Here is a 62,100-nt window from a genome sequence, read left to right on the forward strand (position 1 = left end):
ATTTATTATTTAGATTTATATAATTTTTATTTATGTTCATTATTATATATTTTTTTGCATCTATTCTAGTTATGGACCAAAAGGTCTCCTGTTGGCATGCTCCTGATTCTGTGAACTGGTTTGATCACATTTCCTGTGTTTATTATTACTCAGAGTAAAAGAGAACAAGTAATACTGCAGTGACTATTTTATAATGCGAGTAGTGTGATGCACCGTTCATATAGCACCTGATGCTGCACACGAGAATTTGACTCATACTGAAGTGGTTAAGTGAAATGGTGGAAGAAATAGTCAAAGTTGATTGAGATCTTGGGCTTGGTGTGGAGAACAAGTGTCAGCCCATTGGGACTACACCGCTAGATGGAAGAAAGGGCATAAACAGGCTTTGAAGAAGGATAGTAGGGAGACAGTCTTTCTGATGTCCATCTCATAGGACTATCACTTGCAAGTACCCATAGTTGGTCCCAGTATTGAACAAAACTTGCTGCTACACATGGAAGTGAAACATGAATATAAAAGACAGAAATCTTGTGGAGGCAGAGGAATTGAGATGACTGAGGGCTATGATCAAGTTTTGAAATAGGACAAGATAAACAATGATAGGACTCATAAAAGGACTGGGGTAAATGTGAAAGTGGGAGAAAGAGTAGAACTGACCAAGCTGGAGTGTTTTTTTTTTCCATGTAAGAATGAATGGGAATACATATCTGCATGCAATTGGGAGTTACCAACAAGTCTATAAAAAAAAAACCACCATGCCAGGACAGAGCCTTTATTAGTACAATGTTTTACTTGTTAGATCTTTATCAAGTACATGTACTTGATAAAGCTCTAACAAGGAGAAAGTCATATTGGTAAAGGCTGTCTTCACAAGGTATTTCTTTTGAGAGGAGTTGATATCCTCATAAGATGCATAAATCAGTCATGCTGGGATTAAGAGCAAAAGGCTGACAACAGAAAAGGTGGGTAGATGGCGTGAATAAAGCCATAACAGTTTGTGGTCAGGATGTCAAACAAGCAAAAATCTGAGTGATTCAGAATTGGAAAAGAAGAAAGAAACGAGGTTCATGAGGTTTAAGCAAGGAGTGAAAAAGACAAGTGTGATATCACAACAATGAAAACTGAAAGTTTTTCTCTCCCATGCTTAGCCATCTTGCTTTGTGGGTAATGGATAGCTGGTTTGAGAGAGTATTATTTTGTTAGAAATAACCAGTATTTTTATCCTTGTGGACAATGTTGTGCCAAAGAATTGGTCAAGGAAAAATTGTAGGTGGGTAGTAGAGAGGAGAGATCAAGGGTTACCAGTCCTTTTTTTTTTACTAAATAATTGTCTCAAATATACAAAGAATGTCATCTGGCTCTGGTCTGTTGAAGTGTTGCCAAAGTTCCTAACTTATTGACTGCCAAAAAAATATGTTAAGTGTCAATGATAATGAAGATCAATCATTCTGTTGCTCACGGTCTTTCTTGCAGGAGACCCATGGCTCCAAGATAATTAGCAATGACTGGCAGATTGGCCCAGAATTCACTCAAGAAATAATGACATTCAATAATATCAATCCCTTAAATATTTCCTTCCCAGATATAATGTAAATCCTTCTTCAATGAAATGGCATTAGCCATTAATATCAGTCAAGCAGTGTTTCAGATTGGAATGTACCTTATGTTCCAGTGTATTTTTCTGCATTCCAGCTACATATCAAAAGTATGGATTCATTTGAGTACTGTACATGATAATATAATGACTTTCAAAATGGCTCTCAGAATGAAAAAATATTTAAAGATTATAATTTATTTTCATACAATGAAAAGCAACATTGGAAAAAAAGAATGGAAAAAGAAAAAGTGTAACTTGTGATATTGGTTACAGTTTATAAATGAAGCAGGCAAATTCCCAAAATATACATAAAAACTAAAATGTCTGAAAATATCCCACATTAATTCAAATATATATTGTCAATACTGTACTACAGGAACCCTTTAATATTAAAGGAAGGGATAATACTATACATTTTAGAACAGTGTCCAACTACATGGTCCCTTTTGTGGCTTGCTTGACTAATTTGTGACCACTTTCAATATCCTCCTCAAGAAAATGCAATTTTTTTTTCTTCTGAAAATACTGGCTTAATCATAATATTAACTCTTCAAACTCATGTTTATGTATCGAGTTCAGGATGATGCCATAGTTTTAGTTATCAGTGGATCCCACCCTACTTCCATGAGGGCAGGCCCTCTAACAGAAGGAATTAAGGTTACTGATGACCTTAGTTGGAAATAGTAGTAAGAAAAAAGAAAGGTTACACTACATTTCACAATACACAAAATGCACTATGGAGTGAGATAGGTCACTATTTCATGAAATTTGTTTCAGATTGTATATCAATTTATACAAGATTGGGAAGTACATTAGATGTAAAACAAACCTTAAAAAATCATGACATGAAAAACAAACTTGGAAAATAAAATGAAAGGTGATTGAACGTTTTCGTCTATTTAAGACTTTCAAAATGTCTTAAATAGACGAAAATGTTCGGTCACCTTTCATTTTATTTTCCAAGTGGTTTTATTACACATTGTGAATCACATGTTTTTGTGATTTATTTGCATGAAAAACAAAACTGAAATACCATACAAAAATTGGTTGAGTAACATCACTTCACAGTCTGTTTTTCCAACTTTACAAGGTTCAGTTAGGATTACATATGTAAACTTATGCAACTTTACTAAAATTCTGACCTGTTAACCCCTTCATGATGAAGATATACTAGAGATCTTATTCTGGCTAATGCCCAAAGAGCTTGAAGTAAAGGAACATCATAAGATCAATATATTAAAGACTGCAATTTCTTTCTATGATGACTAGGAATTATGACAATTGTGGTCAGCTCAGCGAACATCATAGTAACAAAGATGTTAAGAATATCTTCATGAACCTCTCTGCTGCAGTCATACACCACTGTTGTTGGATGTTTTGGACTATTTTACCAATGTTTCTATAGTTACACACCAGTGTCCAATGAATTTGACTAGCTTTGGAAATGTATTGAAGGGGTTAAAATTATCTTGACCCACTCTGAAAAAAAAAAAAAAAAAATCCCGAATAATATCAAAAGATTATTCAGCTTAAAGAATGTTACCATAAAGGGTTCCTTAATTAGTACATTCACTGTGAAGATATTTCAGAGATTTCATTTCAATTACATTTTTTCACCTCTGGGATTGTCACAATGGTGAACAGGACAAGGTATTAGTTTCCATCACAAAAATGGCTATAAAAAATTATCTGGGCTATGCAATTGAAACATTGATTCTCAGACAAAATACGAATAATATTGAGCTATAACCACCTAAATTTTCAAAACCTGAATGTAAGAAAAATTTCCCTTGAAAGTTATACAAGGCAAGCATGCAAAGCAAAAATTAGTTGTACCATTATCTTGTCTATTTTGGAGGCTTCCAGCTGTCCTTTTCTCTTCGTAGAGATCCCATAACCATGATGGGATCTGTACATCCAGTATGTTGCTTAACTGGTTCTTCATTGACTCTCATAAATGGATTGATCTCCTTCTCTTCTTTGATGGTTGAAGGCACAGAAGGTCGACCCTGCGCACGTTGTTCCAGGACCCAGTTGAATTTGGCTTGAATGGTTGGATTGTTGGGCTCAACATGAAGACCGAAGCTTAGGTTGTTCTTTGCATACTCATGTCCACAATACACATGAGTATTGTCTGGTAAGCTGCCAAGGACATCTATGAGTGCACGATGCATTTCCTCTGGTTTGCCTTCAAAAAATTTTCCACAACCACCAAGAAAGAGTGTGTCACCTGTAAACACTGCTGGTTGATCAGTGTCAGGTGATGTGACATAGTAGCAAATGTGTCCTTGAGTATGACATGGCGTGAATAAGCACTTCACATCAATGTTGCCTACCTTCAGTGTATCTCCATGACTTACTTTTTGTGTAAGAGCACCAATTCTATCATCACCTCCTAATACCTGTAAGGGCTGACTGCACGTCTTGACCAGGTCTTCATTACCCCCAGCATGGTCCCAATGGTGATGTGTCGTCAAGACAGTTGTCAGGTTAGCTCCAACTTCTTTGACTGCTTCAAGTACTGTCTTTGGATCTACTGGATCGACAATTGCAGCATTCTTGCTACTCTCATCCATTAACAGGTACATGTAGTTGTCAGAAAGGGCAGGCAAGACAAGGATCTTCATGGCTTTATAAGCAATTCTACCTTGTGAGCTATGAGGCCGTGAACCCAGCTGGCACCAAGCGTTGGTTTTAAAGTAAACTGCAGTAAGGCCTTGTACAGCACTTGCTGGCAAGATATTATGAGCCAACTTAAACATCAATTCCTCCCTGTCGAATGAGCGAGCCAATGAGATGTCAAACGCCGACAAGTCCCGTATTGCGAATGTAATCCGTAGTCGGGACGTTAGTGTTCGGTGTCTTCAGGCTACGATGCAGTTATTACCGGTAGTTACCAGGCTATGACAGTGAAAAATATTGAGAGTTAGAAATAAACGACTGACCATGATTAATTTTACTTCCTACTACAGTATAACAACTTAGTTATTTTACATTAATATATCATATAAGTGGCCTGAGTCACTTATATGCCAAAAACATTGATAGTTAATCTATATAATTTTGGATATTATAGCAACTTTGGCTATTAGATATACCGCAGCACACTTGCGAAGCCAAGATTCAACGTATTGCGACAAATGTAAACAATCACTAGAGCCAGAACGAGCACGAATACTTCGTACGAAAACAAAAATACGGTGAGTGTAAGCCAAACTATTCGGAAACAAAGTACGAGAAGAAATAATTGTGATGCAATACCAGGGGCTAGGATTCTAACTTAAATGATTTGTACATGCTACAGGCCTAGACATTATTGAGGGTATTTGTATATATTTATTTTACATTGTAACATTTGTAGTGTGTTTGATAGAGGACTCGTCATATTTTCATAAACCGATGTAGTAAGACAAGTCCTCATTATTGCTGTGTTCCATGTTATCTTATAGCTGTTTAGTTTATGCATGTTGGAAACATGAACATGTATAATTTCATCAGAGACCATCAAGACTCCTGTCCTTGAGGACACATCTCACTGATAATCATAATTGTACAAAAATTTTCGTATCAAATATCAATATTCAATGCATAATAATGATTCTGGAACCTCCTTTAGTCTGTGCCAGGAGACCAATCTATGTTAGAATAATAATAATGATAATATCTTTTGACTTTACTATCTCTCCATTCTATGATTCTGTTGGCCTCCTTAAACAAAGTTAAACCTCTATTATAACTGCACTACATCTCTTCAGTAACAGTAGCTCCTAGCCTAATACAACCAAAACAACCAACCCTAACTTTTCCATAGATAAAATTTAAAAAGGAAAGTGAAAAATGTGTTGGTGTGATTTACCTTATTTGAAGCAGAAGTTTTCCTTGCTGAAGAAAACCACCCAGGATTAGCCTTTAACTTCTTCAGCGTAATGGCATTCAGTAATAGTACTCATAGACTAATCTATCAAACACCTATAGGTGAATAAAATCTTATGCAACACCCAGAGCAAAATTAGTCTCCATGATTCACTGACTGGCACTGAATCTTACTTGTGTTTTATCATTTGATTTTGTAGTGGATTTTAACACATTCATAACACTTCAAATAAGTCCAGTGATAATTGAAAGTACATAGATGTGGTGCCACTTCATATAAGTTGAATACATCCCTTCCTCCTTGTGGCCTAATACTCGATCTAGGCAGAGACAGAATCTTGACGAAAAGACCTATGGGTCTGCCCAATATTGTTGGTTTACAAATACTAGAGGATACCTGTAATTGAAACCCAGAATTTATGGACTGATAATTTGGTAGATCAAAGAGTGGTGGGACCAATGATGGGGGCTTGCAAATAATGATTTTGTGAGACATTTGTTAGAGAATTGTTTTCTTTTCACCTGCGTTCAAACCCTGTTGACACAGCTTCCATGTAGAGATGTAGCCTCTCCCCATCAACTTTGTATTTCATTAACCATTTTCCAAGGAGAGCTGATAACTGACCCCCTGATTTTCTTGTGTACCAGGTTCAGTAGCTTTACTTTTTTCATTTTATCTTATCTTTCACGTGAGAAAGGGCCATAAGAGTAAATTTGGTGATAAAAAATCACTTAGCAGTTATTCATCTATTTATTTATTTATGTATTTATTTTCTTCTTTTATTTAGTTATTATTTACCTGGTGAAGCATAGTAGTGGAAGTTACTGATCATTGTTTTATGGAAGACTTTTTATTTACCAACAGGTCTGTAAAGGAGGTTCACAGCTACCATTGGCATGTTGCTTTGTGTTGGCCCAGAAGGTTCAGGTAAAACACTTTTGTTGCAAAAACTGGTTCATCCAGAGAAAACAGATGGCAACACTAATACAGTCCCCACAGTAGGCACCAACTTTGTACACATCCAGCGCCTCAACAAGAAGCCTCTTACCATAAGGGAACTAGGTAGGTATGGAGTTAGCCTAGAATAGATTGATAAGTACATATTGGTCTAGTGGTAATGAGGAACCAATGATGGGTATCTGGGAGTGGTGGTCCTAGAAGGTGAATGCCAGAAAAAATAAGTTCCTTACTACCCATCTCCAAAAACCATCAATACCTTTACTTCCATTAGGAGGTGCAACTTGGTCTCCATACTGGGTCCAAGATCTCTCTGTTATCTTTGACAGTATTTCCTCCACCTGTTCACATAAGGTGAGTTGACAAACAGTGACTGCTCTCCTACATCTGCCAGCTGATGACATAAAACACTCTCACACTAATTCAGCACAAACAAGTTCAATGTTTCTTCCAAGAGAGATCTATGGGAGGTTCCAGGGACTTGCTAGCTGGTGTTAGGCTGGAGGTTTCCAGTCAGTGAAATTTGAGGCAGCATTTATTAGTAGTAGGATTTTCCCCCTTACAAAGGAGGTAGCCAAATGCAAAAGGCTTAAGAACATAAGAATGAAGGAGAAGGCAAGAGACCATAAGGCCTATACTATGCAGTTCCATGTCTATTACCACCTGTCATCCCCATCCATAAAGTTGTTTGTTTCTTAAAACAACTGATAGTGTCAGCACTCACTACATGGTCACCAGTGTTCCATTCATTGACCACCCTGTTAGTGAACCAATTCTTTCCTGTTTCCTTGTTAAATCTAAATTTGTCTAATTTAAATCCATTACTGCGAGTCCTGCCCTGTTGTCTTAATATGATGACCTTGTTTACATCACCCATGTTAAAGCCTTTGATCCACTTGAACACCTCAATTAAATCCACTCCCACCCATTTCATCCCCACACACTCCACCCCCATTCATCATCCCTCCTTCCCTCTCTCTTTTCTTGGCTCCTGGATAACAGTTCATCCCTGCATCTCACCAATTGCCCTGAGTCAGAAGCAATGCAGCAAGACATAGTACATCCATCCATAGCAAGGCTGTCTCATTTAATTGGTGACACCCCCCCCCTCTGTCCCCTCATGCAGAAAAAGAGAAGACACTAAGAAATCCCTTTGGGCTGCATCAAAGTATCATTCACACAACTCCCTAACTCCTCCCCCCATTCCCCATGCACTCCTTTCCATGCATCACAGCATTATCCATACACAACCATTCTCCACTAACCCCTATCTTCTGTCTTCTCCCTTCCCTCCTCAGCATACATCCCCTCTCTCTCGTTGCCCCTTTTACCCTATCCATTCATCTCATCTTTGGTTGTCCCCTCATGTTGACTCCATCCACCTCTGCATTTTACACTTCTTTTACTAATCTTTCTTCACTCATTCTTTCCATGTGTCCAATCCATCCCAATACTCTTTCATCAGCCCTATCTCCCAACTCCTTTTCCACCCCTGCTCTCCTCCTCACCTCCTCGTTTCTCACTATCCAACCTAGTAACCCCTATCTTATTTCTCAGACATTTCATCTCAAAGACATATATACTCAACCCCTCTTCTTCTCTTGTGCTCCATGTTTCTGCTCTGTACAGTGCTGTCAGTACAATCATCCCTTCATACAATTTCCTCTTAGCATCTATTCCCAAATGTCTATTTCTCATTACACTTTTAAATCCCCCAAGGCATATACTTACCAAACACATTTCACGTTTCAAACATGTTTCACATATTTTTGCTATTGTGCTTGTAAGGGAGACTGGTCTATAGTTAGTTGGATTTTCCTTGTCACCCCTTTATATATTGGTATAATATTTGCATTTTTCCAATCTTGTGGTACCTTTCCGTCTTTGAGTGAGTAATCAATCATCTTATATATTTTGTCCATTAGTTCATCTATACATTCTTTTAATATCCAGTTTGCAATTCCATCCAGACTGTGTGATTTTCTGATGTCAAGGTTTATTATTTGGTTCCTTATTTCCTTCTGTGTCACAGTTATTTCTTTCATTGGGGGGGAATCTTTCTCTATGCCCTTCATCTCAATTTTGTGTACTTTCAATTGTGAATACAGATTTAAAATGTTTGTTCATAATTTCAGCCATTTCTACATCTATATATTCATCATTCCCTTGACACAGCCCAAATTATATAATTTTTTCATTTAATTTTTTATATATTATCTATTTTTTAGTTGTTGTTTTTTACTATGATCTCTTGTGAATGTGTGTGTCAATATTATTTTGATGCAGCCCAAAGGGATTTCTTGGCGTCCTCTATTTTTCTGCATGAGGGGATGGAGAGGAGGGTTGCTGATTAAATGAAGTGGCCTTGCTCTGTCTTGCTGCATTGCTTCTGGCATGACCAGTTCATTGAACTGGCTTACAACATGGCTCACTAGTGTCTGGTCTGGGTGTGTGACCTCCACAAAGTCGTAGAGCTTCCTCCACATTACACAGGCCTTCTTCCCTTCTTCCATGGTGGGGCCCTGAACATGATTGTTGTCTCCCTCAACCTCTTGCTGTTCCTGGGCCAGTTCAGTGACTTGCTCCTGATGCAGCTCCTTCAGCTCCTCGGTGGTCAGTTCATCCTCATGCTCCCTTACTAACTCCTTGACATCCTCGTCCTCCATCTCCAGGCCCAGGTCCCTCCCTAGCGCAACAATGTCCAAGATGACTGATGGACCAGCAGGCTCAAAGCCCTCGAAGTCCCGCTCCCTGTCAAATGATGGCCAAAGATTCTTCCATGCTGCCTATAGAGTCCTGATGGTAACCTGCTCCCAGCTCTTGCTTATCATCTTGACACAGTGCAAGATGTTGAAGTGGAACTTCTAAAATTCTCGCAGGGTTAGGTCTGTGTTGGTGGTAGCACTGAAGCAGTGTTCAAACAGAGCATGTGTGTACAGCTTCTTGAAATTAGAAATGACCTGCTGGTCCATCGGTTGCAGAATGGAAGTGGTGTTCGGAAGCAGGAATTTAATTGTGATGAAATCCAGGTCTTGGGGAAGATATGCCTGCATGTCGAGGGGATCTGCTGGGACATTATCCAGCAGCAGGAGGCACTTCAGTGGCAGTCCATTTCTAGCAGAAACTTCTTGACCTCAGGGTCACATGCCCCTTCAAGCCACTCCTGGCACAGCTGTCAAGTTGCCCATGCCTTCAGGTTGGAACACCATTTCACTAGAAGTCTGCTCTTCAGGGCATTGCCCCTCTTGAATGCTCATGGTGTCTGAATGATACACCACAAGCGGCGTGATCTTGCAGTCACCGCTTGCATTAGCACACAACATCACTGTAAGCCTGTCTTTCATAGGCTTATGCCCTGTAGTGATGTACCGAAGCTTCGGTATCGGTATCGGTATCGGTAAATATCGGTTTATTTTCAAGCTATCGGTATCGGTATATATCGGTATCGGTAAAATAGAAGGTATCGGTATCGGTATTGAAAAATAAATACCGATACCGATACCGATACCTTGAGAGAAAATTTAAGTTAAATTACTTTCATTCATGAAACAAATAAATAATTATATAAATATATAAAGTAAAGGGTGTCTTTCACGCCATGTGGTTGTGGAATCATTTGCGTCTTATGTAAGAAGAGAAGAGAGCTAGCTGATGGCTATTATCCTATTACCCTTTTCGATCTCATTCTTAATATTTATTTATTGTAATTATTTATTTATATTTAATATTTGAACTTGCATTTTTCAGATAGTCAATATTGTGATAAATTTATTAAATTACAATTAGAATTGCCAGAATTAGCAATAATGCCTAAGTCAAAGCAAAGTGTTATATGGAATCTAGTGACAGTATGCAAAGATGATTCTTCAAAAGTATCCTGTAATTTCTGTAATACAATATTAAGCAGAGGAGGAATAAACAGGCAAACCCAAACAACAACAAATATTAGAAAGCATCTTCAACATAAACATCCTGATGAGTTTGGAAATGCCGAATTGGAGCAGAAAAAAGCAGCTGAATCAAACCCAACACTTGCCTCATTCTTAAATGTTCCACCTACCAAAAAGCTAAAAATTTCAACTTCAACTTCTAGTCAAAGTCAAACAGGCTGTTCAAGTGCAAAACAGGTATCTCAACAGCCAACTCTTGAAGCTACTCTCCAGTACAAAAAGATTTGGGACATCAACAGTGCTCCAGCAAAAGAGGTACACAAATATATTGCTGAAATGATCACAATAGATTGTCAACCTATATCTATTGTAGAAGATCTGGGATTTGCTAGGCTCCTTAATCACTTAAAACCAAACTATAAGATCCCAAGCAGGAAATACATCTCTAACACAACTATCCCAGAGCTTTATGAAAAAGTGCACAGTAAAGTACAAGGCATTGTGAGCAATGCGCAAAATATCGGTATCGGTATCGGTAACCCATTAAATTCCTGTATCGGTATCGGTAAAATGCTAAAAAAATATCGGTATCAGTATCGGTATCGGTAAAAATTTTGGTTCTGGCACATCACTAATGCCCTGGCAAAGCTTTCTCCTCAGCAGTAATGTAGGTGCTGTTAGGCATCCTCTTCCAAAAGAGCCCTGTTTCATCACAATTAAATACCTGCTGTGGCAGGTAACCCTCACGATGCACCAGCTCCTCAAACTCCTTGACGAATGCCTCAGCTGTGTCCGTGTCCACACTTGCCACCTCACCATGCCATGTCACTCTGTGGATGCCCATACATTACCAAAACTTCTCAAACCACCCCCTACTGGCTGTAAAAGGCACTGAAGGTGGTGTAAGCTGGCCACTGGTACCAGCCTATTGCTGCTGCAGGTCGGCATACACTTGGCGAGCCCTTGAACAGGTCATTTGCTTACTCAAGCTGTCACTCTTACGCTGCTTCTCCTGTATCCACACAAGCAATAACCTTTCCACCTTGTCCAACAATGCTGGCCTCTTATGTGTGCTCATATACGTTATACCCTTGGACACATTATCTGACAGAATTTAATGTTTATTTAAAAGAATGGTTCTTATTGTTGACTGAGGCATACTGAACTCTCACCAGCTTACACGTGCGTAAACCTTGAACAGCTTTGGCAATCACTTCCCTCTTTTTCTCAGTCGTGATGCTGATTTTCTTATGAGCACCAGGTTCAGTAGGACTTCTCACCTGTTTAGGAAGCATTTTAAAGGCACAAACAGTACAATACCAAGGGGTAGGCACCGAAAGAAGAACCAGTCATGCACATAACAAACAAAGATGGCGGGAGGAGACAGAACACAACGTGTGAATGATGACATCAGCAAGATGGCGGTGTGGGTTTTGATTTTCTATGCAGTAATGGACACCAATACTTGCGTAAATAGAAATTTTCAGTGTAAATAGCAACAAGATTCTCCCCATAATTTGACCGCGTAAATAGAATTTTGTGTACATAAGGGCATGCGTAAATAGAGGTACCACTGTATACACAATCCCCATGTTGAGTGTTACATTCAAAACAACACTCAACAAAGCTAATATCCCACCGTAAGTGCCACCATTTTGTTGAGTGTTGTTTTGAATGTAACACTCAACATTGGTTGGTGAGCAATAAAGAAAATATTAAGTTCCTTGTCACTGGTTTATTGCATCACTGCGTACACACCGCTCCCATGCTAACAACTGCCTCATGCACGTCCATTCACTGGGCATACTAATTTCTACGGTTTCCATTTGCTGAATTAGTTTCATTTATTCCCTTTCACACAGAAAACAATGGACACTCAAAATAATAAGTTAACATAGAATACTTTACAAGGATAACCTATTTCACATTCATTCCACTTTCACATTACAATAATTGAAATGATAATTAAATAAGTAAACAGGAAATGATAATATATGACTTCTTCACAGAAACTTCGAGAACAAGTTACGCGTACGAACACACACTTCCAATTACGCATCACTTTTGCAATTTCTAAATGGATACATAAATTGCTATAACTACCATATATATAATACCTATATACATTCCTCTTGTACAGCACGTCAGCCATTGGTGGGGGTGTGTTTGTGTATATGTACCTAAATGTATTTTGTCTGTGGTTCATATCTACTCATTTTCTTAAGTGTAGAGGTGTGCTTTGTCTCAGCCACCTCCCATAATATAGGAGAAAAGATTACAAGTATATACAGTTTGTCTCTTAAGTACCATTAATAAGTAAAAGTACTTCTGTAGGTGGAAGTATGGCTCCCATTTGGCATAGTTATTACCGTGGCATCAAAAAAGTCTTGTATGTGGTGGACAGCTCTAACCTGACACAGATTGCTATGGCAACATTGCTGCTTCTGGAGATGCTTAATCACCCACACCTAAGGTTTGCACAGGTGAGAGAGATTTCATCTGTATCACTAGTAGTACTTATGTGAATTAGTCTTGGAGACAAAACATATCCCTGTACATATTTCATATTAAAAAAAAAAAATCTGACATGGTTGCAGTAGATGAATTTACTTGTATTTTGAAAGGTTACATGATGGTTTCATACAGTGATGTGCATGCACATGTGTTTGTGTCTTGATTTATGCGTAAAAGGAATGAAACTGCATGGTTGTACAAGTAGACACTCTTGTTATGCTGCATCACATTAAATTGCATGGCATATTGTGTTTTCTGTCTTTATTTCAAGATTGCACTGCACTCTTTTTCATTTTTTTTTTCCTTCCTCATATTTTCTCACTGCTAGTGATTGGTAATAATTATTGTCTTGAATTTCACTGACTAGAGATATGCAGTCCCACAGCAGGAAGCAATTGTGTTCAAGTCCTCCCATAGATATCTCAGGAAAAATTATTGAACTGCTGTGTGTAATCTGCTTTTATGTTATGAGATAGAAAGAGGAGGATGGGAGAATTTGTCCTTTATCAGCTCTCCTTACATGAAAAAGTAGAAAAAAAACTAGTCAAAGTTGAAAGAGATCTTGGGGTCAGTTTGAAGAACAAGTGCCAGCCCCTCAGGTATTGATGGAATTTGAAGACAAGCAGGACCACCACCAGCAGGTATTCATTGTTGGTTCTTATAATTAATGATTGTTAGATTTTTGGTGTAAGAAGCAGAAAATGTGTTCAAGAAAATTTATCATTTTTCTGTAGGAATGAAATGTGGGCATAAGGTAGGACATCAAAAATCTGAAATCTGAAGTGAAAATCAACAAGAAAATAGCATATTAAAATCAGTAGCAGGCATGAGCTTTGGACAGCAGACAAGAGATCTCCTGATTAAAGATGAGAGGCTTTAAGATGTCGTGGGAGTAAAGAAAGACCAAATGTCTAAAGGATGTCAAGAAATACAGTTTTCCATATAGATGCATAAATATGTGGAATAGCTTAGAAGGTAATATAGCCCAAGCTCAAACAATATATAAATTCAAATCTAAATATGTTAATTGGAAATCAAAGATATAGGTTAAGTTGGAACTGTACATGAATTTGTGTCCAGGTATGTTAAAATTAGAGACCCAATGAGAGTTGCTACTTTCCAGTATACTACAATTAGGTAAATACAATTAGATAAATACAGCAGAAGAAACCATGTACAGTTCTTGAGAATTACATATGAGTATACTTCCACAACATTGTTCCAACAATTAGGAAAACATAGATACCATATAAACTATACAAAATAAACCTGTGTCTGCACCAAGAAATCCCCATAGAACATTGCATGAAAATGAAGGGTACACAGTTCTGTGCAAGAACCCACATCCAACTGAATATAGATAAATAAATATCATATATACTTGTGTATAGTGCAAGTTTTTATGATAGATTTTTTACTCCTAAAATAAGGGGCCACACAGGTAATGTTTTTAAATGTGTTAGAATTTATGCATTTTTGATGATTGTAACTTATCTGATAGACCTACAGTCTAATGGTACTTTTGGCTAACATTAACAGTACCAGTAAGGTCCTTTAACCTGCCTCCCATAACCCACATTCTTCCTTACTATTGCCACATGAATATCAGGACTTCATTCACTATGTATACCACTCATAATCAACAAAAACTTGTATAAATGAAGACTTGACCATGTTTTTTCTTTCTCCAGTCTGCATGTAGCTTCGTTCGCATGTGTTTACATCGCTGAGGTATTGCTCTCCAAAGTACCATATTTAGCGGCGTATAAGATGCATCTCAATTTGGGCAGGCATTGTTTTGGTACATATTTGGTTTAACGTCATCACTTAATTTCTTCCTGATTGGTGTTATTTTGTATAGATTACCAGTAAATCTTGCTACATTGCTTCTAATCCAGGGCAGTAGGTGAGATGCAGGAATGACCTGTCATCCAGGAGGGAGTCAAGATAAGAGGGAGGGAGGAGGGTGAATGGCAGTGGAGTATGTGGGGATGGAATGGGTGGGAGTGGATTTTATGCCTTTGTTTTTGGCTGCCTCCCTTGTAAGGGGGGGGAAAGCCATTGGTATATGTATATATGTATGACTTGTTATACATTATTATCTTGAAAAAAAAAGTTGTTTTTTGTGGTGTAGAAGGAATCACCACTTAGTTTACATGTGCAAAAATGTTTGTGGTTTGAATAAAGGGCTACTGCTGCCATACACTTAACAATAACTACTACTCCAAATCTGAACTTTGGCCTTATAAGATGCAGGCTAATTTTCTAAGATTTGATTTTTTTTTAACAATAACTACTACTCCAAATCTGAACTTTGGCCTTATAAGATGCAGGCTAATTTTCTGAGATTTGAGTTATTTATTTTTTCGTAATTTATTTATTTTTTAAAGAATGGAAATAATGAGCGATGAAAGATTAGTAAAAGAGGTGGGGAAGGCAAAGGTGAAGGAAGTGAACTTGAGGGGATGACTGAAGATGAGATGGATGGATGAGGTGAAGATTGATAAAGAAGGGGATGTCTGTTAAGCCAAGAAGGGAGGTGGCAGGAAAAAGGGATGAGTGGAGAGTGACTATGGATAGATGATACTGTTATGTAAAGAAAGGAATGGTAGGGGATGGGGAGGTAGGATTGCTTATGTGTGAATATTTTGATGCAACCCAAAGGAATTTCTCAATGTCTTCTCTTTTTCTGCATGAGGGGATGGAGGCAGGGGGGGGGGATGTCACCAATTAAGTGAACCAGCCTTGCTGTGGATGTACTGTGTCTTGCTACATTGCTTTTGACCCAGGGCAGTGCTGGAAATACAGGGATGTCCAGTCATCCATGAAGAGCTAAGATGAGAAGGGGAAATGATGGTGGATGGGAGTGGAGTGGATGGGTGTAGGTACATGCTTTTGACTTAGCTACTGAAAACAAAGGAAAATAGAATACTGGTAAAGAATTATACATACGTACATACATATACCAAAGGCTTTTTCCCCCTTACACGGGGGGTAACCAAAAAGAAAAAGGCATAGAAATCACTCCCACCCATTTCATTTCCCATTAGAAATTATAGATAAGAATTATAGATAAGGCATATATGTACCGTACTGCTAATCCTAAGGAAAGGGTTGTTGTTGGAAAGGCAATACCTCAGTGATGGAAACAGTTGTGAATGAAGATGTATGCAATTCTCTGATCATTTGAGGTATATTTAAAAAAGAAAGAAAGAATGAAGACCATTTACCTGCTATAGAATGTCGAGAATGATACCCAGCACTGCAGTACTCAACTACAGTAAGCCTATTAGTAATGTTCAAAAGCTGGGGTTGCACTATACATGAGGTATATGAAAAAATAATCATTTAAAAAAGAAAAAAAAAAAAATCAGGGGTCAGCTTATACCCAAATATATGCAGTAGGTAAATAAATACACTATCAATATACTACTCAAATAATTACAGCAATCCACCATCTACACCACAACACATCAATACAAAAATATATTTGCATTTAAATCACATAACATGCACTTCAAGATCAATCAATCAGTCAGTTGTCCCTGGTATCTCTTACAGAAGACCTGCAGCCTTCAGGTAACTGGCAACAGCTGGGTAGGTCCACAAACCACTTAGGGAAGATACATTGTATTGCTGCAAAGCATCAAGATGGAGAGAAGAGGATGGTGCTGCCATAAGAAGATGGAAAACATTATTCAAAGATATACTGCTGATACCAAATGAACACCATAGTGCACATCTCTTCAAGGAGGTGTGACCATGAAAGGCTATCTGGTCTCTGGATTGGGCCAAAACACTTGAAGACACCACCAAACACCCTACACCATCGGACATCTCCAGACATCAACTTCACAGAAAAATCCACCCACAGAGAAAGGAGAATCACATTAGCATGACTGTGTTCAGGTCACTATCCAGCAATATGACATTACCAACACAGAATAGACCTCAGAAATAAACTACCCCAGATCCATCACACAGAAGGCACTGAACTTACATTGCCCCACAGCAGCACAATATTTCTTCCATGAGTGACTTATGGGCCAATCTGATAACTGTTGCTGGTTACCTAGGAGCTATAAATCTCCTGCAAAAGAGATCTGGGGCACTGAAGTTAATGACATGTCAATGAGGAACAGGCAAGGTATTTTGGGATGCATGACAGGAATGAAGGTATCATATATTCAAATCATTGATGTCATTATTCCTTCCATTATTTAGAATTGACCAAAATAGTTGCAACAAAATGAAACTGATTTGGCATACCTTTCAGAGAAAATGTAATTGGCATACAAAATGTTATTTTCTAATGTAAAAAAATTATAATAAATGTACAAAAGTAATTGTTGATAATTATTTTGGCTTATTAAATTGTTAGTAAAGGTATCCATTGACTAAAGTTATATATTTTTCTTTTTATGTTAAACTCTTATATTATTTCAAACAGGTTTGGAAAAAGCAGTCTTTCAAAGTATTGGAGACAGCTGGATGTAGGATGTAGAGTGAGGCTTCATTGAAGGTCCTTGCAACAGATATTTACATGCACATCCTAAGAGTTGAAAAGTAAATTCATCAAGATGGTACATGAAGAGTTTATCAAAGTGGCCACTCTCAAGGGATCCCCATTCCATCATTGCTTTATTTCCATCCCTCGTCATTGGGTGCAGCTAGTCAGACCAGACACACTAGCAACTTTCCTTATTGAAGGCAAAGACAGTTCAGTTCTGACAGTGTCATGGGCTGGAGATGTGCATGAGGGATGTCAGGGAGAAGCAGATGAAGTCAGACTTGGGCGTAGACTACTAGTGGGACCATGGGAGGAAGGTGCCAAAGTGGTATTGACACAGGTGAAGCCACCTGGGGTGTGTGAACATTTATGTGTCAGCCTATGTACCCAAGTTGAATGGGAAGAGTTGGTGCTCAATGCAGAAGTGGCTGAGGTAAGCCTACTTAGTCAGGTTCGTGTGGTAAGGAGAGGCCAGTTGTTGCCTTTATGGTTGGAAGGTGGTGCACAGGTTATGCTGAAGGTGATTGAACTAAACCCTAATGCAGAGGTTGGTTTGCTTCAGTCCTTGACACGTGTGGAAGTCTTGCCTCCCAGTGAAAGCAAAAGTAATTATGAAAGAACAGAGAAAATGTGCTTTACACCTGTAGAAACTGAACAAGAAGGAAGTGCTAATAATAGAAATTACTATGATAATCCAAATGCTCAAAATAGTACAGAAAACAGTATACTGAAATCACTAGGACCCTTGAAGAATTTCCTAGACAGAAGAAGGAAACTGGAGTTGACTGAAAAATTAACAAGTGATTGTGATATTTACTGTCGTGTGCATCCAGTGCCAGTGGATGAAAGCTACTTCTTGCCACATTTCCCTGTTACATTTATGCATCCCTCATTAGTTATTATAAGCAAGAAAACTCTTCCTACTAGTTTTGATCAAACCACTGAAACCTTCAGCTGCAAGTTGGCAAGAGTTAAATCACCAAAGCAGTTAAGTGAGCAGTGCAAAGAGGGGTTGAAAGATATAAAAAATAAATCAGATGTGGAAGCTATCTATGTCACAGTTCTTGTTTGGGAAAACTACTTCAGGTCAGATGAACCTGTTAGAAAGGAAGACAAGATTAATCCTTTTATATACAAAGGCTGTGCTGTGGTATCTAGTAGTTTACAGAGATCATATGATCTAAGCATTTCTAGTCAGATTATTCTAAAGCCAGAGGATTTTGGAGGTAGGGTGGTTCCTCACAGTATTGATGTACTTATTCTCCAGGCACCAAATGACATGTGTGAAGATGTGCTAATTGCAAAGTTAAAAGAAAAATTCAAGGAATGGGTAAATGTAAATGAAATAATTCTTAATGATAAAGCCATTATTGAGGTGCCTTTAGAAAATAAAAATGCAGAGGTCTTAATCAGTATACAAGATGGAGAACCTCTGAGACTGACTAAAGAGTCTGTAGTTATGTTAGATATAAGAATAATCAAAACAAAGACTTCTGTTGAATCAATTCCTAAAGCTTTGAACAAAACACTTAGAGAAAATCATAAGTGTTACATCCATGATAAGCAACTAATGGCAAAACTAAAAAAGAGTATATTACTTGGACTTGGGCTTATATCACCTAAGTTACCTTCCATTCCTCAAAATATTCTTCTTCAGGGTAGTAAAGGCAGAGGTAAAACAACTTTGATGGCCTCACTGACATTGAGTTTAGCTCAAGAACCATATTTTATCCACTGCCAGACTCTTCATCTTAAGTCGTTGAAAGGTAAGAAGGTTGATATTCTTGAAAGAAAATTCCAAGAAGCTCTTCAAGAGGCTATTTACAGAAAGCCCTCACTTGTCCTCCTGGAGGACATTGACTACCTGATAGGAGTCAGTGGTCAGAGTGAGCAGGAATCAGGACCAGAACATGAACATAGGATGCATGTAGTGTCTGTTATCTCCTACTTGGTGAACCAGCTCATGCAACATCAGCAGGCCAAGAAGAATGATACAGTTGGCAGTGGTGTTGTTATTATTGCAACATGCTTGTCTCGTGCCAAAGTGAACAGGGGTCTTGTGGCCCCACAGGGACATCATTATTTTCCTATCTCATTTACAATGCCAAATATTGAACCTCAAGACTCTGTAAAGATCTTCAGGGGTGTGGTCCGAAACCACTTCTCACAGTTCTTTTCTTGGCCAAAAGAAGCACATGGAAAAGTAGAAATACCACGGGATCATTTAAAAGGCAAATATAATGAACCAGAAGAAAAACATGAATTTTGTTGTATCAAAGACTCCAAGTTAATGAGATGGATTGAAGGTTTCTCTATAATGGACATTGACCATTTAGCACTACGAGCAGTCATACAAGCAAAGTTGCGGCAAGATGAAAGAATTAAAGGTGGAACATTTGTATGTGGAACAGAAGATAATCAAATGGAGGGAGACAAGAATGAGACAAAACCTGCTTCCTTCAGTACCTGGGAGGTTCTAGAGGAAGATGTAGAATTAGCTTTGGTGGATTTCATTCCGTCTTCACTCAGAGGTTTGTAGAGTTCATTCTTCAACTTGATAGCAAAATATATTTAAAATGTGACATTTTGAGCTTGCCTTATACTAATGAGTTTCATATTTTAAGATTGTTTAGTTGTTAATGATTAATGCTTAGAGGAGTCATCATGTATATTGCTTTGTAGAATATTTTTCTGATTTGGTTTATAAAAATTTTAGTTATTTCATGAAATTGTCTTGTCAGCCCTTCCTGAAAAGAGCAAAAAAGACCACATTACCATACAAGTGGGAGGTTTAACTGAAGCCCAACACACACTTAGAGAAACCCTCACATGGCCCACAAGGTATCCAAAACTTTTTGCTAAGTCTTCTCTACGTTTGCGTTCTGGAATTCTTTTATATGGACCTCCAGGCTGTGGTAAAACTCTTCTTGCAAATGCATTTGCCCAGAGTACTTCAATACATTTCATCAGTGTCAAGGTAAGATGATTTATGGTTTATTGAAAATTAATTTTTTTAATTATAAGAAAAGAATTTATTATATAGATCCCATATTTCACTGTAACAAAAGAGAACTGAATAAAAATGTATTTCCTCCTGTATGATATGAGTGTATAGATGAAGTGAGAAGTGTGGGGATGGGGCAGAGGACAGGGTTGGGGGAACTGACAGATGGGGTTGATTGGAGAGTGCTGGGATGGTTAGTGTATATAGAGGGAAGGAGTGAAGAGGGACTAGCATGAGAGTGGAGGTGGATGGAAAGAGCTTGAAGGTGGGGAGCTGAGACTGGAATGGATTTACCTAGTTGTTTTATACGGGAAGGGAGCTATGCTCATGGTGCCGTCTTTGTATCTTTCAGCATCAAGTTTATTCTTAAAATCGTAAATTGTATTTGCACACACTGTTTTCTCATCTAAGTTATTCCATATATCCAGCACTCTGTGTGGGAAGCTATTCTTTTTCTTATCTCTTCTGTAGTTGTCTTTTTTGAGTTTCTTTTCATGACCTCTTGTTTTTCCATTGTCATTTTTTAGTCAATCTTTTCTGTCAAGGATTTCCATTCCTTTCATGATTCTATATATAGTCAGTAGATCACCTCTTTCTCTTCTTTGCTCTAGTGTTGGTAGTTCTAGTTTCGATAATCTTTGTTCATATGTTAATTTGGAAAGATGTTCATATGTTAATTTGGAAAGAGCTGGTGCCAACTTTGTTGTTGCTCTCTGTATTCTTTCTAGTTTCCTTATATTCTTTTTAGTACTGGGTGTCCATAGTGTTGCTGCATATTCCATTTTTGGTCTAATCAATGTGACTAATGTTTTTTTTATCGTTTCTTCATCCAAGTATTCAAATGCCACTTTGATTGACCTTAGTAGGTTGTATGGGTGGGGTGAAGAGGGCCTTAGGTAAGGGGGTAATCTCTTTAGAGCAGGGAAGGAGAGAGAGTGGGAGGTGGATGTGAGTGGAGAGTGGTTGTGGGTGAATGATAGATTGACATGGTCTGAAGGGATTTCTCCTTGTCTTCTCTATTTATTCATGAATGAAGCAGTAAGGGTAAACCAGCTTTGGCTGTTGGACCCTGTTGTGGAGCTGCTATGTCTTGCTGCATTGCTTCTGATTCAGGCACTGGGGGGGAGTCAGGGATGTCCCTTCATCCACAAGGAGGAAAGATGTAAAGGAAACAAATGGGTGTTTATGGTGATACATATGAAAATTTCTGTTACCTATTTCATTACAATTGAAATAATTTATGATCCTTACATCACAGGGCCCAGAGTTACTTTCCAAATATATTGGAGCAAGTGAAGAAGCAGTCCGTGATGCCTTTGAGAGGTTAGTGTGGCTTTTTTACTTTGAGGATAATATTACTGCTCTCTTTGTGAATTTAAGAATTTGCTTAAATACTGAGGGAAAGGAAGGTAGGGGGTGCCCTGATAATGGTATAGGGGAATAGAAAATATTTTTTACAGCAATAACAACTTCTATCCTTGGAGGGATATTATTGTACCAAAGAAATGGAGTCATAGAGGTGGTAAATTTAGGAGAGATATAAAGAGATAAGATAAAAGGAAAACAAATAGGTGATGGATGGGTGTGGGATGTGGGGGGGTTGCCTTGGCTAGCTACCTCCCCTATAAGGGGGAAGAAGTCAGAAGAAGTCAACCTGTTTACCCTGGTCTTTCTTCTAGAAGACCCATATCCTTCAGGGGGAAGAACCCTTTTGGTATATGGTGATAGGTAGTAGGTTGGAGGTATAGTGGATATTAAGGCATCAACATTCTTTTAAAAGAATATTTTGTGGCTCTGGTCTGAAGGGATGTCAATAAAGTCCATAAAGTATTGACTGCATAAAACATTCACAGTCAGTACTCCATATGGAGATGGAGAAATAAAAGGATTTCAGTGGAAAAATGAACAAAATATATGAAGTAATAGTTTTATATCTGTACACCAAAGGCTTTTCCCCCCATATATGGAAGGTAATACTTTTATCACTTATATATGGGAGTAAGGTTACAGTGATGAATGTAAGTATTAGTATTTTGCTGCTTATAGCAGTTCTTTTCTCCTTGTGGAGCCATACAGGTGATAAAGGAGAGATTTAACATCTTGAATATGATGATGCCTATGTATGAGTTGATCTGCGAGTTGGGTATATGAGGATCCTAGTGTCAGCTTCCTGATTATATTTATTTTGTAGTCATAGCTGAGTGACCCCTGTATTTTGTGAACAGGCTTGATCATGTTTTCTGTGATGTTATATTTATTCAGGGTAAAAGAGAACAAGTACAACAGCAGTAACTTTATATTTTGTGATACATCATTGTACATCAAGTAATGTGATGTGCACACAGATATTTGACTCATATTGAAAAGGTTAGGAGAATAGCAGTTAGGAGGGATAGTGGAATAAAAAAGTGATCAGCATTCTTCTTTGAGTAGAGATTAGTCTTCAGTCATACAAGAATAATGTGTGACAGGTAGTGACTATAGAAAACTTATGCAATCATTATTTCATATGATATATTAGTGTTGGTCTTGTTCTATCATCAGTTGGTAGGAGTAGGAGGGGAGCAGATGATGATTGTCAGTTTTCCTTATGTGGAAGAAAATCTAATTTGATAGAGGTCTTAGACCTAATCTAGAGAAAAAGTGCCAACCCCTGGGGCTGCAGCTCTAGATGGAGGTGAAAGTATTGATGGGATTGGAAAATGAGTAGCATAAACAAGACTTTCATAAGTAGGTATCCATTGTTGGTCCCAACTTTGTACGTGTTCAGATTAACACCCAACAACTTATTCAGCTGAACAGTGGATTTCAGTTTGAAGGGATTTCAGATTAAAAATTATCCTTTTCTGATAGGGTCAACCCACACAATGAAATCATCTAATGTTAGCTAAAGAAAATGTTGGAAATATGCTATTATGTTGAAGAGTTTAAAATGAGGTGTTTATATTGTTAATGTTGTTTTTGTCAATTTCTTGTGGCAGAGCGCAGAATGCTCGGCCATGCATCCTCTTTTTTGATGAGTTTGAGAGCATAGCACCCCGGAGAGGACATGATAGTACAGGTGTGACAGACCGTGTTGTGAACCAACTCCTAACACAGATGGATGGAGTGGAGGGCCTCACTGGAGTCTTTTTATTGGCAGCAACTTCACGTCCTGACTTGATAGATCCAGCCCTCTTGCGACCAGGTGATTCTAGTTATTGTGCACACACACACATACACACCATACAAGAATTTAAGAACAAACTAGATGTTGTGAGACACAAAGACAGGTCATTATGAGCATAGCTCCCCTTCCCGTATAATACAACTAGGTAAATACAACTAGGAAATTGATTTGGGAAGAAACGAGAAACACAAAAAAGATAGACTAATGTACAACAAAATGGATTTTGAGAAACTCAGAAAATTCTTTCAAAAAGTGAATTGGGAAAATTTCTTTAAGGAAGAAACAAAGAAGAAAAATGGAATACATTTAAAGAAATTTATAAAGAAGGCATAGATAAATACGTACCAAAGCAGAAGCAGGAAAGGGTGTTCATTAAGTGCTGGTATAACAAATAATTGTAGCGAGGTGAAAGATGAAAGAGACAAAGCTTGGAAAAGATGGGAAAAGAAAAAACAATGAGTATGTGGCAAATATACCGTATATTTCCATGTATAAGACGACCCTAAAATCCAAAAATTCACCCCTTAAAATTGGGGGTCGTCTTATACTACCATTATAAAAATCAGACCTTGAATTCTACGTGAGATGGCTTGGTAGGCTAGCCTGCCGATAACCACCGATACACAGGAAATGATTCACATTATGATAAGAACTGGTAATAAAGGTAATTAAACCATATTTACCTTATATATTATTGACATATCTTTATAGTAAATGGCAATTGTTAATAAATTCGAGGAATAATTCTAGCAAGCAGCTGATAAACGCAAGATTGTTGTGTGCCAACCGTTGTGTGCGGTGGAGTGAGCTACGTCGAACCAGGAACGTAAACAAATAATTTTTTTAGTTGACGTGTGTTCTCAGAAAATCATGATACATGATTTGCTTTGTTATTTCATTTATTTTGAATTGATAAGGATACAGTAAGTAATTTATCTGGTATAAGGATACAGTTAAATAATGAGAAAGAAAAGAGAAAAAGCGGAAAAAACAGCTGATAAACGTAATCAAAACAATTCTTTTTTTACGGTAGGTTTGATATACTGATGCTTTTGTAATTTAGCAGTCGTCTTATACTACCAATATGAGATAAATTCATAAAAATTTGCTCTAATTTTGTACCTCGTCTTATACAAAGGTCGTCTTATACTCGGAAATATATGGTATATCAAACTGAGAAATTAATATGTGAAAATATGCATGGAAGAAAATAAAACTATGAAAAAGACATAATAGATAAATGTAAGGATCAACCTAGATTGTTCTATAGGTATATGAATGGTAAATTGAAAAATAAACAAGACATAGTAAAACTGCGTCAAGGAAATGAGGAATATATAGAAGATGTGGTGGGGTGAAAGAATACTGCCACCAAGTCTTCCCACTTGAATTGTAAAAGGTGAGAAAAACAGGATGGGGATTAGGACTAGGCATCCTTCTCCCTGTAGCCCCACAGGGGACATTCCTAAAAAAAAGTAAAGGCATAAGAGGGTCAAGGAGTTTTCCAACCAGTACCTTAAGGTTTGGGTCTTTTAATATGCGTGGATGTGGTACAGATGAGAGTAAAAAGGAAGAGATAGGCAGAATGTTTGTGAGAAGAAAGATGGATGTGTTGGCTTTGAGTGAAATTAAGTTGAGAGGGAGGGGCGAGTGTGAGTTTAGGAGTGTAGTTGGAAGTTCTCAGGAGTGAAGAGAGGATGAGGGAGAGAAGGGGTAGTAATACTAGTAAGTGAAGAGATAGGTAAATGTGTAGTGGAGTGGAAGGAGGTTTCTTCAAGGTTAACCTCTTCAGTACGGGCCTTAAATCTCACGGGCAGCAGCCGATGCCAGCCGTACGACGTGTCGTAATAATACTCGTATCATAAAATATAGTCACCGCTTATAGCGATCGTTCTCTCTTTCACCCGTGAATTTTGATGAAAATAGAAAATGTGATTACAGACAGTTTAGAGAGTATGTCATTACGGAGGGGCAACTACAATAAATATAATCAAGACGCCGATATGGCAGCCTTGCGTATCCACTTGCTCCTCATGATGCCTTCGTATGCGGCACCATATGGAAGGGGTTAATGTGGATGAAAGTGAAACTGGGAAGGGAGATGTGGGTTTTTGTAAGTGCATATAGGCCTGGTATTGAGAAGAGTGTAGAAGAAAGGGAGGCTTTTTGGGTAGATATAAATGAGTGCATAGAGGGATTAGGGAGAAATGTCAGTGTAGTGGTATTGGGAGACCTTAATGCTAGGGTAGGAAATGAACCAATAGACAGAGTTATTGGGAAGTGTGGAGTTCCAGGAAAGAATAGTAGTGGAGAGTTGATGGTGGAGATGTGTCTAGAAAGAGAGTTGATGATAGCAAATACAGTGTTTAGGAAGAAAGTCAAGCATAAGTACACATGGGAGAGGGTGGTGGATGGAAAGGTGGTAGATAGAGCATTAATGGACTATGTAGTGATAAATAGTAGTGCAGTGGGAAGAGTTAAAGATGTACATGTTCTAAGGAGAGGGAGTGGGGGATATCAGATAATTTTCTGGTGGAAGGTAAGTTGAGAGTGGAGGATAGATGGAGAAAGAGGAAAAGGACAGAAGGTAGGGAGGTGCTTAGAGTGAACTGCTTAAATGAGAAAGAAAAGGAGTAGGAGTACAAGAAGAAGCTGAGAGAGGAGTGGAGGGAGTGAAGGATAGAGTAGAACTAGGAGTGGAGGAGGAATGGGGATGGTTCAAGGAAGGAGTCACAAAATGTGCAAAGATGGTGTGTGGAACAAGGAGGAGGGGAGGAAATAGAAGGAAGGGTAGTGAATGGTGGAATGAGGAAGCAAAGAAGGTTGTAGAAGAGAAGTGAGCTTTCATAGGTTACAAAATAGGACGAGGGAACCATATAAGAGGTACAAAGAAAAGAGAAGTAAAGTATAAAATAAAGGAGAGCAGATGTGAAATGGGGTAAGAGTATGACAAAATTTTGAAAGTAATAAAAGATGTTTTGGAAAGAAATTAAGAGAGGAAGAAGAGGTGAATCAGATAGAGAAGAAAAGGTAAAAGGTGCAGATGGAGAGATAATGGAAGAGAAGGCAGTAAGAGGAAGATGGGCAGAATATTTTAGGGAGTTGCTAAATGTGAAGGAGGATAGGGAGGGAAAGATAGTTGCAGTGGGAAGTGCTAAGAAAATGACAGTGATGAGTGAGGAAAATGGAGAAATAAGGAAAGATGAAGTTAAGATGATGAAAGCAGGTAAGGCACCTGGGTTGGATGGTTGTCATGAAGAACATCTGAAAAAAGGAGGTACAGTGATGGTGGACTGTCTGGTGAGGTTATATAATGTTTGTTTAAGAGAGAGTAGAGTGCTGGAGGAGTGCTTGTATAGTTCCACTTTACAAGGGAAAAGGGGACAAGTGTGAGTGTAGTAGTTTCAGAGGGATCAGCTTGTTAAGTGTAGTTGAGAAGACTTATGGGAGGGTCTTGATTGAGAGGATTAGGAGAGGAATAGAGGGAGTAATTGGTGAGGAATAGTGTGGGTTTAGGACAGGTCGGGGTTGTTTGGATTAGAATTTTGTGGTAAAACAGATATGTGAGAAAGCTATAGGAAAGGGTAAGGATGTATTTTGGGCTTTTATGGATTTGGAAAAGGCTTATGACAGGGTAGACAGGGATAGGAGGAAAGCTGTGAAGAGCAGTCAAGAGTTTTTACAAGAGTAGTAATAAGTATGTCAGGATTAGAAATAGAGAGAGTGAGTGGTTTGAGGTAAAGGTGGACTTCGTCAGGGATGTGTTATGTCACCCTGGCTGTTCAATTTATACATGGATGGGGTGGTGCGAGATGTAAATGCAAGGATAGTGGGTCAGGGATTAGAGATGGTTAAAGAAAATGGAGAAAATGGAAGATAAGCCAGCTGTTGTTTGCGGACAACACTGTGCTTGTAGCAGGATCAGAGGAGGGATTGAGGAAGTTAATGACAGAGTTTGGGAAGGTGTGTGAAAGAAGGAAGTTGAAGATAAATGTGGGTAAAAGTAAGGTGATGAGATGTACAAGGGGAGAAAGTAGCAGCAGACTGGAAGTGAGTATTAAGGGAGAGAGACTGGAGGAAGTGGATATTTTTAGTTACTTGGTGCGAATGTGGCAGGAAAGGGTGGAGTGGAGGTGGAGGTAGAATGTAGATTAAGAGAAGCAAGTAAATGCCTTGGTGGATTAAAAAGTGTAATGAGAAATAGACATTTGGGAATGGATGCTAAAAGGAGATTGTATGAAGGAGTGATTGTGCCGACAGCACTGTATGGGGCAGAAACATGGAACATAAGAGAAGAAGAGAAAAGGAGTTTGAATGTGTTTGAGATGAGGTGTCTTGAGAAGTATGATGGGGGTTACTAGGCTGGATAGAGTGAGAAATGAGGTGAGAAGGAAAAGAGGGGTGTAAAGAGAGTTGGGAGATAGGGTTGATGAAAGAGTATTTGTATGGTTTGGACACATGGAGAGAGGGAATAATCGTCCCAATACACAAAAAATATGATAAGTTAGAATGCACCAACTATAGAGGAATAAGCCTACTATCAACTACATATAAAGTTTTCACCAAGATATTGTATAACAGAATGGAAGAATACATGGAGCATATAGTAGGAGAGTACCAATGCGGCTTTAGAAGAGGGAGGTCAACAACAGATCAAATTTTTGTTATAAGACAACTTATAGAAAAGTATTGGGAATATGATAGGGAGCAACTACACCTGTTCATCGATTTTAAACAGGCTTATGATAGAGTGAGCAGAACATCTCTGTGGAAAATAATGGTAGAATTAGGAATACCACACAAGTACATCAGATTAACAAGAGCATGCTATGAAAACACAAATAGCATAGTGAGATGTGGGAGTAAAACTACATCACCTTTTCAGATAGGAGATGGCTTAAAACAAGGATGCATACTCTCACCACTGTTATTAATCTGGCAATGGAAAAAATAATCAGAGTTAGTATGAATAGGAGAGATGATGGAATAAATTGGAAGATATAACCATAAAACTATTAGCATATGCTGACGACATTGACATCATGATAGAGAATCAAACAGAAATGGAAAACCTGGTGGCACTCTTTAAAGAAGCTGCAGAAAGTGTTGGACTCAAGATCAGTGAAAGCAAGACAAAGATAATGAAGGTAGCAAGAGAGTAATTTGCCATAAAGGGTACAGATTGCGGGGATGGACATAGAGAGTGTTAAAGATTTTAAATACTTAGGAGTAAAGGTGACCAATGACGGAAGAACGAAACAGGAAGTGGAAGCCAGAATCGGAGCAGGAAATTGATGTTACTACAGCCTAATAGAATTGTTTAAAAAAAGGTCCATATCAAGAACAACAAAACTGAGACTGTACAACTCAATAGTGAGACCAGTCATACTGTATGGCTGTGAAACATGGGCCCTTACAAAAGCTATGGAGAAGAAGTTTGAAGTTCTTGAAAATAAGATTTTACTGAGAATTTTAGGACCCGTGTATGACAACCAAATGCAAGAATGGAGAATAAGACACAACTGGGAAATTCGAGAACAAACAAAACAACCCCATATTAAAAATGTAATAAGATTAAAAAGATTGAAATGGGCAGGACATGTCACAAGGTTGCAAGAAGATAGATGGCCAAAGAAAGTGCTCAATAGTGGAGTGCGTGGAAGACGACCACTTGGTCGACCTAGAAAAGACTGGAGGAGATGCGTTGAAGAAGATGTGCAGATATGTAGAATAGAACCAAGAGAATGGAAGGAGGTGCCACAGGACAGAAAGACCTGGCGAGACGCTTCAAAAGCAGTTATGGATCACCAAGTGGCCCGAAGACCAGTGGAGTAAGTAAGAGTAATAGTTGGACACATGGAAAGAATGAGTGAAGAAAGACTAGTAAAAGAGGTGTGGAAGGCAGAGGTGGAAGGAGTGAACATGAGTGGTCAACCTAGGATAAGATGAATGAATGGGGTGAAAGGGGCTTTGGGAAAGAGGGGAATGTCTGTTGAGAAAGGATGGGAGAGGACAGAAGACAGGGGTGAATGGAGATGGATGATGTGATGCATGAGGTAGAATGGGTGGGGGATGGAATGATGTGATGCATGAGGTGGAATGGGTGGGGGATGGGGGTGAGGGAGTATGTATTAGAAATAATTTGACGCAACCCAAAGGGACTTCTCCCTGTCTTCTCCCTTTCTGTATGAGGGGATGGAGAGGGGGGGGGGTTGCCGATTTAATGAAGCAGCCTTGCTGTGGATGTGCTGTGTCTTGTGACACTGCTTCTGACCCAGGGCAGTGAGCAAGATGCAGGGATGACCCATCATCTAGGAGGTGCCAAGATAAGAGGGAGGGGAGTGGAGTGTGATGGGGATGGAATGGGTGGGAGTGGTTTTTATGCCATTGTTTTTTTTTTGGCTACTTCACTTGTAAGGGGGAAAAATGCCTTTGGTATATGTATGTAGTGGCAGAGGTTATGAACAAACATTAAGTCTGTATTCACAGTAGAAAATGCACATAATTGGGAAGAAGAAAAGTTAGAAAGATCACCCGCAGGTAAAAAAATAATGTAACACAAAAAGAAATAAAGGATCAAATAATAAACCTTGATGTCAGAAAATCAGTCTGAATGGAATTGCAAATTGGATACTAAAAAGAATGTATAGATGAGCTAGAGGACAAGATATATAAAATAATAGATTGCTCACTCAAGGAAGGGAAAGGTACCATAAGATTGGAAAATGCAAATATTGTACCAATACATAAAGGGAGAGATAAGGAAGACCCAACAAACTATAGGCCGGTCTCCCTTACAAACAGAATAGCTAAGATATGCGAAAAGTTATCAAAAGTAGATGGATTAGATATCTGGAAGAAAATAAGATACTGATTCCAAAACAATTTGGCTTTAGACAAGGAAGATTTTGTGCCACCTACTTGATTTGTTTTTATTCAAGGCTAATTGACATAATACAAGAAAGGGACAGATGGGCAGATTGTGCTTTTCTAGATTTACAAAAAGGCATTTGATAAAGTACCACACAAAAAACTATTAAGAAAACTTGAAACAACAGGAGGTGTACAAGGGAAATTAATGAAATGGATGGAAGGTTCCTTGTTGGGGAGAAAAATGAGGATGGTAGTTGGAGACAAAATCTTGACTTGGGAAGAAATGATAAGTGGAGTCCCACAAGGTTCAGTACTAGCAAAACTACTTAAGAAAATAAGTACAGAGAAAGACTGTGAATTATTTCAGAGAGATTTGGACAAAGTCTGGAGATGGAGCCAAAAGTAGAAAGTGAACTTCAACATCAAGAAATGCAGTATAATGGAGTTTGGTTAAAGTAAGAATAGAATATCTAGGCAATATAAGGTTGGTACAAAAGAAGTAAAAAAGGTTAGCTCACAAAAGGACCCAAGAGTAATTATTAGCAGACATGTCACTAGACAAGCATATAAACAAAATAGTCGGAGAAACGTACAATTTACTAAGAACAATAAAGGTGGCCTTTAACTACATGGATAAAGAAATAGTAAAGAAAATATTAGCCACACTGATAAGACCAAGATTGGAGTATGCCGCAACACTATGGACACCTAATACAGAAAAGAATATAAAGAAATTAGAAAGAATCGCTGGCTGAACAGGTTAGGGATATTAGATTGCACTAATGTCGTAACACATTGGTAAAATTTAAACTTAGAACCCACTGACAGTGGAAAAAGATAAAAAGTGAGAAGATTGTTCCTGTATATTTCGACCACTCTCTGTGGTCCTCTTCAGCAGAAACTTTTTATCTTTTTCCATCGACAGTGGGTTCTAAGTTTAAAAGGTTAGGGATATGTTACTTGCAGCGAAGGTCAAGGGGATGGTGGTTCGAATCCTGCCACTGGTGAAGTTGAACCAAGGGCATGGTTTATTAAATTCCACACTACAAAGTCCTCTGTGAGGGGCACTGTCCTAGCCTTCCATTAGGGGGGAGTCTGTGACGTTAAACCATATCATCATCAGAAATAATCCAAAGAGCAATGACAAAGATGGCACCAACACTTTCAAAATTGACTTATGAACAAAGATTGTCTAAACTGGAACTAACAACCCTGGAACAAAAAAGAGAGAGAGATCTACTGGCCAATTACAGAATCATGAAAGGTATGGAAGTCCTTGATAGAGAAGATTTATTAAAGTAGGACAGAAGAAAAACAAGAGGACATGAAAAGAAACTCAAAAAAGATAGTTATAGATGAGCTCTGAAAAAGAATAGTTACAAAGACAGGTCACTACTAGCATAGCCCTTCCCATATTATACAACTAGGTAAATACACACATGGATAAAAACTCTACTTTGGAAGAAATGAGAAGTAAGAGTCCCATAGGGTTCAGTACTGGCTTTGATATTGTTTGCTGTATATGTAAATGACATGGATGAAGGTGTAGAATGTTACATGAATATTTTTGCAGAGAACGCAAAACTGCTCAAGAAAGTAAATGCGGAAAAAGATTGTGAATTGCTACAGAGAGATGTGAACAAGGTCTGGGAATGGAGTCAGAAGTGGAAAGTGGACTTCAACATTAAGAAATGCAGTATAATGGAATTTGGAAAAAGCAAAAAAAAAAAAGAATATCAGGACAATATAAGATTGGTGCAAAAGAAGTAAAGAAAAGTTGGTTCCAAAAAGGACCTAGGAGTAATCATCACCAAAGACATGTCCCCAGACAAGCAGATAAACAAAATAGTCAGAGAAACCTACAATTTATTAAGATCAGTAAAGGTGGCTTTTACTTACTTGAACAAGGTAATGGTAAAGAAAATACTAGTCACACTGATAAGACCAAGATTGGAGTACACAGCAACACTATGGACACTCTATGGACAACAAAGATGGCCCAAACACTTTCAAAACTAATATGTGAGCAAAGATTGTCTAAATTGGAACTACTAACCCTGGAACAAAGAAGAAAAAAGTGATCTGTTGGCCATTTACAGAATTATGAAAGGCATGGAAGTGATGGAGAAGACTTATTAAATTGGGATAGAAGAAAAACAAGGGGACATGAAAAGAAACTCAAAAAAGGGCAGTTATAGAAGAGATCTGAAAAAAAACAGCTTTCCACACAGAGTGGTGGATGTCTGGAAGAAATTTGATGAAACAATAGTGTGTGCAAACACCGTACATGAATTTAAGAACAAACTAGATGTTGCAAGATACAAAGATGGGTCACCATGAGCATATCTCTACTTCCCGTACAATACAACTAGGTAAATACACACACACAGACACATACACATATATACATAGAGGATTTGCTAGTATAGAATGGAAGATCTACAAGAGGTCATAGGAAAAAAATTATAAAGCAAATTTGTTTGAAAGATGTTAGGAAGTATAGCTTTCTACATAGATGTGCAGATTTATGGAACAAATTGTATGAAAATATAATCTAGGCCAACAACATGAATTGAGGCAGTTCAAAAGATGACAGGAATGCATAGATGTTAAAATAGTTGTAATAGCCTCGAAAGTACTTGGTACTTTCATGTTGGTAAAGGCTGTTTTTGGGTTTTGTCCTACAATTGTACCCTGTCAATGGTGAATCAATTCATTTGTTTGTGATAATATTTTATAATGTAATTGAAAAGTTGGTATAATTGGTATAATCCATCTTTGCAGGTCGCCTGGACAAGTGTATATTTTGTCCACTCCCTAATGAAGAAGACAGAGTTTCCATTTTGAAGGCTTTGTCAACCAATCTTGATCTAGAAGAAGAAATAGATTGGGTAGGGGCTGCAAAAGCCACAGAACATTTCTCGGGTGCTGACCTTCAAAGTCTTCTTTCAACTGCTCAGATTTTAGCTGCAAGGGAAGTCCTGAGGTCTTTGGTAGTGCATAAAGGTGTTGATATGAAGGATAACCACAGAGAGAAGAGTAATAACCAGGAAACTACAGAATGGACAGAAAGCAGTGGATTATCAACAGATGAAGAAGATTTGCATTCAGATCAATTCAAGCAGCACAGTTCAAGTAGTCATTCAGGAACTGGTGGACGGACATCTGATGATTATTCAGTGATTGATGGTGAAGAACAATGTGAACTTAATGTGTCTTCAAGCTTAGAAAACACGGAATCTGAAGAAGAAGAAATTGCTCAACATCAAGTGATTTTAGAAAAGGATAGAGAATTAGTGTTTTATAGACAAACTGAAGTAGGAGGTTCTCAAAAAAGGACCAAGGTGAAGGGTGAAGATACCATAACTTCTTCCTCTATGAGAAATTATCATGTTAGGGATAGAGATACATATAACAATGCATCTCCTCAGAAGGTTCAAGTAAGAAAAAAACATATCCAGAAAGCACTGTTACAGGTTAAACCAAGTGTGTTCCAGACTGATCGGCTTAGATATGAGAAATTGTATCAGACTTTTATGAACAGAAGAGAAGGGGACTTTGGGAATCCTAGTCCAGGAAAAAGGGCTACATTAGCGTAGTTTCTTCAGTTTCCAACTTTCTACATCCTGTTATTTTGCTTTTGCCTCTGATTTTTATTTTGTTCTTCATCTTTATTTCTTACAATGCTTACTATGCACAGCTGGGTAGAGAATGACTGCATCACATGCTGTTATGAGTATCTATATGACTTATGTGACTTGTGATTTTACTTATCCTGATTACCTTTTGTATTCCCTATATAGGTGGCATTAATCTTCAACAAAGTCGACTGTGTTTTGCCACGCAACATCAGAGAGCTTTTATTTATTCTCCGATTCGATGACATCAAGAAAAATGCTCCTCAGAAGTTTACCACGTTTGAAGTGAGTGCTGCTAGTGGAAAAGGAACACAACCTTTACTCAAGTGGATCAAGGGAGAAGTGGATAAACCCCCTGAAAAGAAATAAATTATACACAAATTTGCTGCAAATGCATATGGCCCATTTAAGTTCTTCTCTCCTCATTTTATATTATTTTCTATCGTACTTTTACTCTGGCAAAGTTTGTTTTATGTGGTCTTTACCTTTAAAAAAAATTCAACAACGTAGGGTATATGCAAGAGGGCTAAGCAGTGATTTGAGAAGGGTGGGGGTACTTTTCTATTGTATTTTAATTTTGCATATTTCTTTACTGCCACATGCACCTTCAAATGCTTAGAATTTCTCCACTTCGTCCAGCCTCTCACCCTTCAAATTCACTTCCAGCACACCAGCATCACTGCTTGCACAGCTCATATTTTTACATTTACCTACATTTTCAGTTTTTTCCTTTCACATACCCATGAGCTGCTTCACACTATCCTCTGACTGTTACAAATGTATTGTCATCCACAAACATCAACTGGTTCACCTTCCACTTCTTTCTGCTCTTCTAAATAGATCAATACATGAAATATAACATATCTGATGGTAGCTCAAAATAGTTCACAAGGATAGAAGTGCCAGTAAACCATAGACAATAACTACAACATTCACCAACACCCCCAGACATTAACCTAACTCAGAAATTTATGCAGTCAATATTTTAGGGACCAGTGACACCTGTATGGATCAGAATTACGCAACAATATTTATGATTGGAGACTAATCTCCATTCAGAGAGGAATGATCATTTTTAGCTTCTATCCCATCTTTCTGCTACTTATCATATCTATAACCCCATATCCTCAGTAATACTGTCCTCAAGGACAGGAACACTTTAGATATTGGAATGAAATAAAAATATCTCTTCAGTTAGTTGCATTATCTCTTTTACATATATTGTTACATCTATGCACACCCATGCAGCACATTCTCAGGATTGAAAACCATTTGATGGCCTCTGCTTTTTTTTTTTTTTTTTTTTTTTTTTTTTTTCCAGCAAACATTTTTGTGGCACAAGGAATATGTAGATTGTGTTGTTACTCTAACACCATGCCTGCTTATGGTATGAAAAAATTGATAAGTGGAGTTATGGGAGTTTTAAGGAAAAGATTTAGGGAAGGTAGTAGAAATGAGGGTAAATAGAAGGTATAGGTGAATTGTCATTCCTCTGAGTGGAGATTAGTCTCGCTATCATAAAAGAATGCTGTGTAATCTATAAGGTTGTCACAAAAGTACCTAGTTTGACTGCATGAAACTTAAGTAGTTGATACATACATATACCAAAGGCTTTTTCCCCCTTATAAGGGAAGTAGCCAAAAAGAAAGGCATAAAAACCATTCCCACCCATTCCATCTCCAATACACTCCACTCCCCTCCACCAACTACCCTCCCTCTTATCTTGGCACCTCCTGGATGACAGGTCATCCCTGTATCTTGTCCACTGCCCTGGGTCAGAGGCAGTGTTGCAAGACACAGCACATCCACAGCAAGGCCGCTTCATTAAATCAGCGACCCCCCCTCTCCATCCCCTCATGCAGAAAAGGAGAAGACAGGGAGAAATCCCTTTAGGCTGCATCAAATTTTTCTCACACATACTACCTCACCCCCCATCCCCCCACCAATTCCACCTCATGTATCACAACATCATCCATATACAACCATTCTCCATTCACCCCTATCTTCTGTCCTCTCCCGTCCTTCCTCAACAGACATTCCCCTCTTCCCCAAAGCCCCTTTCACCCCATCCATCCATCTCATCCTAGGTCGCCCCCTCATGTTCACTCCCTCCACATCTGCCTTTCATACCTCTTTTACTAGTCTTTCTTCACTCATTCTTTCCATGTGTCCAAACCATACACATACTCTTTCATCCACCCTATCTCCCAACTCCCTTAGCACCCCTGTTCTTCACCTCACCTCATTTCTCACTTTATCCAGCCTAGTAACCCCATCATACTTCTCGGACATCTCATCTCAAACACATTCGAACTCCATCTCTCTTCTTCTCTTATGTTCCATTTTTCTGCCCCAAACAGTGCTGTTGGCACAATCACCCCTTCATACAATCTCCTCTTAGCCTCCATTCCCAAATGTCTATTCTTCATTACACTTTTTAATCCACCAAGGCATTTACTTGCTTCTCTCAATCTATATTCTACCTCCACCTCCACTCCTTTTCCTGCCACATTTGCACCCAGGTATCTAAAACTATCCACTTCCTCCAGTCGCTCTCCCTTAATGCTCACTTCCAGTCTGCTGCCACTTTCACCCCTTGTACATCTCATCACCTTACTTTTACCCACATTTATCTTCAATTTTCTTCTTTCACACACTACCCTTCCATTTACCTACATAGCACATCCCTGACGAAGTCCCACCTTTACCTCAAACCACTCGTTCTATCCATTTCTAATCCTGACACATGCTCTACTACTCTCGTAAAAACTCTTGACAGCTCCTAGAAGCTTTCCTCCTATCCTGTATATCTACAAAACCTCCCACAGTGCCTTCATGTCAACCCTGTCGTATGCCTTTTCCAGATCCATAAAAGCCCAAAAAACATCCTTACCCTTTCCTATAGCTTTCTCACATATCTGTCTTACCACAAAGATCCGATCTACGCAACCTCTACCTGTCCTAGTCCACACTGTTCCTCGCCAGTTACTCCCTCTGTTCCTCTCCTAATCCTCTCAATCAAGATCCTCCCATAGGCCTTCCCAACTACTACACTCACACTTGTCCCCTTTTCCCTTGTAAAATGGAACTATACAGGCACTCCTTCAGTCCTCTGGGACTCTACCCTTTCTCCAGGAAACATTAAATAACCTCACCAGCCAGTTCACCATCCCTGTACCTCCTTTTTTTAGACATTCTGCATGGCATCCATCCAGACCATGTGCCTTACGTGCTCACCTCAACAACTGCCTTCACTTCATCTTTCCTTATTTCTCCTCCATTTTCCTCACTCATCACTCTCATTTTCTTAGCACATCCCACTGCAGCTATCTTTCCCTCCCTATCCTCCTTCACATTTATCAACTCCATAAAATACTCTGCCAACCTTCCCCTTACTGCCTTCTCTTCCATTATCATCTCTCCATCTGCACCTTTTACCTTTTCTTCTCTACTTGATTCACCTCCTCTTCCTCTCATAATTTCTTTCTAAAACATCTTTTTATTACTTTCAAAATTTTCTGTCATACTCTTACCCCATTTCACATCTGATCTCCACTTTGCCTCCTTTATCTTGTGCTTTACTTCTCTTTTCTTTTCTTTGTACCTCTCATATGACTCCCTTGTCCTATTTTGTAACCAGTCTATGAAAGCTCGTTTCTTCTCTTCTACAACCTTCTTTGTTTCCTCATCCCACCATTCACTACCCTTCTTTCTACTTCCTCCCGTCCTTGTTCCACACACCATCTTTGCACACTTTGTGACTCCCCCCTTGAACCATCCACATTCCTCCTCCACTCCTAGCTCTACTCTATCCTTCACTCCCTCCCACTCCTCTCTCAGCTTCTTCTTGTACTCCTTTTCCTTTTAATTTAAAGAGTTCACTCTCAGCACCTCCCTACCCTCTGTCCATTTCCTCTTTCTCCATCTCTCCTCCACTCTCAACTTACCTTCCACCAGAAAATTATCTGTTATTCTCCCACTCTCTCCCCATAGCACATGTACATCCTTAACTCTTCCTATTATACTCCTATCTACCACTACGTAGTCCATTAACACTATCTACCACCCTTCCATCCACCACCCTCTCCCATGTGTACTTATGCTTGACTTTCTTCGGAAACACTGTATTTGCTATCATCAACTCTCTTTCTAGACACATCTCCACCATCAACTCTCCACTACGATTCTTTCCTGGAACTCCACACTTCCCAACCACTCCGTCAATTGGTTCATTTCCTACCTTAGCATTAAGGTCTTCCAATACTACTACATTGATGTTCCTCCCTAATCCCTCTATGAACTCATTTAAATCTATCCAAAAAGCCTCCCTTTCTTCTACACTCTTCTCACTACCAGGCCGATTTGCACTTACAAAAACCCACATCTCCTTTCCCAGTTTCACCTTCATCCACATTATCCTTGAAGAAACCTCCTTCCACTCTACTACACTTTCACCTATCTCTTCACTTACTAGTATAGCCACCCCTTCTCTCCCTTGCCCTTTCTTCACTCCTCAGAACCTCCCACTTACACTCCCAAACTCACACTCGGCCTTCCCTCTCAACTTAATTTCACTCAAAGCCAAAATGTCCATCTTTCTTCTCACAAACATACTATCTATCTCTTCCCTTTTATTCTCATCTGTACCACATCCACACACATTTAAAGGCCCAAACCTTAGGAATGTCCCCTGTGGAGCTATAGGGAGAAGGATGCCTTGTCCCAATCCCTGTCATGTTTTTCTCGCCTCTTACGACCCAAGTGGGAATACTTGGTGGCAGCATTCTTTTCCCCCCACCACAGGGTAGGCAAAACAAAGAAATGAAATTCAGAGAAATGGTACAGGACAGGAACAAGGGGTTAGGGGACAGCATAACGGAGGGACAGTAGCAGTATAATAAAAGTTTCATCATTTTTCTGTGAGCAGAGTCCTCCTCTATCACAGACAAAATGATGTGTGGCTCTGGTTCGTAGGGCGCCCCATATAGACCCTAAATATCAACTGCATGCTACTCTGCCACAACAACATGCAGCCAATACCCCAGACTCCCCACTCTCACTGTGCATGAACCCAGACTTAAAGCCAACAGGACCAAATCACTAGATCTAATAAGATCCAATCTAGAAATTCTTACAACTCTTCTACACCTGGAATAATTTCACACTAACATAGTTTGAGCATTTCCCATGAAACATTTTTCAAATTTCATTTATTTTCTCTTGAACTTGAGGAAATCAAGTTGTCTAGGCACTGGTTCCATCCCACACATCGCTGTCATACTCACTGTCACTATCTCAAAGGCAAAACGTCTCTGAAGAATAGATGCAACATCTGCTTCTGGCTCTTCCTTGGGCTTTGTTTTAATGTCTTCAACCTTACGCAGTTTGATGCCCTCTCTAATTGCTTCAAGATGATCACTTCTAGAATCTGTTTCAACAGGAATTGTTTTCTTTGGTTTTGGCTCAACTTTGATGATGGGTTGCTTAATAACTCCGTTTGGCATTGCTGGCATTGGTATGGCTCCTGGCTCACTACCATTAAGAGTATGAAGAAGAGCTGAAGTTGATACCCGGTACATATAAATTCTTTAATATCTAACGTCAACCATTTCTTGAGTCTCTTACTTTCTAGTAGCTATATCTTCATTATCTTCCCTCCTCTGTTTTTCCTATATATTTGAACCTTGTTGGCCATACCACCCTCATCCTTTTTTTTTTTTTTTTTTTTTTTTTTTCTGTTCAACACACCAACATATCCCTTCCTTAGTTCTTTTCTGTAAATAAACATGTGAACCATGATATTCTTGGTATCTAGTCTCTGTGTATTCATTGGGCATTACCCATATTGCCATTCTAGTATTAATCACCCACAGATGCCTTTACAGTTACCAAAACAGATAGATATTTGATAATGTTAAATTGATGTCATTAGTACTGAAAGTTGAATGTGTTGTATTGTGTTTAAAGTGGGTATATGTTTTCACTCAGCCATCCCTCTTACAAGGGAATGTCTTTGGGAATAATTGTTACCTTGAGTTTTGCTGATAAACCCACAGCCCCACAATGGTTGGCACTGAACTGCAGGTCCTCCCATAAAATTCTATGGGAAGAAACTTTGGACTGTTGTTGTGTTTAATTAGTGTGGGACTGCTGTCACCTTCTGAAAGTAGTAGGAGGAGGGAAGCAGTTGCCAGTATCTTTCCATATTTGAGGTGTTGGAAATACAGTTGAAGTTGATAGAACATTATCCTAGTCCAAAAACTTGAGTGCTGGCCTCTTGGGGTTGCACTTGTAGATAAAGGTAAAGGGGTTGATCGGTTTTGTAAATGGGCAGCAGGGAGATGAATCTGTTGTTCATCCTGTAGAGTCACCATTAATAGGTACCCATCATTGGCTTTGGCATATATACACACACACACACACACGAGGTAAATATATATATATATATATATATATATATATATATATATATATATATATATATATATATATATATATATATATATATATATATATATAATCTCAGAATGAATGTATCAAATATCCTAGAAAGACAACTAGAGAATTCTTGGAAGTAATGAAAAATGTGGGAGAGGTTATGGTTTTCTAAAAGATGATCATAAACACTATTATTGTCAGTAGATAGCAAACGTGAAGATCCCTAAAAAGATGTTCTACCATAGCCTCTAACATTTAGTATTGGTTCACTGTATTGCATCTTGTAGCAGTTACACGTATTTAGTCACTTTCAAATTCTATCATAACTTTAGCCATTTCTTTAATATTGTCACTCCAGTTTGATGTAAGTAGTGAATATTCTTGTCTTGTATTAATGATTTTATGATTTATATAGTTTCGATCAGCTCCATAGTTCATTGTTGTTGGCCTTGTCTTCTTAAATATGAGTTTCCTACAACATTCCAGAATTATAAATTTTATTTTATTTAGTTGATATTACTTTGTCATTATTCTCTCTCTCTTGCTTCCCTCCAGAGTCATGTAAATTTATTATTATCGTGTTCATTATTCCAAAACTATCTTGCACAAGTCAGATGTTGGCATGATAACTTTTAGAGTTTGTTCATAGATTCATTAAAAAATTTGAATAAATAATGAATGTATAGTTTTCTCTCGGGTATTAAAATATAAAAGTTAAACACCACTTTAATTGACTCCTATGTTTGATATTTATAGTAATGCCTTTATTTTTAACTAACCTATTTCATGGACAACATATGAGATGTATATTAATTTATGTACTTCATGATCTTCCACTTTTATATTTTGTAATATGACTTCTCCAGTTGGTCCTTTTTTCTCATGGAAGTTAAACAATCAATCTATTGCCCTTGGTCTCCTGCAGAGGACCTGACTCCTGAAATTCATACATACATACATACATATACCAAGGCTTTTTCCCCCTTACAAGGGAGGTAGCCAAAAAGGGAAAGGCATAAAAACACTCCCACCCATTTCATCCCTAAATACACTCCACACCCCTCCCACCCTCCCTCTCATCTGAGCACCTCCTGGATGACGGGTCATCCCTGCACCCTGCCCACCGCCCTGGGTCAGAAGCAGTGTCGCAAGACACAGTACATCCACAGCAAGGCCGCTTCATTTAATCGGCGACCCCCCCTCACCGTCCCCCTCTGCATATAAGGCGAGGACGGGGAGAAATCCCTTCGGGCTGCGTCAAAATTTACTCACACATACTACCCCCGGCCCCCACCCCCCCGCCTGAGTTAAAAAGGGTTTGGAGTGTTACCCCTTCAGTATGGTGATTCCCTCTACACTCATTTTTTTGCAGGAAAGGTGGTTTTGGTAAGCCGAAGGAGTCGCTATACTGAAAGGTTTTGGATTAGTTCATATCCTTTACTGATGTCCTGAATGTACACACAAACCAAAATCCTCCCATAGAATTCCACTTGAAAATGAGAAGTACTGTATACAGTTCTATGCAAGAGCCCTAGTCTCAACTCTCCCATCTCATTACACACTACATACCTACAACAATCTTCCATCTGCACCACACAACATATCCATACAAAAACTTATCCACACTTGGGTCATAAAACAAGAACTTCAAAACCAACCACCAAAAGCTGTTCTCCATTAAATTTCCAAATGTTAGCTCCACAGAAAAATCCTTTCATGGGAACCAAATACTACACTAGTACATAGCTTTTTTCAGGTCTAGAAATGCACAATTAGCCCAACCATCTCATTCTTGTATTACATCTACTAGCCATGAATAGAAACACATTAAGTTTGTGACGCATGATCGTCCTTGTCTAAATCCAAATTAACTTGGATTTAGTACATTGTTTTTTCCAAATGCCTAACCCATCTAATTTTGATAATTCTTTCACAAATTTTAGCTATCGTACTTGTAAGAGAGACTGGTCTATAGTTAGTAGGGTCTTCCTTGTTTCCTCCTTTATATATTAGTACTATATTTGCTCTTTTCCAATCATCTGGAACTTTTCCTTCTTTCAATGAACTGCTTATTAGACTATGTATTTTGTCTGTTTATTCCTACATTCTCTCAAAATCCAGTTTGCCATTTCATCTGGTCCATGCGATTTTCTGACATTGAGATTACTCAAGTGATTCATTATTTCATTCCTTGATACTTCTATCTCTTTCATAGGGGGGACTTTCTCCCACTCAATATCTCTAGGTTGTATGTTCTCCCTTGTAAACACCGATTTAAAATGCTAGTTCATAATTTCTGCCATTTCTATTTCCTCTGTGTATTCAACTCCTTGTAGTTTCTCTAATTCTTGTTTGTTTTTCAGTTTTTGTTTACAAATCTGTAAAATAGTTTTGGTTGATCTTTACATTTTTCTATGACATCTTTTTCATATTTTCTCTTTTCTTCTCTGCACACTTGTACATATTCATTTCTATAACTAGTATATTATTTTCCATTTTCAGGTCTTTTGTCTTTTTTCCATTTTATCCAAGTTTTATCCCTTTTGTCTTTTAACTCCCTACATCTTTTGTTGTACCAGCACTTTACATATTCTTTTTCTTGCTTTTGTTTTGGAACATACTTTTCCACTCCTTTATAAATTTTTGTCAAAATCTTCCATTTCTCTTCTACTGTTGTGTATTCTTTCCCAGTCTGCTTTTTGAAAGAATTCTCTTATTTTATCAAAATTTGTTATTTCATACATTAATCTTCCCTTTTACATGGATGGGGTGGTGTGAGAGGTAAATGCAAGGGTAGTGGGCAAGGGATTGGAGATGGTTAAAGAAAATGGAGAAAAGTGGGAGGTGAGCCAGCTGTTGTTTGCGGACGACACTGCGCTTGTAGCAGGATCGGAGGAGGGATTGAGGAAGTTGGTGGCAGAGTTTGGGAGAGTATGTGATAGAAGAAAGCTGAAGATAAATGTGGGTAAAAGTAAGGTGATGAGATGTACAAGGGGTGAAAGTGGCAGTAGACTGGAAGTGAGCATTTTTGGAGAGCGACTGGAGGAAGTGGATAGTTTTAGATACTTGGGTGCAAATGTGGCAGGGAAAGGTGGAGTGAAAGTGGAGGTAGAATGTAGATTGAGAGAAGCGAGTAAATGCCTTGGTGGATTGAAGAGTGTAATGAGGAATAGACATTTGGGAATGGATGCTAAGAGGAGACTGTATGAAGGAGTGATTGTGCCAACAGCACTGTATGGGGCAGAAACATGGAACATAAGAGAAGAAGAGAGATGGAGTTTGAATGTGTTTGAGATGAGGTGTCTTGAGAAGTATGATGGGGGTTACAAGGCTAGATAGTGTGAGAAATGAGGAGAACAGGGATGGAAAAGGATTTGGGAGATAGGGTTGATGAAAGAATATTAGGATGGTTTGGACACATGGAAAGAATGAGTGAAGAAAGACTAGTAAAAGAGGTATGGAAGGCAGATGTGGAGGGAGTGAATATGAGGGGACGTCCTAGGATGAGGTGGATGGATGGGGTGAAGGGGGCTTTGGGGAAGAGGGGAATGTCTATTGAGGAAGAACGGGAGAGGACAGAAGACAGGGGTGAATGGAGAATGGTTGTATATGGATGATGTTGTGATAGCATGAGGTGGAATGGGCGGGTGGATGGGGGTTGAGGTAGTATGTGTGAGCAAAATTTGACGCAGCCGGAAGGGATTTCTCCCCGTCCTCTCATTTTATGCAATGGGGGGACGGAGAGGAGGGGCCGCCGATTTAATGAAGCGGCCTTGCTGTGGATGTACTGTGTCTTGCGACACTGCTTCTGACCCAGGGCAATGGACAAGGTGAAGGGATGACCTGTCATTCAGGAGGTGCTAAGATAAGAGGGAGGGTGGAGGGGTGTGGAGTGTATTCAGGGATGGAATGGGTGGGAATGATTTTATGCCTTTTTCTTTTTGGCTACCCCCCTTGTAAGGGGGAAAAAGCCTTGGTATATGTATGTATGTAATCTTCCCTTTTTATATTGTTCATTTTTTTCATGTATTTTTCCTCAGTTCCAGTTCAACCAATATATGGTCACTTAATTATTGGTGTCTTATATTCAATCTTGTCCACTATTTCGGGTTCTGATGTGATTATTAGGTCTAGTCTCAATGATTCTTCCTCATTTCTAAACTTAGTATTCTCTTGTATCCATTGCGTCATTGTACGTTCTATAATCATATCAAGTAGTACATTTCCCCATAGGTTGTCTCCACCCTTCACTGACATTTCTTCCCACAGATTTCTTTACAATTAAAGTCACCCATTTCAACTATTCTTCCTCCATCTTCCATTATGTTATCCTTGCTTCTTCTAACATATTTTTGTGTTCTTTTTCTTCCCACGAAGCCGTTTTAGGAGGCACATAATTTACTACAATCTTCCTGCTCATCCCATCCTTGTCCTCCACTTCCATCATAATCATCTCTATTCTTTCCATATGTGACATTCCTCACATTTATATCCTTAGTCAGGAACATAACGCCACCCCTTTGTTTTACCTCTCTGTTTCTAATCTAGGTGTCACTCAGGCGACCGTCCCCGAAGATGGGACATTTCTTCCGAAGCCGAAGAACGTGACCTCGTGCCACCTGCAAGGGATCTCTCCTCCGACAAGGGGATTAGAAGCGACTCACCCAACAGTACATTATGTGACAGGATTATCAGATCCTAAACGGAATTTTCTTTCTTTACACTGATTAATTTCCCATACTTTTTTTTTTTTTTTTTTTTTTGAGCACTTTTTGTTTTTCAAAATGGTCTACAAAGTTCTCTTTGTATTTTTTTTTTAGTTTCGACCATGGGCTTATTATAGCAATAGAAAATTAATTATTAATTTTGTAGATTAAAATGTATCAACGTAATATGCAATTTTGTGGGCGGAAATAAAAATAAAAAGTACCTTCCTACAAGCAAATATGCTAATGAACGAAGTCGGCCTCGGTACTTCCGACAGTACCTCTCCAGGTACATTTTCTTGAATGTTATGGAGCGGAGATACATGCATTTCTTCAAGCTGCAAGAACTTTGTATACCCCGCAAGCTGAGAGAGTGGTTGAAAAGCCCGCCAACGTCTCTCACGACGACGACAACGAGGACGAGCCGGATGACATTTAATTTGCAGGTAATGATTTATTAAACACAGATTAGGTTAGGTTAGACGAATTTATCATCCTTTCATTTCTTCGACGTCGGCATCTATCATAACAAACATGGCGTACCATTCATCCCAAGGTCTAAATATACAGGTCAGACCGTTTACATTCTTCTGCGCAGCTTCTGACGTCATTTGGCTGAGTCCATTTTCTCTTTGTGATACACTGAAGAAAACTGTGAAACGCCAAGGAAGACAGGAACTATAATATTTTATATATATATTATATATTCATATATATATAGACAGGAACTATAATATTTTATATTTATATATATATCTTATATGATATTTGTCAGAATATAACTAATTGCGTGGAGCAGTGCGAGCGAAGGCGACGTCATTTTCGAACGACGGACCAGCTTCAACTGACAGCTATAGGACCCGCTAACCCCACTTTGAACAGCCAGGTGACGTTCACGGGCCCGCTGCGCCAACTCCCTCGAAATTCGGTCGGAAGTGGTTAGACCTTATATTCTTAGATCTTGATTCATCCGACACGACTTCGTTACTTACGAAATCTGTTTTAGCACCTTTTTTGGTTTTTATTTCCGCTCACAAAATTGCATATTACGTTGATACATTATAATTTACAAAATTGATAATTAATTTTCTATTGCGCCCATGGTCGAAACTAAAAATTTACCGTTCTCTTCTCTATTTTTTCAAATAACTTATTTCTTATATATAATTTTTGTCTGTGCAAATAAATTTCCTCCTTCTTTATAAATTTTATCGATGGCATATATATATTTCGTTTCCTTTATTTACATACATTTTATTTTCCATATGATTTATATATTTCCTTTTTATTGTCTCCTTTTCTATATAACTTATATTTCTTTTGTTTCATTTATCATTTATAGAATAGCTCTCTCTATGTACATATCTTCCTTCTTTTTCCATGGAACATATATATTTCATCCATTTCTTGTATTCCTTTTTTTTTCCGTTGTTGATAGTGGCGGGTTAGGATCGGTGTTCCACTGAGACCTGAATGTGAGAACGCCGACGTTCCCGAAAGACTAGACATTTCATTTATTGTGAAAAAAAAAAAAAATGGAATGGGCACAAGTAAGTTATATAATAGCAAACGAAACAATGACTAAAACAAGGGACCTGGAAGTCTTGGTTATGGATGATGTGTTGCATTTATATATATATATATATATATATATATATATATATATATATATATATATATATATATATATATATTGCAGAAAAAACTGGTAAATAAGAAATGTAGTCCGAAAGTTTTCGTCTATTTACCAGTGGTTTTACTGCAAATTATATTTACGTGTCACTTGTGAAATACTGCAATATATATATATATATATATATATATATATATATATATATATATATATATATATTTACCGGGCTGTGGAGTCGGAGTCTGAAGCAATTACGGTGTCACTGGAATCGGAATCGGAGTCGGTAAAAATATATCGACTCCGACTCCAGTTAAATTTACACTTTATAAGGCCTTCGTTTAGTCTGAAGAGTTATGCCGTGCACACTCCTTATAAGTAGATTATAAATATATATATATATATATATATATATATATATATATATATATATATATATATATATATATATATATATATATATATAATGTAATAAATCTCGTCTTCGTGGTCATTCCACTAAACCCCAAAAACGTCCTTGTGCAACGCTGGCTTTGAAATTTATACATAGACCGATAAACATCCAAAGTATTACTTGAGTAAATTAAACACCTGAATTTTACACCATATGCATCGTTTCCATCACTCCATCAGTTTGGTGGTTTCTCCCACTGCTTTGTTGCCAACCAGTAGGATAATTATGATTTCAACTGTAGACTAACGCAGTAATACTATCTCTTCTTTCCTTTTCCCTTCTTTTTTCCCCTCTATACTTTTTAAGAATGAATTATTGAAATAAGGATATTTAGAGTTGAAAAAAAAAAAAATCACATTTCAAACATGTTCAGCTGTATCTTGTTTTGTACTCGTATCGATAAGATCTGTTCCAGAAGCAGAGTAATGTCCATCGCAATAATTGCATAGCAGCGGCGGCGCCAGGAATTTTTAGTTGGGGAGGCTAAGGGGGGGCTGAGCAAATTTTTTGGGGGGCTAATAGTAATATGATAATACACATATATTATCTTCATTTCAGAAGGGGAGGGGGTTAATGGTTGGGCTAGCACTGATGGCTGACAAATCTTTAGCCCTGGCAATTAAAAATTCCACTTAATAAAATTATTTCAATGAGTGTTTTAAATTTTCAATTTGCTCATTTCAGTTGGGGGGGCTAATGGGGGGGCTGGCCACTTTTTTGGGGGGGCTAAAGCCCCCCAACCCCCCCCTGGCGCCGCAACTGTTGCATAGCAGTACCAGTATGTAATTAAACCAAGAGGTACTTGTGTCAGTAATTTCAGTACATTAAGACAAAAGAAGGTATGAAAACATATGAAGGATGATGATACCCAAAAAGTATGTATGATACATTACCTTTCAGTATCATACATGTTCAGCTGTAACACTCGACCTTGTACCGTACTCGTATCAATAAGGTTTATTTTCTCTATATTTACTGTTTCCTTTCAAGAAATTTGCCTAAACTTCTTTTATTAAGTATTTTCATTTTTTATTTTGTATTTACAAAACTATATATGTAAAAAAATCTTCCATTATATATTTTTTATGATTAGGTTTGTATATCCTTTCCAAAGGTTATATTTCAAACTTTGTTATAAAGTACAGTATTTTTGTTTTTGAAATATTCTTATCACTTATTTGCAAAGATACATATTATGCCAAATGGCTTACATTATAGAATCTTTTTTTTCACAGAATTTTCTTCAATATCCTTTCAATTTTTTTTTCTAATTCACTTATAAAGTATTAATGAAGAGGTCAAACATAGGAAAGCCACACTATAACATATATATTTATTCTTTGATATAAACCAGTTATAATGATATAAGTCTACTCAAGATTGGAGCGTATGTGTGTGGTATAGGCTTTATAAAATATGTAGGCCTTAATCAGTTAATTACATGAAGAGGAGTCGGAGTCGGTGGTGCCAAAAAATATAGGAGTCGGGGTCGGAGGTTTTGTGTTCCGACTCCACAGTCCTGTATATATATAATATATATTGTCACGTGGGTCACGTGACGAAGCTTGGAAGAATGTCAGCGCGGACGTTTCGTCCCCCGCTGACCACGTGATTCGGCTCGAGATGAAGGTTTGGAGCTGGTCAGCCAGCACACCTGACCCAGGCCGGACGAACGTGAGGTCATGCATAGCTTCCAGTGCTGCCAACTGTCCCAAGTACGAGGTCACCGCTGCCACTACGCACATGCGCAGATCGCCACCACCCACTCTCCCTCACCCTCCCGGATGTATAAGAGGGAAGGACATGGAGATGAAGGGTGTCCCAGCGTTCTCTGGCGACGGCTAAGGCTTCGGAGAAAGTGACGTATTTTTGGTTCTTGACTTCTTGCGAAGTCTTCCTAATGGCGAACTCAGGGCATTTTGGGTACGCGGCGGAGTGGTTCCCACAACAGTTTACGCAGAAAAGCTGCTTTTCCTGACAGTCCTGCGTGGGATGGCTTTTTCCACACCGAGCGCATCTGGGGGCTTTCCGTCTACAATCACCCTTGGAGTGTCCCAGGAGTTGACATCTGGTACATCTCTGCACGGTGGGCAATGTAGGGGACCACCTGGTGGAGAGTGTAGCCTAGTTTGACTGTGGAGGGGAGGGAGGCCATGAGGAAGGCCACGCATACTGACCCAGTCAGAGACCCGTCCCTGGACGTGAGTCGTTTTATGGAGTCGACTGGGAGGTCCTGAACTTCCATGTCGGCTTTAAGGAGTTGTTCAGCGTTCTCGTCGAGAGATACTCCTTTGATTACTCCGACGACGATGGTCTTTGAAATTCTTGTTTCTATCCGTAGAGGTGGTTGTCTCTCTGCTTCGAGTAAGGCTGTGCGCAGTAGCTTCCCCTGTTGCTGCTCCGAGATACAACTGACCAGCCATTCTCCTTTTGGTGTTTGGCGAATACCTTCGACTGGCCCAACTGCATTTTTTAACATTTGGGCCTGCCGCCAAGAGCCCATCTTTGTGAAGCGGGCGGGGTCGTCGGAGGATTTAATGATGACCGGAAATCTTGAGGGACCTGATACTGGCCGGGGCTTCCTGGGTCGTATACGCCTGTTGGAGACGACTTGCCATTTCTCTTCGGGCGAGCCGCGGTGGGAAGTTACAGCTGCTGCGTAAGATACGCGGGCTGGAGCGCGATCCCCTTCCCCTTCTTCAGGTGCGAGAGGGGTAGCGTTGGCATGTGGGGGAGGCGGGGGGGGGGGCTGGTCGGCGATAAGTCCGGCGGGCGGGATACAGTTTTCCGCAGGTAAAACTGGGTCCTCATCCATGTCTTCCGGAAGGTCCCAGTCAGGATTCCCTGAGCGGCGGGCGCCGCGGAGGCGCTTTCGACGGTGAAGGTCTTGAGGAGAAGTATTTTCGTCTTCACTGCAGGAGAAAATGCTCTTTGGGTTTGAAGGTTCTTCCATTTGGACAAGGTGGGTGGGGAGAAATTTCTCCCACGGTGCGCGCACTCTCACAGTGAGCCAGGCCAATGTGTGCTGTGTGCTCTCTCTGGATAATGTGATGTCAGCCAGCACACCTGACCCAGCTCCAAACCTTCATCTCGAGCCGAATCACGTGGTCAGCGGGGGACGAAACGTCCGCGCTGACATTCTTCCAAGCTTCGTCATGTGACCCACGTGACATTCTTCCAATGACGGAAACAACTCGCGGGCGGATCGCAAGTTGAAAAGTGTGCCTATTTAGCCTTGCTACCTCGATCTTAAACTACTCCTACAGCTCTGACTGGCTGACAAACGTGAAGTCATGCTTAGCTTCCAGTGCTGCCAACTGTCCCAAGTACGAGGTCACCGCTGCCGCTACGCGCATGCGCAGATCGCCACCACCCACTCTCCCTCACCCTCCCGGATGTATAAGAGGGAAGGACATGGAGATGAAGTGAAGGGTACACACTTTACGGCCGTCTGCCGTTGAGGGCGGACCCCCCCCCTCCCCTCCCAGTTCCACGGAGGGAGGCACCAGGACGCAGGAGACCACGAAGAGATAGAGTCGTAGGACACTTTACGGCCGCCGCCGTTAAGGGCGGACCCCCCTCCTCCCCTCCCAGTTCCACGGAGGGAGGGCACCAGGACGAAGGAGATCGTCGGAGCAGGAGACCAAGGAAGAGACGTGCGCCCGTCCGCCAAGGAGAAGGACACAGGGGACTCGTCTGAAGAAGGAATCGACGCTCGAGGAGAATTCATCCTCGCGCTCGCAGAGCCGAGGAGTGGTTTGTTATTTATAATTTTGTACATATTGAGTAGGCCATGCGATATATCACACAGGTGATATTTCTATTGTATGTGTTCAGTTAGCTTAGTGTGTTGGTGTTATCCAATAAAAACACATGTTAGTGTTACCTTGGTGTTTTTTTTTTTTTTCTCTCACGCCCAATTTCTCAATAATACCGAATATATGCCTAATTTGTACCCCCCTGACATATATATATATATATATATATATATATAAAGCAATGTTACAGATATACTGGATAAGTTGTTGACAAGGTTAGCATTTTAAATCTAAATTTGTCCAATTTAAATCCATTACTGAGACACCTACCCTGTTGTCTTAATATGATGACTTTACATCACTAACACCTTTATTAGATCGCGTCTTTCCAGACGCAACATAAATTAGATAAGATGGGATTACCAGCACTACGAGGAAAAAAGAAACATGATTTAGAACCATGAAAGTCGTGGAAAGAAAGATAACGGGAAGGACGTGGTAGTATGGAATGGTAGAATATCGAGAGATCGTTCCATAAATCTAGAAAGAATGTTTGAAGGATGTTAAGAAGTATGGTTTTCATAGGTGTGTCGATATGTGAAGAAAAAAAACACAGATAACATAGATGATCTAAAAAAAAAAAAAAAAAAAAAACAGTGGCGACACAAAGATCTCCACAAGAATTGATTAAGCCCTATATATTTAATCAACTAACCACTTGGAGTCCACTGCTGAATAAAGGACTCTCAACCTTTTCCATAAGTCGTGTGATTGCACCAATCTCTGCTACGTCATTTTTGCAAACTTCTTATCGCCTCTCCTGTCTGGTCTTCCACGTTTTCTGTAACGTAACACTCTATCTCCAAATCTCCTTTCTGGCTGCTTTCTTTGCCCAATTCCATTTTTTCCTCTTTACCTCACCGATAAACTCTTCTACCCTGTCTGCTGTCTTATCCTACATGCCATCATCCTGTCTGTCAGCGTTATTCTCAGCATTTATGTGTCCACTTCTCTCTATGTGTAACAAAACAAATGTGTTTTGCTACATGTAATGGTGGTTTAGCGGGTGAGGTAAAGTGTCTGCTGGTTTTTACTGGTTTTATTCAGGTACGAAGATTATGTACAACTATGCCCTTGGTCTAAGCACTCCTCGTGTCGAGCCTTAACCTCGGCACTGTCTCCTGCCAGGTACGTTACTTTGGCTGTCCTCCTGCCACGTCGGTGACCTCGGCATTCCTATCTCTCGGCGGCAAAAATGTCGTAATTGCAAAGGTTTACAAAGTAGGGTGGCCAGACGTCCTCCTTTAGGCCGGACAGTCCTCCTTTTGAGCACTTTGTCCTCCATCCGGCGCAACCTCACGCCGGACGTGCATTTGTCCTCCTTTCTTGGGGCGTGACAAAAATAAATGAATAAGCAATTGAATAAATAAATAAAGAATAAATAGATAAATGAATAAATAAATAATTCTAGGTATACAATGACGCCGTACAATTAAATTGTGTAGGAGTACCCAGGCCAAGATCAACGTCGAAACTCGGCAGCCGTAAACAGGAACTACACAGGAACAATATTGTGAACGTGTGATTGCATGATTCACATCTCAATGGGCTGCAGTCCTGATGTGGACACGGTGCAGTGTGGTTTGGCAACTAATTTATGAGGGTAAGGAGTCTGAAAATGCCGAAAAGAAAGAGGGCAGAAATACAAAAAGAAATAAACCTCCAGGCAACCAATGTGAGGATACAACTAGGTTTTGTTTGTGTTGTAACTTGGTAGGAAATACAGGTATTTGTTTTTTGTCGGTTTCATTAGAAGTGAAAAATATTATTTACTTTCAGTTTTTTATTATATATATATATATATATATATATATATATATATATATATATATATATATATATATTACTGTATACTATATGCAGTGTCCTTTTTGGACATGGCCACCCTATTACAAAGGCGGATCATGCCGACAGAGACCTTTTGATCCATAACTCGGTTGGATGAGGAAAAAATATGTATATAATAATGATAAATAAAAAATTAACAATATGAATAAATAAATAGATGCATAGGTATAGTTAAATAATAAACAGGTAAATAGTAAATAATAATAAATTGACAGATAACTAATAATGAATGAAAAGCAAATAATAAACAGACAATAAACAAATAAACAACATAGAATAAATGGCAGTCATTATAGCATCTTGCTTAGGAATTTATCAAAATGATTCTTAAAGCTTCGAACTGAACTACATTGCACTGCCTCTGCAGGAAGTTTATTCCATTCATTAACTACACGGTTGGCGTTGTTTCTACCCACTTCCAAATTAAATATATTTCCTGACAGTTTGAGACCATTATTTCTTGTCGGATTCTCATTCAGTTTGAAAATTTTGTCACTTTTGATGTTGTCAATTCCCTTTAGAATCTTAAAGACCTGTATCAAATCACCTCTGAGTCTACGCTTTTTTAGGGAAAACAGATTCATGTTTTAGTCGATTTTCGTATGATTTATTTTTGATATTTGGAACCAGTTTTGTGGCTCGCCGTTGTACTTTTTCCAGTCTGTCAATGTCTTTAATGAGATTCGATGACAATACGGAAACAGCATATTTCAAATGTGGACGAACTAACGATTTATATAGTTTGTTAATGAGAGATGGAATTTTGAAGTCAAAAGATCGCGCAATCAGTCTTAGAAGCTTATTTGCTTTCTCAGAGGCTGAAATACACTATTTAGATGATTTGAAATCGTTACTGATAATTACGACGAAATCCTTTTCACTATCCACTTATGTTAACGAATTTCCAAATAACTTGTAATCGTACTTACTGTTATCTTTACCTATGTGTATAACCTTGCATTTACTTGTGTTAAATTTCATTAGCCACTTTTCAGACCATTGCTGTAACTTATCTAAATCTTCTTGAATATCTAATTGATTTAAGTGATCATTTGCCATTCCGCAGAATTTAGCCCGTGGTGTATATCATTTATATATACTATGAATAGAAGTCTTGATTGAGAGGATTAGGAGAGGAACAGAGGGAGTAATTGGTGAGGAACAGTGTGGGTTTAGGACAGGTAGGGGTTGTGTAGATCAGATTTTTGTGGTAAGACAGATATGTGATAAAGCTATAGGAAAAGGTAAGGATGTTTTTGGGGCATTTGTGGATCTGGAAAACGCTTACGACAGGGTAGACAGGAAGGCACTGTGGGAGGTACTGCATATGTACGGGATAGGAGGAAAGCTGTTAAGAGCAGTCAAGAGTTTTTACGAGAGTAGTAGAGCTTGTGTTAGGATTAGAAATGGAGAGAGTGAACGTTCAATCTTTACATGGATGGGGTGGTGCGAGAGGTGAATGCAAGGGTAGTGGGTCAGGAGTTGGAGATGATTAAAGAAAATGGAGAAGAAAAGTGGGAGGTGAGCCAGTTGTTGTTTGCTGACGACATTGTGCTTGTAGCAGCATTAGAGGAGGGATTGAGGAAGTTAGTGACAGAGTTTGACAAGGTGTGTGAAAGAAGGAAGCTGAAGATAAATGTGGGTAAAAGTAAGATGATGAGATGTACAAGGGGAGAGAGTGACAGCAGGCTGGAAGTGGATACTTTTAGATACTTGGGTGCGAATGTGGCAGGAACGGGAGGAGTGGAGGTGGAGATAGAATGTAGATTGAGAGAAGCGAGTAAATGCCTTGGTGGATTGAAAAGTGAAATGAGAAATAGACATCTGGGAATGGATGCTAAGAAGAGATTATATGAAGGAGTGATTGTGCCAACAGCAATGTACGGGGCAGAAACATGGAACATGAGAGAGGAAGAGAGAAGGAGTTTGAATGTGTTTGAGATGAAATGTCTGAGAAGTATGATAGGGGTTACTAGGCTAGATAGAGTAAGAAATGAGGAGGTGAGGAGGAGAACAGGGATGGAAAGGGAACTGGGAGATAGGGTTGATGAAAGAGTATTAAGATGGTTTGGACACATGGAAAGAATGAGTGAAGAAAGATTAGTAAAAGAAGTGTGGAGGGCGGAGGTGGAAGGAGTGAATATGAGGGGACGTCCTAGGATGAGATGGATGGATGGGGTGAAAGGGACATTAAAAAGAGAAGGTTGTCTGTTGAGGAAGGACGGGAGAGGACAGAAGATAGGGGTGAATGGAGAGAGGTTGTGTATAGATGATGCTGTGATGCATGAGGGGGAGTGGGTGGGGGATGGGGGGTGAGGAAGTATGTATGAAAAAAAAAAGAATAAATAAATAAATGAAGCAGCCCGAAGAGATTTCTCCCCGTCTTCTCCTTTTCTGCATGGGGGGACGGAGAGGGGTCGCCGAATTTATGAAGCGTCCTTGCTGTGTATGTGCTATGTCTTGCGACACTGCTTCTGACCCAGGGCAGTGGACAGGATGCAGGGATGACCCATCATCCAGGAGGTGCCAAGATAAGAGGGAGGGAGGAGGGTGGAGGGGAGTGGAATATATATGAAATGGAATGGGTGGGAGTGGTTTCTATGCCTTTTTCTTTTTGGCTACCCCCCGTGTAGGGGGAAAAAGCCTTTGGTATATGTATGTATTAATAGAAGTGGCCCAAGAACGGAACCCTAAGGAACTCATCTCGTAACATTTTTCCATCTAGAAGTTTTGCTATTTAAAACAACTCTGTTTTCGATCATTCAACCAAAATCTAGTCGAACTTAATAGGCTACCACTTACTCCGTGTGAAGCTAATCTAGTAAGTAGCCTTTCGTGGGGGACGGTATCAAAAGCTTTTGCAAAGTCTAGATATATTAAATCTATATTGTTTCTTTTGTTATAATTCGAGATGACTGTGTTGTAGAGTTCGAGTAAGTCACGCAAGAACGTTTCCGTCTGAATCCATGCTGGCTATCATTTATCATACAGTTACTTTCTAAATGGTGTTCGATAGTATCTGATTATAATTTCCATCATTTTTTCTACGATTAAAGTCGGGCTTATAGGCTTGTAGTTATTTGGTTTCTTTTTGTCACCTTTTTTGAATATGAGAGTAACGTTAGCTTCCATTCTCTTGGGACATCTCCGGATATGATGTATTTCTTGAAAATAATTTCTAATGGAACGAAAATCTCATTTTTCATTTCCTTTAAGATTCTTGGATGCCAACCGTCAGGCCCTTGTGTTTTACTAAATTTGAGTTTCTCTATACACCTTTTAATTTTTTCTTTTGTTATATTTACCGTAGTGAGTAGGTTCACCCTAGATTTTTCACACGTTTCAGTTTGGAGTTCTCTTTGAGGTGTTTCGTTTACGAACACTGAAATAAAATAGTTGTTTAAAATATCACACATTCCTCCATTTGAATATTCAAGTTGACCGTCAGCAGAAAATAGTGGGCCAATGTTATTCCTAACCCCTACAGCATCAGCGGCATACGTCGTATGTAGCAAATTAAAAAACTCGACAAAAAATAGGCATTACGTCGAGGGTCAAATCTGTGGTAATGACCAAGTAGCTCTATCCTTTGGCTATAAAAGATTATATATATATATATATATATATATATATATATATATATATATATATATATATATATATATATATATATACATATATTGACAAAACTGGCAACCCCGGCAGCAATTTTTCGGGGGTAACTTGGGGTAGAAAATCGGCCATTTGGACGTGATTTAGGCGACTGGTGTCCGAAACGAAGTATTAGGAGGTAAAGTTGTACTTCTACAGTTAGACAGGTGCTATTTAGTACGTATTTAGACGTATAGAACTGGCAATTTCGCACTGCCAATTTTCGTAATAAATGCGTAATACAAAATGTGGCCGGACAATATTGGTGTAATGGATCCTTACTAAAACATTTACCAATCACCTATCCTCCATAAAATTATAATAAAAAAGGTACCGAAAAATCAATTTACCACATAACAAAATTATAAATATTTGCCAAAAAATCCACAAAAAATATTCATAAACACGTTTTCCGTGTCAGACTTATGGGTGACTGTACATTGGTTTGAAACAACATTAAGGTAAAATTCCTTCACTCTCTGAAATTCTAACGAAGCTTCTCCGAAAAATACGACTTTCTTCAACTTTCGCTCGCATATCTCGACAAAATCGACCCAGTTTCTCCACTTCTAGACTAAGGTTAATCAAAATAAGCAAGATTTGTTGGTTTTACATCATTTTGAGTTTATTTAAACAATAAAAGGGCCGATTTTGGCTCCGACGCTGTACGGGTTAATAACCTTTTTATCTTTAATGTAACTATAGAATTCTTTGGATTTGGATTTATCAGTGATATTCATTTCGTATTGCCGTTTTCGTTTTTTTTTCCATTTTTTAAATCTCTCTGTATTATTACATAACTTTGATAGTCATTAGGTGAACCCGAGCACTTATATTTCTTATAAGCTTGTTTCTTTTTAGCAATACTTTTTTTTTTTTTTTTTTTTTTTTTTATTTATTTTTTTTTTTTTTACCATTTTGGGTGGGTCTATCCATAAACGGAATGTAAATATGAATTATCTTAATAAACGTATTTTGAAATATTTCCTACATCTGATCTACAGGGGCCGTATACACAAAACTTGTTAGCACTAACAAATAGCTGTTAAGGGTAACAAATTCCTGTTAAGGCTAACATTTAGCTGTTAAGCACTAACAGTGATACAGAAAACTTGTTAGGGCCTTAAAAGTACTGTTAAGATAAAAGTGCTGAGGAGGACTATTATGCTCTTAACAAGTTCCTGTTAGTAGAGAAGATGGCGGAGCAACAACAACTAAAAAGATGACTGCGAGTTTATCGACAGCGACGGGACATATTTAACGAGTACAATGATGACGAACTCATCAAACGCTTCAGAATGAACCGTGCTGGTATAATAAAAATGGCTGATTTAGTGAGGGACAAACTTCAATCCCGAACAGAACGGAATCGACCACTGAGTCCTGAGACGAAGGTGGCAATTACCCTATGATATTTAGCCACAGGTAAAATGCAGCAGTGGCGAATTTGGGACCTCGCAAGCATCAATCAGCCGTGTCATTACTCAAACAATTGATGCACTATCAGAACCAGATATTGTAACTCAGTTTGTAAAATTCCCATTGACTCGCCAAGAAGTGCAAGTAAAACAAGCAGAGTTCATGGAAAACTGTAGGTTTCTCGGTGTTGTGGGTACCATAGATGGCACAAACATTAGAATTGGGGCTCCAAGTGTCGATGAACATTTATATGTAAACAGAAAACAATACCATAGCATCAACGTGCTTTGTCATGCCTCCCTCTTATCCTTGTGGTTTAATCGCCCATTTATTATTATTTTTTCTCCATAATCACGTTGATCAAGAGGAGTGTTTCCTCTTGTGACCAGTTTGGCTTCCTTTTCTTTTTCTGTGTTTCTTCTGCCATGTCTATGTCCTCTGAAATTATTGTTGAGTCTTCTGTCGGAAGATTTGTCTGTGGCACGGCCGCCTGTACAATGCGCCTTCGTCCAAAAATATCTGTCGTTGGTTAATAAGTACTTCTAAAAACCCATACATACGATATCTATGTGCTATCATGATACTTTATTAATAAATTCTGAACAACTGTATTAATAATACTGTTTTATGTGTGCAATTTTTGATAATACGTCCATTTACATGTTCATAAGCTGCTAACTTCAGCGCTGTTTAGCGGTACTTGACAAACAACTGTTTGCTAGCTAACAGTTGTTAGTTAAGCATTGGTGTATAACTTTTAGTGGTTTTCTGTTAGCTAGCAGAGATTGTTAAGGCTAACAAAAAAGTTTTGTGTATACGGCCCCAGGTCTTTCGTTTAATTTTTCCTCCCAATCTGTAAGCTGAAGCTCTTGACGTAGTCCTATGAACTGAACTTTACTAAGATCGGGTATTTTAGATACACAATTATATATTCTAAAATTTTAGCAGTTTGAATCTAAGTTGTGATCGCTATTTACAATAGTTTCACCAACTTCTACATCGGTTATCATGCTTTCACGGCTAGTGATCAATAGATCGAGTAAGTTTCCATGTCTTGTGGGCTGAACTAAGTAATTGTCACCGAGAAAATCTATCAAGCGACTACCTATACGGACATGTTCAAGGGTCATCCAATCAATGTCAGTAAAATTGAAATCGCCCATTATCAACAAGTCCTGGTTGCAGAAACTAGACATTTCTTGAAACAACAGTTTGTCGTCTGTTATGATAATGTTTTTGGCCTACGTTATATATTACACCTACATTGATATTTTGTCCATTTGTTTTTGGGTTAATTTTACCCACAAACTATCATATGCATCCTGTTTCCATTTCTCTAAAGCACAGGCATGTACATTGCTTTTAACGTACAACAGAAGCATCCCCCCCCCACCTTTCTTGTGGTTTCTATCCTGATGAAAGTGTTTGAATCCCGCAATATTAAATTCAGCTTCAAATTCTTTACCATGTCTCGGTTATTCCTATCGTATCGAGATATTTGCTTTTGACATACGCCTGTATTTCTTGGAATTTATTCCTAATACTACGAGCATTAAAGTACATGTTATTAAGAAACTCGTGATTATTTCTTTTTGACGCGTTTTGTATTTCAACATCATGCCTTACATTGTAATTTTGTTCGTTATTGACACCTTGCTCTATATTGACATTTGGTCCTTCATTGACATTCAATGCCTCATGGACATTTGCCCTATCACGGACATCTGGTCCCTCACACTCATTCGATTTCTTATGTATACCTTGCCCCTCTACGTCACCGCGTTCCGTACCGGCCACCCGTCGTTCACTGACATCTGTCCGGCAACCCTTCCTAAAATGATATTCTGTCCTCCACTGACATTATATCCTACCGTGATATTTTGTCCTCCACTATCATTATATCCTATCGTGATATTTTGTCCTCCACTATTATTACATCCCATCGTGATATTTTGTCCTTTGACATTATATCTTAATGTAATATTTCGTCCTCTACCGACATTATATCCTAAAATGATATTTTGTCCTACACTGATATATTGCTCTAGTTTATTGCTATACCCTACTCCGTATGTGAGATGTGTTAGTTATCAAATATAGGTACGAGTGTTAGTTCCGTTATATAGGGGTTAGTTGTATGGTTGGTGGGTGTGGTTACATATGGTATATATGTATTAACTTATGGTAATATAATTGGGGTTCAATGGATCTGGTGACATTAGGCATCTCGTGTGGTGACACCGTAGGATCATCCTGTTATGATCTTACGTAGCATTTAGTCAGGTGTTTGAGATTTGGAAATCGTTGATGTCTGCAATATTAGAGGTCTTGCCAAAGACGAGTACCATGTCGCATGTGTGTGGATCATGTGTGTGGTTGGTGATGGTCAGTGACGGTTACAATATACACACAGCTTTGTTTTCGTAAATTTTCAAGTTTCACATGCATAGATTATCAATATTAGCCCCAAATCCATGACTTTCACATCAATAAGTTGAGACTACAGTGATTATGAAATTTGTTTCTCATATAATTGTCCAAATGTGATACTTTTTTTCCCCATTATATTTGGTCAGTTTAATAATTTGGCTTAAATAATTATACTTTCAAATTCAATATTACCACCACACTTCTGATCTGTAGGGGAAAAAAATGAAACAGGATTCAAAGAGGGATATTGATTGCCCGATGTTTTGGCAATTTTTAGGACTGTCTTGAAGTGTATCATGGGATACGGAAAGCACAAGTTGCTTATAGTGCCCACAGCTGAACCTGGAACAGGAACTGTACCACCGGGGTGTGCCGTGCTCCTCTCGTGTCACATGCCTATTGACATATTTAAATTTATGTACGTGTATATATATCTAAGTCTAAATAAAAATATTCTTCTAAAAAACACTGTGGAAGTCGGGGACAAGTGGTATTACGGTGACACTTTGTCCTAAAAATATTCTTGAAAAAGCGCTTGGGTAAGTCGGGGTCAGGTGGTATTCTTCTTCTTCTTCTTCTTCTTCTTCTTCTTCGCGTTCCTCTTCTTCTTCTTCTTCTTCTTCTTCTTCTTCTTCTTCATCGCGTTCTTCTTCTTCTTCTTCTTCTTCTTCTTCTTCTTCGCGTTCTTCTTCTTCTTTGTGTTCTTCTTCTTCTTCTTCTTCTTCTTCTTCTTCTTCTTCTTCTTCCTCGCGTTCTTCTTTGCGTTTTTCTTCGCGTTCTTCTTCGCGTTCTTCTTCGCATTCTTCTTCGCGTTCTTCTTCTCGTTCTTCTTCGCGTTCTTCTTCCTCGCGTTCTTCTTCCTCGCATTCTTCTTCGCGTTCTTCTTCGCATTCTACTTCGTGTTCTTCTTCGCGTTCTTCTTCGCGTTCTTTGTGCCGGGGATCCCGTGTTGGGGTTCCGCCCCGAGGCCGAGGCCGAAGGGGAAAACGAGGGATTAGTATATATAGATCTATATATATATATATATATATATATATATATATATATATATATATACAAGCCGCGGGCTTCGCCCTCCCCGGCTTCGCCGGAAGCTTGGCTGCGCAAACAGCGGCCTACGGCCGCAGCTTTCCGCGCTCTAATCCCTCGTTTTCCCCTTCGGCTTAGGCCTCGGCCTCGGGGCGGAACCCCAACACGGGATCCCCAGCACAAAGGAGAACGCGAAGAAGAACGCGAAGAAGAACACGAAGTAGAATGCGAAGAAGAACGCGAAGAAGAACGCGAGGAAGAAGAACGCGAAGAAGAACACGTGTCACATGCCTATTGACACATTTAAATTTATGTACGTGTATATATATCTAAGTCTAAATAAAAATATTCTTCTAAAAAACACTGTGGAAGTCGGGGACAAGTGGTATTACGGTGACACTTTGTCCTAAAAATATTCTTGAAAAAGCGCTTGGGTAAGTCGGGGTCAGGTGGTATTCTTCTTCTTCTTCTTCTTCTTCTTCTTCTTCGCGTTCCTCTTCTTCTTCTTCTTCTTCTTCTTCTTCTTCTTCTTCTTCTTCTTCTTCCTCGCGTTCTTCTTCGCGTTTTTCTTCGCGTTCTTCTTCGCGTTCTTCTTCGCATTCTTCTTCGCGTTCTTCTTCTCGTTCTTCTTCGCGTTCTTCTTCCTCGCGT

At 38.9% G+C, this 62,100-nt stretch overlaps 3 protein-coding genes across 5 annotated transcripts in view; 2 read left to right on the forward strand and 1 right to left on the reverse strand.

The window, feature by feature from the left end:
- Positions 1-1,776: 1,776 nt before the first annotated feature.
- Positions 1,777-4,666, reverse strand: tzn (hydroxyacylglutathione hydrolase tenzing norgay). The gene has a single exon (XM_076183869.1). It carries the CDS (start codon positions 4,357-4,359, stop codon positions 3,445-3,447), a length of 915 nt encoding a protein of 304 aa, XP_076039984.1. The 5' UTR covers positions 4,360-4,666; the 3' UTR covers positions 1,777-3,444.
- A 1,732-nt stretch (positions 4,667-6,398) lies between these two features.
- LOC143024751 (peroxisomal ATPase PEX1-like) lies at positions 6,399-39,769 on the forward strand. 3 transcript variants are annotated; one of them, XM_076183862.1, is made up of 7 exons: positions 6,401-6,533; positions 13,567-13,807; positions 17,283-19,873; positions 20,084-20,319; positions 21,605-21,669; positions 23,328-23,533; positions 33,173-34,331. In XM_076183862.1, the coding sequence occupies exons 3-7, from the start codon at positions 17,413-17,415 to the stop codon at positions 33,985-33,987; spliced, it is 3,783 nt and encodes a 1,260-aa protein (XP_076039977.1). In that variant the 5' UTR covers positions 6,401-6,533; positions 13,567-13,807; positions 17,283-17,412; the 3' UTR covers positions 33,988-34,331. The 3 variants fall into 3 exon arrangements, with proteins under 3 accessions (XP_076039978.1, XP_076039976.1, XP_076039977.1); XM_076183863.1 differs by lacking the exon at positions 13,567-13,807 and having other exon boundaries at positions 6,399-6,533; positions 34,192-39,769; XM_076183861.1 differs by lacking the exon at positions 13,567-13,807 and having other exon boundaries at positions 6,399-6,533.
- An 11,049-nt stretch (positions 39,770-50,818) lies between these two features.
- Positions 50,819-62,100, forward strand: part of LOC143024756 (Na(+)/citrate cotransporter-like) — a 143,323-nt gene continuing 132,041 nt past the window's right edge. The window contains exon 1 of the mRNA XM_076183876.1: positions 50,819-51,010. The gene's annotated coding sequence lies outside the window, so the exon portion shown is untranslated. The remainder of the gene's footprint in view (positions 51,011-62,100) is intronic.

This window comes from Oratosquilla oratoria, chromosome 4 (genome assembly GCF_046742065.1).
Source record: "Oratosquilla oratoria isolate Oo_2021 chromosome 4, ASM4674206v1, whole genome shotgun sequence".
Classification (NCBI taxonomy): domain Eukaryota; kingdom Metazoa; phylum Arthropoda; class Malacostraca; order Stomatopoda; family Squillidae; genus Oratosquilla; species Oratosquilla oratoria.

What these genes read in the sequence shown, in the direction of transcription:
- tzn (XM_076183869.1), bottom strand. Translation starts at nt 4,359, where the DNA reads ATGTTTAAGTTGGCTCATAATATCTTGCCAGCAAGTGCTGTACAAGGC.
- LOC143024751 (XM_076183861.1), top strand. Translation starts at nt 17,413, where the DNA reads ATGGTACATGAAGAGTTTATCAAAGTGGCCACTCTCAAGGGATCCCCA. An exon ending in GTCCGTGATGCCTTTGAGAG is followed by an intron (nt 21,670 to 23,327) that starts GTTAGTGTGGCT and finishes TTCTTGTGGCAG; the next exon opens with AGCGCAGAATGCTCGGCCAT. An exon ending in TCCAGCCCTCTTGCGACCAG is followed by an intron (nt 23,534 to 33,172) that starts GTGATTCTAGTT and finishes CCATCTTTGCAG; the next exon opens with GTCGCCTGGACAAGTGTATA.